Raw genomic sequence first — 72,089 nt, 5'->3', positions numbered from 1 at the left:
ACCACACGCTCTTACCTAATGGTCATGGCCAGGCAGTCGTGCGCCGAAATTGTAGGCCGGTGGTTTGTGTCCTGCTTGGATATTGCGGGGCGCAGCAGTTCGAGCACAGTATCGAACGTTTGTGGCGGCATCCGCATGAAGCTAACCACCAAAAATAGAATGAGATAACATGTTATGCACTATCTTATAAGCACGTAAAACAACCATAAACTTACTCTCGGAAATGCTCCTCGTCGTGCGAGCGCAAGTCGGGAAGCAGACGCCCTGTGTGGCCAGCCACTTCTCGCGAGCGAAGGGACGGTCTCACCCACCACCGCCTTGCTTGCTTTGAAGGCTTTTGTGCTGCCAGCGCTGACACGTTGGCTGAGCACATCAGCACCGCCACAACCTCTTCTTCATCACTCGACTCGAAGTCTATGATGCTGCCGGGAGAACGCACACCCACACAGCCGTCAAAAACAAACGCATCGTGCTCAGCGGGCTCCGTATCTGATCAGCTGATCGTCGCCGGTCGCCCAAGTTCTCGTTGATAACGAGATCTGTACGTGACTCTCCGGGTTTGCGACTTCCGGTCGCTCGCATGAAGCCTTGCCGGTGTGAACGTCGCTCGCAATTTGGTCGCCAGTCGCAAATGGTCGCGCGACCGCGGCTAGTCGCTGGTGTGCACCAACCTTAAGGAGGATACACCCAGCGAGTACAACGTAGCAACTTTTTCTTGTGAGATAGTGCTCAATGTCCATGCCAATGGCTGCTAATGGGGATCACAGTGTGCACGTTAACTGAAAGCCGAATGCTCCTGTCTCTCATTCCCCATTAGCAGCCATTGGCATGTACATTAAGCACTATTTTTTATTGTTCAACAACGCACAGAAGAAATCTGTCACCGGCACCACCTCGGAGGTCAAAATATTATAGTTGTTACACAGTACAACGGCTACGAGGAACGAACAGGTGTTGCTCTCTAAATAAAGAAATATATATATATATATATATATATATATATATATATATATATATATATATATATATATATATATATATATATATATATATATATATATATATATATATATATATATATATATATATATATATATATATTTATTTATTTATTTATATATATATATAGATATTATATATATATATGAAGCTCTATAAAAAGTTTCGCCTCTAAAACATGATTGTCTTCCCTTTTTGGAAATGATGTAAGACGTAAGTGAAACAAGTCCTCACAGAGGTAGGGGAGCATTCACTGTGCATGGTTTCACCACAAGGACGAAGGAATTATGGCTGATATAACAAACTGCAATGTCACGCGAAGAACACCCAGCTGCTGGAACTTTGCAGCGCGCACCTCAAGCAGTGAGCACACTTGAAAGGAGCGTACACAAGACGAGCGCGGACAAACAGCTGCCGCAATTCTTACACCATGTGTTAACAGCGAGCTCCTTTCGTGAACGCGGCCGCAGGAGCGAGCGAGTCGAGGTTCACATTCTCTTCACTTACTCTAACATTCAAATGAAAGTTGTGGTGGGACGAAAAGAAGTACAGAGCAACAAAAATTTGATGATAGGCATGCGCGCGACCGTGGCACTGTGCTAGAGAACATCTATACGCAATTTGACCTTGCCATTTGGACGTACTCGCGCACAGCGACGTGTGGCTGGCGCGCCACGACAACCTTTAGAGCGCGCGTACCCCAGGTGTGGCCGTCGTGCCGTCTCGCTACTGATGACAAAACGCACTCAATTTTCCGAGCTCTGAAGACCGCCAATGGTGCATGGTCTATGTAAATAGCTGGTCCTTAACACGCAAAAGAACGATCGCTCTGTGGTGTTGTGGTAGCGTCGCGCGCTGAAGAGCGCGAAGTCGCTGCTTCGATGCCCCACTGCGGAACTTTCCCTTCTTGTCTTTTTTTTTTGCAATTGTGTATTTCATAATAGAATAAAAAATAAAAGGAAATGTTGTCGAACCTAATTGGCGATGGTTACAACTTTCTGTCCACTTGACTTAAAATTATGGAATTAGAAGCAAAATACAACATATACAGTCCTACATAAAAAAGGCCCGTCCAAACGTTGTTATTTTGGCAGGACAAATACGTAGCTAGCTGCCTTGTTCCCTTGTAAGCTTCTGCGCAATCATGTTAGTAAATATTTTACGTCATATTCATGACGGAAATACGCCAGTGAGCCGTGGTGGACCCCACAATAAACACTTTTGGGTTAAAAGAACTGGTCAAACAGGCCAACAGCGTGCCCTCTCTTTGCCGAAGCGTTCTCTGCCGTTTTAGTCGCCTTTTTACCCGCATTCATTTTACTGTCATTGTTTCGTTGGTTTCTCGGGTACATGAAGTTAAATTGTGGTCCGTTGCCATGGGCTTGCTCAGCACGTCTCGATGTGGTCATAACACAGACGAACAAAACAAATATGATCGTGCTTCAATGTCGTCATTGCACACAAGCGGAGCTTAAGTAAGAAACCAAGTTCTGCCTTTTGGTCTCAATGCGTTTATAGCCTTGCAGGTACGTGAGCGCATGCACATTGCAACACAAACGTTGTTTGCGCTTGCAATTTTAAAATCTGCGATCGTTACTTTAAAGTTGGAGAAGAAAATGGCAGAATACAAGATCGCTGTCTTTACTGCCTGAAAGGATTTTCTTTCTTTGATCGTGAGAGGAAGACTTGGCATCTTAGTGACAAAGCAGACTTTACTTCACTTCCGGTTGAAAATCCCAAATAAGCATTTATCGTGATGTTTAAAGGAAAAATATAAATTAAGTTGTTTTTTAAAAAGTGCCTCATATTGTAAAGTCACTGTGTCAATCATCGTTTTGTGCTTGCTTAATTTTTAAAACAAAGCTTGCTTCATCCGTAAATTTTTACGAGGCGTCATAAAAGAATTTGAAAAGAAGGAGGTAGAACAAAAGTCCAGAATTTAACCATTCTTTAAGCATAAAACAGAACGAAGTGTTGAACAAGACACAGTGAAGACGATAAAAGCTTACTGAGTACTAACATAAGCTACAATCAATAGATTACGAGCACTGAGCAAGGAGATGACTTACATGTTTGCTATGTGAATACCAAAGCTATCAATAGGCAAGCACATTATTATCATGTCGTACGATTGAATGTTGGCTACACATTGACTTTTCACACAAGGACAACTTCATTACCACGATACTCGTGCACCTTGTGTAGCTGTTCCTTCTTCTCTTAGCGACATTTTACGTGCACGCCACTACTGGCCAACGTCCAGCCATCTTTGCTTTCCACATACTTCACGTTTCTGCCATACTTCACATGCTTCGCGATTTCGCCAGCGCAAAAAGCAGAAGGACCACTGGCCGAATCTTACACAAACCGCCACGCAGCTCATCAATACTTGCACAGCCAACGAGCGCCACAAAAATTCATCCAAGAAATCAGCCTCCCTACTTCAGCGTTTCGCACGTTTCACATAGGTCTTCATAGCTTTACTCGGCTCGTTTCTGAAGCGTTCTGTCAATAGTCATTGGGTTATTGCCTCCAGTGACTATGACTAGGTACAGCGCAACCCAATTTCTGTGGACGTCTCGCTACGTGGCAAGGTGTTTTGCAGAAAGTTTGCGGTCAGTTTATGGTCTACACATCTCAACTTCTGTCCTCCCTTCATGTAGAGCAACAGCTTGAAATGGTTGACGTTGTTGGGGAGTTGTCTGCAAACTTTGTACCACCCGCCAGATCTTAGAGGTTGCCTAGGGTCCAAAGATCCACAGAACTTTCTCCAACGCTGCCTGTCAATCTTGTCAAGATGCCGAAGAACATGTCGTTGAGCTCGTCGACAGGCGGAGAGGTCTGAAGGCGACTTCATTCGTCTGTATCAGCGTTCTGCACGGCTACGGATTGCACGAAGGGCCTCTTATGTTGAGTCAACTGCTGATCTCTGCATCCGTAGGTTAACCTGTTTAGTTGTGTCACGTAGTGAAGAAGCAATGATGTTCTCTACCTCGGATAGATCAGTCGTGTGCTCACAGCCGGACTTGACAGATGCCTTGAGCAGTGTCCAGTCGGTTTGACGGATGTAGCGCGTGTGTGTGCTGTGAAACCACCTGGACTGAACATAGATTGTAAGGTAGTCACTGCTGCGAGTGTCCAAATCTGTGCGCCAACATGCGAAAGACAGAAGGCTTCTGGAAACAAAACAGAGGTCGAGGCAGCTGCTGTAGGACGTGCCACGAATAAATGTAGGTGATCCGTCGTTGAGCACGCTTAGTCCATTTTTGTATCTAAAATTAGTCAAATTCATTCCGCGATAATTATTTGCAGGATTATGTGCAATAAAATCGCCAATCACAATGTGTGGCCTTTGTGCTGCTTGAATGATGGTCCCCAGGATGAAGCAGTCTATCTGTGCGCTTGGGTGTGTGTATCCTCCTATCACTGAGAATGTCCGCTTTTTATGTGTTATCGTCAGGCTTACGTAATAATTGCTGGTATGCGATGTGACTTCATGTCTCAAGAACGTCAAATCATGGCGTATACAAACGAGAACTTTGGTCGTACGTTGATTACTGCGGGACCAATGCTGGATATATCCAGATATACGAAAAGTTGAAACCAGATTCGGTTCACATATCACGATAATAGGATATTGATATTTAAAAACCCATTCTCTGAAGTCTGAAAGACGGCCACGTAGACCACGAGCATTCCATTAAATAACAAGCTTTTGGCGCATGCATTCTTCTAACATTAATGCCATATTCACTTATTAAAGAACCACTAGAAGAGGCTCCAAAACCTCAAGTAGCTGCACAGCCGCTTTAGCAGCGGCGTTGTTTAGGCTGCTGAGGATCTTACGCATCGAACCCATCAAATTTTTAAGCATAGCCTTGACATCTGCGGTCCCATCTTCTTGTTTTCTTCATTGGGGGTAGAGGCACCAAGCGATTATGGCACTCCGGCGGCTCTTGACGGTAGTGGAGTCCACTGAGTCTCCGACGTGGTGATAGCCAATGACTGGTTGCTTTGTACTTGCGTGGACTGTATTGGCACTTGAACATCAGTATCCCCCTTTCTATTCGACAAAAGTAGGCTAGGAGGTGGTGAAGGCACAGTTTTGTGTGTCGAATTCGATAAGCTATGATCACTGCTGCTTCGTTTGCGTCAGTGTCGCGAACGATGTTCACGGCGCCGTACAGCCCCTGCAGCATCTCTGTGAGTGGAGTGGTCTCGAACCATCTTCTCCAAAATACTCATTTGATTCCTCATTTTGGGACATTCTTGAATGTTGCGTAGTGGGCGCCTGAGCAGTTTGGGCAATTGGCCACAGCATTGCAGCTACCACCATGATGAAGGCTAACGCAATGCTTGCAGGTTACTGCGCCCTTGCAGAATGCGCTAACGTGCCCAGATTTCATGCATTTATGACATTGCAGAGGTTTTGGTACGTGAGAACATACTGAGTGCCTCACGTACCAAACTTTTACATCTTAGGGTAACGTCTTCGACTGAAACACTACTTTAACACATCGCGTCCGTCCAAAGCGGTAGAAACCGAGCACGGGAGCCGACAATGACAGCAGTTTCTCGAGACTTTTATCTGTTATCTCCTCATCCACGGCGTATGTAACTCCTGTTGTCATTTCTTTGTCGTACGCGGAGAATGCGCAAACCGGATTGTTTCCTAATTGAACAATTGCTTTCAAAGTGCCCAATGAGGCCTGTGTAGTGACCTCTACGGACAGGATGTTCTTTCGAGTATTTATGCGTATTTCTACGACTTTCTCGGGGGCGATGAGCCCAAAGTACTCCGACAGACTCTGCCTATTGAGAGAGAGCACCTAAAGAGATGTTTTGCCTGAACGGTGGGGTGACATTTCGTGGTATAAGTGGTGACACGTTGTGTCCGGTGGGATATTGTACTGTGGACGTCTCGCTACGTGGCAAGGTGTTTTGCAGAAAGGTTGCGGTCAGTTTATGGTTTACACATGACGTTATCTTGGGAATCAAGTTCTTGTGTGAGTGTGGGGCAACTGTAGACTGCAGAAGTGGGCACCTTTCCATACATGGTACTTTTCCAACGGCGCTCTTAGAAAATTGCTGTCCTGATGAATGCATCTTTTTCGTGTCCGTGGAAACAGTCGTCCCTGCATTTTCTGTTGTGTGTGTTCCTGTAACATGTTCCAGTAACAAATGTGGCACGTTTAACGCCACGCTCGAACTGATTCCCCTGGCATGCCTGAAAAAGAACATTCTCATTCCCCATTGTATAGTGTCAGTCGTTGATGGACGGGCAGGTGTGTGGACAATGAACAGTTCCATGGGGTCTGCAGTTTCGCCAGGTGGCATGAAACTTGCAGTATTTAGACCCAAATCATCTACGACGCTGGTTGATTTTGTTGATGATAAAAGACAAAATGAACATCTAGTCTCACAAGGTTCAGAGGATGCCTGAATGCTACAAATGGTCAGCAAGTTATACTTCACCAAAGCAAATGTCATACACTGCTCGACTTTCTATCTATGCACTCGAAAGTGTTCTATTTTTTAGAAAAACAGCCAAATGTCCTTATTTCAGTGTCCCAGATACGTCATCAGATCCACACCGAGTTGGCGCATCCCATTAGGCAGAAACCTTACCAAGTGGCACCATCGGAGCGCAAGATCATCGACGAGCAAGTCTAAAAAATGCTGAAAAAGAGAATAATACAGGAATCGGCAAGTCCTTGGGCTGCTCTCGTCATACTAGTGAAGTGAATAATGGTACGTGGAGATTTCACGTTGGCTACCACCGACTGAATTCTGTTACCAAGAAAGACGTATATACACTGCCGCGCATCGATGACACTCAAGACTGCCTGCATTCCGCTTCCTACTTTTCATCTGTTGACCTGAGGTCAGGTTACTAGCAAATTTCGACACACGCAGCTAACAAAGAAAAGATGGCACTCGTTACGACCGACGGACTTTATGATTTTGACGTTATGCCATTCGGATTATGTAATGCTCCTGCAACATTCGAGAGATTTATGAAGTCTATATTGCGTGGTTTAAAATAGCATACATGCATGTGTTACCTTAAAAATATCGTAATTTTTGAACGTACGGTTGAGGAGCCCAACACTCGCCTAGACCTCGTGCTCAAAGGCATTGAAAAAGCTGGCCTTTTATTGAATTCATAAAAGTGCCACTTTTGCGAGCCACAGACATTCTTGTTGGGACATCTCGTCGACAAAGATGGCATTACACCTGACCCACAAAAGACAGCGGCCGTTGAATCATCCGAGCGTCCTAAATCTGTGAAAGAACTGCGTAGCTTCATCGGGGTCTGCTCGTATTTCCGCCGGTTTGTACCCAGGTTTGCGGATGTCGTTCACCCCCTGACGAGCCTTTTACGCAAGAACAGCCCATTTCAGTGGACATCCGAGTGTGATGCCGCTTTTCACCAGCTGAAGTGCTTGTTAACTTTTCAGCCAGTACTTCGGCAATTCAATCCTTCGTCGCTAACGGAAATTCACAAAGACGCAAGTGGCATTGGTATCAGCGCCGTTCTCGTTCAGCGTTCTGGTAAGAAGGAACTCGTCGTGGCGTACGGTAGTTGTTCTTTAAGCAAGCATGAACGCAACTACACAGTGACCAAACAGGAATGCCTCGCGGTAGTCTTTGCTGTGCAACTGTTTCGCTCATATATCGATGGTCGCCCGTTCACTATCGTCACAGATCACCATTCCTTGTGTTGGCTGGTATACCTTCGTGAGCCATCCGGCCACCTCGCACGAAGGGCCACTCGTGTGCAAGATTATGGGTGTGTTCGAACACGCAACGTAGACGGCTAAATCGACAGCTAAATAGACGGCGGTCATTTGAAGTCCCATTTCAATTTTCACGTAGCCGGCAAAATAGACGGATTTGAGAAGCCCGCGGCTGTGTTCCAATTCTTAGACAGCACGTAGACAGTCTACGAAGACTGCTTAGAAGACAGCATCGAGCCCATGGTGTCCGAGAATTGAAACAGATTTAGACAGCTTTTGCACGAAGGTGCACCACCTTGCATCGAAAACAAAAAACTAAAATGAACAAATGTAACTGTTGTAATTTCTGGCTTATTTCGTGTTGAATTAAAAAAAAACTTTACTCACATTGACCGTCTGGGAAAGCGTCCGATTGTGTGCAGACGATTATTACAACGACATTTGATCTATCTGAGCGATTTGCTGAGCTGACATCTTGTTTAGGCAGCAAAGTAGCCTGCATTGTATTTGTCTTTGGTGCGGTCATCTCGGAGCTGTCTGTGTTGCCGGCTACGTGAAAATTGGAATGGGACTTAAAATTGCCACCGTCCATTTAGCTGTCTATTTAGCCCTCTACGGTGAGTATTGTGACACACCCCGCATCGTAGACAATTACGATGCAGGCTACTTTGCTGTCTGAACAAGATGGCGGCTCAGCGAATTGCTCAGATAGATCGAATCTTGCCAGAATGGTCGACTGAACACTAGCAAACGCTTCTTTAGACGGTAAATGTGAGTAACGTTAATTTGTTTTTGATTTCAACACAATATAAGCCAGAAATTACAACTGTTAAGTTGCTTTATTTTAGCTTTTTCTTTTCGGCGCAAAGTGGCGCATCGTCACGTGAAAGTCGCCTAAACGTGTTCCATTTCTCGGACAGCATGAGCTCGATGCTGTCTTCTAAGCCTTCTTCATAGACTGTCTACGTGCTGTCTAAGAATTGGAACACAGCCTATGTCTTCACCATTTCCTACAAGACTGGCCGTCTACACGCTGATGCGGCTTGTCTTTACAGGATGCCACTACTGACGACAGATTGTGAAGCCGATAAATTTGACCACCTTATCGCTTCTTTGTCGTCTGGCTGTCCCGATGCCGTGAATTTCACCGCTGAGCAGCGTAATGGCGCAAGGTTGAATTCTCTCTTCCCTGGAGCAAGAGTCAATGAGCGAACGCTAATTCTGCGTCCAAAATGGTCTTCTTTACCAGAGAAAGCTGTCCACGATTGGCGCCCGCTTTCTTCTGGTCGTTCCTGCGTCCTTCAAACGTGTGTGCTGCGTCTCACGCATAATGACCCCACCTCTGTTCACCTAGGAACCGCACGAACACTTAATCGCACAAAAGTGCGCTTCTATTTGCCGAAAATGAGCAAGCGAATTCAAAACTACGTGGCCAGCTGTACGCAGTCTCAGAGCCACAAGCGGCCCACCTCAGGTTCAGTTGGTCACTTGGAACCCGTAAAGCCTCCCCGTTCCCCTTTGGAAAAGTCGGCATTGATCTGATGGGACCATTTCCACACTCCTCAAAAGGTGATTGGTGGATAATTGTATGCGCTGACTACCTGACGCGATCCTGCGAGACGGCTACCTTATCTTCCATCGCGGCAGTCCAGGTTTCGGAGTTCCTGTTGCGTTCATTCATCCTCCGACACGGGCCACCTCGCGTGATAATAAGTGACCGTGGACGGCAATTTACCGCTGATACTGTGGAATCATTACTTCGTTTGTGTGCCTTCAAGTTCCGACACTCAACTGCGTATCATCCGCAAACTAACAGCCTCACCGAGCGCACAAACCGAACGTTCATCAACATATCAATGTACGTCGCCTGCGACCACAAAAACTGGAATGAAGTATTACCATTTGTCACGTACGACTTCAACACGACGAAACACGAAACGACAGGTTACAGCCCTTTCTATCGGCTCTACGCTCACTCACATCGACATACACTGGACACTATCTTTTATTTTGTCGTCCAAGACGATTTAACAATAGCCGAAACTTTGTGTTGTGCGGAAGAGACACGTCAACTTGCCTGCTTACGAACACTGGCAGCGCAAGAGTCCTCCAAAACTCGCTACGACAGTCAACACTGGCATGTAACCTATGCCCCCGATGACCTAGTGTGGATGTGGACCCCAATACGCAGACGTGGCTTGAGCCAAAAGCTACTGGCACACTACTCCGGTCCGTTCGTGATGCTCTATTGTCTCAGCATGGTAAACTATGAAATTGCACGTGTCACTACTAGTGGCCAACGTTCATGCAAGACAAAGGTGACGTATTGCCACATGATATGCTTGGGTGACATCCAGGAGTGAAAGAAGACAAAGACGATCTGTCTGACTGCTGCTTGGCTAGTCGACTCAACGAACCCATTAAACCAAGTATGTCTTAAGAAACGTGACAAGACTGGTAGAGTTGCTGGGTACAACGTCTCACGATCCACCCGATGCCCAATACCCCACCCAGCAACCGGAACACAAGCCCTGCACCCGTGGACACTCCTGTTCACAGAGTAAGCCGCCGCCAACGAGGCCTACCACCTGAGACACCAACCACTGACGCAGCGACTATGACTTCGACTCAAGATCCCGTGCAAGCTCCGACACCTTCCATGCCGATCTACTGCACCAATCAGAGCCCACTCATGCCTAGCCCCTTTCATGGGGAGCAGCATGAAGATGTTGACGACGGGCTGAGTGAGTTCGAACGTGTCACCGCGATAAATTACTGGGATGATGCCGCGAAGCTCCGGAACAGTACACTTGCGTAAAGGACGGTGCCAAGACGTGGTTTTTGAACAGGGATGATGTTCTGGCATCTTGGCGCGAGTTCCAGCGTCGCCTTCTGGAGACCTACAGGAGCCGCGATCGCCGCGAACGGACGGAGCGTGCACTACAATCACGCATCCAGATGCCAAACGAGACCGTCTCGATGTACGTCGAGGACATGACATGGCTTTTCAAGCGAGCGGATCCTGCTATGGCAGAAGAAAAAAGTTGCGCCACCTCATGCATGGTGTGAAGGAACAACGTTTTGCTGGTTTGGTGCGTAGTCCCCCAAGAGTGTTGCTGAGTTCCTTACTGAAGCGCCAACAGTGGAGCAAGTACTGCACCAACGGTCTGCCCTGTTTGACCGTCAAGTGAATGCTGCCTCGACTTCCAAAATTTTCGCCACCTCTGGGAGCAAGAGCCCCGAATGGATTCACGAGTTCATCCGATCTGTCGTCCGAGAAGAAATGAAAAAGATGTACGGAACAAGGCGAATCGATGTTGGTTCTATCACCAGTGTCATCCGTGACGAGATCCAGCAGGTGTTGCACGCCCACCGTTTTCCGCCGATGTCGGTTGATCCGGAAACGGCTTCTATGTCCACTGACAGTCGCCGTCGTACGTACGCGGAAGCCTTGCGATCTGCCACGCCTCGTTCTGGTCAAGGAGTCCCGACCCAGCCAGCGCCGCACGTCCCGATCTAGACAGTGCCGCACGTCCCGATCCAAACAGTGCCGCACGTTCCGCTTCAGAGTGTGCCATACGTCCCGATCCAGACAATGATGCCGTCAGTCGCGATTCAGTCAGCGCACGCTGTTTTGGACATCGATGGCCGCCGTGCACCAACGCGCAAGTCTGATTTCTGGCGTACGCCGGACAGACGACCCCTCTGCTATCATTGTGTTGAGGCTGGTGACATTTACCGCGATTGCTCAAACCGGCAACTTGGCCTGCGTGGATTTTTCGTCAATTTACCTCGTCCCCAAATTGGTCAAAGGCCGAGGGATATTGAAGAGTATCTCGCGCAACAGCGTGCACCCTTAACACGACGGCAATCGTGGTCACCATCTTCGAGGAGACCCGCAGCCACTGGGTCACGTTTGGAGGTGACGGCACGGGAACGCTCTCCAAGCCCTCGTCGGAAAAACTGAAGGCAGCGGCCTTCGGGGGCAAGGTCGCTGGGACTCAAAGTGCGGAAGACCTCCCATCGACGCTTGCACGCAACGCGGAAGACATTCAATCAGAGAATAATCGCAGTACCGAAGAAACGCCGAAATCCACATCTGAACCCAGTGACCGCGTGTCACTCGACATACCTGTGCTGATTGACGATTTTCAGGTCAATGCATTGATTGACACTGGTGCAGACTATCCGATTATCAGCGGGAGGCTAGCGAAAGATCTCAGGAAAGTGATTACGCCGTGGAATGGAACGCGAATTCGAACTGCTGGAGGACACCTTGTAACACCGCTGGGTCGCTGTACGGCAAGAGTGAAAATTCGTGCGTCAACGTTTGTGCTCAGCTGCCTCGTTCTGCGCGACTGTTCACGTCAGCTGATTATCTGCATGGACTTCCTTCGGGAATACGGTGCCATCATAAATCTTCGTGAGCGCATTGTGACCTTCTCGACTCAAGGCGCAATAGATCTAGACGCTGATAACTGCCGTAGACCTGCGCTGCGTGTTGCTGACCCCAGTGTGACACTGCCGCCTCGAGCGACTGTTCCCATCGAAAACATTTGCGAAGACCTCCTGGACGGTGACGTGGTGTCTGAAAGCAACCTATCACTTCTGCTACTCCAAGGTGTATGTGCCGCCTGAAGTGTTGTGCGTGTTCGTAACGGACAGTCGCAAATACTACTTACGAACTTCAACTACGAGCACCAACATCTTTTCCGCAGAACCACCGTAGCCAATGGAGACCCTGTTGCCGACGTCACGGAGTGCTTCGCGTCCGAGGAAACGCATGAGGATGAAGAATTTCTAGACCACATCGACATTAATTAGACACTGTCCGACAAGAGAAAGGCTGCACTTCATGTTCTTTTAAGGAAGTTTTGGTCTTGCTTCGCCTCTTCTTCCAAAGTCCGTCAAACACACCTCGCCAAACATCGAATTATTACCGGCGATGACGTCCGCCCCGTCCGGCAGCAGACTTATCGCGTTTCTTTCAAAGAACGTGCGGCTATTCAGACACAAGTAAAAGATATGCTCGATGACGGGATTATTCAACCATCCAGCAGCCCTTCATCCTCGCCAGTCGTTCTAGTGAAGAAAAAAGATGGCACGCTGCGATTTTGTATTGACTACAGGAAGCTTAATAGCGTCACGAAAAAAAAGACGTTTACCCGCTCCCACGGGTCGACGACCCTCTCGACAGATTACGACGTGCGAAGTATTTTTCGTCCATTGATCTAAAGAGTGGCTATTGGCAAATTGAAGTGGATGAACGAGACCGAGAAAAAACCGCGTTTGTGACTCCAGACGGACTTTACGAATTCCGTGTTCTTCCCTTCGGCCTCTGTTCTGCCCCAGGCACTTTTCAGAGGATGATGGACACAGTTCTCGCTGGCTCGAAGTGGCAAAGCTGCCTTGTCTACCTCAATGATGTGGTCATGTTTTCCGAGAGCTTCGAAGAACATCTGAAGTGCCTGAGAAAGGTTCTTGATGCCATTCCCACAGCCAAACTCACGCTGAAACCCCAAAAATGCCATTTCGGCTATGAAGAGCTGAAATTTCTGGGACATGTCGTTAGTGCGGATGGAGTGTGACCTGATCCAGACAAAACTGCTGCTGTCGCCGCCTTCCTTGTTCCGTCAGATAAATGAGCAGTACGCCATTTTCTCGGCTTGTCCGCTTATTATCGCCGATTTATCGCCAACTAGTCGAAGATAGCTGAACCTCTTACGCGACTCACCCGAGAGGACGTGCCTTTTACTTGGAGCGCAGAACAAGACGCAGCGTTCACAGAGCTACGGCAGAGAATGCAAACAGCCCCTTTTCTTGCCCATTTTGAAGAGGACGCTGCTACAGAAATTCATACAGATGCCAGCAACGTCGGACTTGGCGCTGTCCTTGTACAACAACATGGTGACGTTGAACATGTAATAGCTTACACCAGTCATACTCTTTCTCGAGCCGAGACCAACTATTCTATATCGGAAAAAGAATGCCTCGCAGTCGTGTGGGTGATGACCAAATTTCGGCCTTACCTCTACGGTCGTCCCTTCAAAGCGAGTGGTGGTGACTGACCACCACTCGCTCTGCTGGCTGGCAAATCTCAGAGATCACTCCGGCCGTCTCGCTCGGTGGAGTTTGCGTTTGCAAGAGTTCAATATTACGATTGTGTACAGGTCAGGGCGCGAACACGAAGATGCCGACGCGCTTTCTCGAGCGCCGGTGGGGCACGCTGTCAGGGGCTCCGAGGATGAAGATTCCTTTCTCGGAGCAGTCAGCGATTCCGAATTCATGTCAAAACAGCGGGCAGACGACGAATTACGCCCAGCTACTGATTCCCTGGAAGGCCAGAACTCTCAGGTCCCTCTACACATTGCTCGCGAACTGTCGTCTTTTTGTCTAAGAAGAGGCAATATTTACATGAAAAACGCCCGTGGTAACGACAAAGCCTTCTTACTCGTTGTTCCTACCGGAATGCGGGACGAGATCCCCCTTGCGTGCCCCGACGAGCCCACGTCAGGACATTTGGGCTATTCGCGAACGCTCACCAGAGTACGCCAACAGTATTACTGGCCGCGACTATCAACTAGTGCACATAGATACGTGAAAGGCTGCCGTGAGCGCCAGCGTCGCAAGACTCCGCCTGTGCAACCCGCGGGCCTGCTCCAGCCGATCGCACCACCACAGACACCGTTTGAGCTCGTGGGAATGGACCTTCTCGGACGCTTCTCTTTGTCGTCCTCTGGGCACAAATGAATTATATTTGCGACAGATTATCTTACTCATTATGCTCAAACAACAGCGTTACCCCGTGGCACATCCTCTGAAGTCGCGCAGTTCTTCGTACACCAAATTGTCCTACGGCATGGTGCCCCGTCATGCGTGATTACGGACAGAGGGACGACATTCACAGCACAAATGATGGAGGACATTTTTAAATTGAGCTGCAAAAGTCATAGAAAAACGACGGCTTATCACCCGCAATCGAATGGACTGACAGAGAGGATTAACAAGACCATAGTGGACATGCTGTCAATGTACGTTGACGTACACCACAAAACCTGGGACAAAATTCTTCCATACATCACGTTTGCATACAATACGGCAACGCAAGAAACAACGCGATTTCCGTCTTTCCGACTCGTTTACGAACGCAACGTGCGAACCATGCTCGATGCTATGCTTCCGTGTGACCAAAGCAATGAAATCGCTCCAGACGCTGAGCAATACACTCATTACGCCGAAGAAGCTCGTCAGCTAGCTCGCATAAACACCAGTCACCAACAACATAATAACACACGACGTTACAACCTCCGCCATCGAAACGTCACCTACCAGCCTGGGGACCAAGTGTGGGTGTGGACCCCTGTCCGGCGACCACGCTTATCCGAAAATCTCCTAAGCCGTCATTTTGGGCCGTACAAGGTTCTCAGACGTGTCACAGATCTTACCTACGAGGTATTTCCGGACGGCGCAGCGTCTTCTCGTCGACAGCTTTGGCCCGAAACCGCGCATGTCGTTAGGCTGAAGCCCTACTTCACACAGTAGCCCTTGTGGTTCACGTGTTGCAATATGCCGTGACTTTGCGCTGCTGCTGCTGTTTGTGTTCTCCTGTGTTTTTATGCCTTTTGTTTTTGCGCTTCAGTGGCGAAACTTCCTCATTTGCGCTGCGAGTACTGGCACTCTCCCCCTTTGGTTCTCTGTATCTGCGTGTGTATGCCTTCATTTTTTTTCTTTACGAGCATCGAGTCGATGCTTTTAAATGGGGGACTATTGCCACATGATATGCTTGGGTGAGATACAGGAGTGAAAGAAGACAAAGACGATCTGTCTGAGCTGCTGCTTGGCTCGTCGACTCAACGAACCCTTTAAACCAAGTTTGTCTTAAGAAACGTGATAGTATGCTGCCCGCCTGAAGCCGTTTACACAAAGTATACAAGAGTGACTCGCCCAGACGGCTTCATCTGAGACAGGAGGAATGATACAAAGTGTCACTACCAGGAAAAACAAGGGAAACGTGGGTAGAGAAGAAATACAACGTTGCTCCTACTGTGATCAAGAACTCAGTGCCCCCCCCCCCTTAAGTTACTTCACCTTACGTAACAGTATATATATATATATATATATATATATGTGTGTGTGTGTACTGCCACATTCTTGTTCTCAAGTTTTGTTATCGCCCCAATACACTACGCATTTCTCAGCGCAATCCGCGCCTGCAGCCTTCGAGAAGCTTCACGACTGTAGTAGGTCATTTGTTTAGGATCACGCCCGCTCCGCGAACTATACAGATTATTCTGTAGCCTACGTCACCACTAGCGATAAAGCTAGAACATTTGACGACAAGTGTATAAATGCCGACGCGCTTCGCCGCTTGTCAGTTGATCGACGGCTGACGATCCGTTCAACGCTATCAGTGCAGATTTTTGACTGTGATCCGACTTTCCCTTTACCGGGCACAAGTTTCCCCAAATAAACAGTTCAACCTTCATCCTGCTGTCTGTTTCTTTGTCGACGTCACGACCCTGTGACACCTGGTGGAGGTGCTGCTTCTTTGAGGTTCCGGACGCCCCCTTAGAGCCACGAGCCCACAATTGATTGATTGATTTGTGGGGTTTAACGTCCCAAACCTACTATATGATTATGAGAGACGCCATAGTAGAGGGCTCCGGAAATTTCGACCACCTGAGGTGCTTTAACGTGCGCCCAAATCTGAGCACATGGGCCTACAACATTTCCGCCTCCATCGGATATGCAGCCGCCGCAGCCGGCATTCGATCCCGCGACCTGAGGGGTAAGCCGCATATTTATATATATATATATATATATATATATATATATATATATATATATATATATATATATATATATATATATATATATATATATATATGTGTGTGTGTGTGTGTGTGTGTGTGTGTGTGTGTGTGCGTGTGTGACATATGAAGCGATGGTTAGGAGAAGTAGATGAGGAAGAAGCGTGCTTTGGAATAAACATGACGTATGAGCCAGGTCACGTCGCCCATTCATCATAGCGTCACACGAGTCGACAGGATGAAGACCTGGCCGCCGCTCGTCAGTCTCACATCATTCACAAAGCCACCGGCAATACGCCTCAACTGAATATCGACCACAGAAGAGGGGATCTCAGGCGCATGCAGTTACCGGCATCATGACAGAAGCATCGACTGACCTTCCCATCCCGAAGTACACCGGAGCAGCAGACGATAGGCCTGTACAAGACTGGTTCGACCTGTTCGAGCTCCACGCTACCGCGGCCTCATGGTCAGAATGGGAGATGATCATCAACTTTACTGACTACGCTTCCGGTGAGGCTTTCAAATTCTACCTCACCCACATATTTCAAAACGACGAGTCATGGAAAAAGATCAAAGAATATATGATTGTTATATTTAAAGAATACAGTGAAGACTACGGCGAAGACTCGATTATAACCCACCATCTGCAGACAATTGCACTCAGTCGTCCATTTCACAGGCAGTCTTCAACCATTCGATCGCACAACAAGATTCGACCACTGGCACAAGACGAAGTGGCGCACGGTTTCAGTGACAGACGACAATGCGTATTTTGGGAAAAACAAAACCACCGAGTGGGCCTCCCTCCTGCACGAAAGTCAACATTTCTTAAGTCATTGCTCCAGCATATGACACGAGACGTTGCTCAACCACCTGACGTCCTTCACTGTTTGTCTCGCATACGTGGTCCACAACCTGGGTTGTGGACCACGTATCACGCGGCTCTTCAAGCTCTCCTAATACTCACCGCTTGCCCTATAAGGACGCCGTATTCGTGGTAGATGACCTAGCGCACCGGGAAAATACCTTGTCCAGCCACTGCCATTCCGAAAGCCATTGTACTTCAGGAACGCGTAGCTCTATTCCCCCGCAAAGAAACAAACATGCGGAATCGGAACCACGTCAAGCCATGTTTGTGGCGATGTCATCCTCGGGAACTGGACCAACGCAAAGTTGAAACAGCATGGAGTCACCGTTCAATGCAAGTCTCGTTGATTAAAACGAAAATGTGTCTACTGCTTTCCTTGACGCAAATGATGCTTGCAATGCACTCGTAAATTACGTTGGGACTACCGACAGCGTTTCCTCCTTCAACGACGATGACCACCCGCAATTTTCTCAGCGCCATCGCTACACCAAGAAAAGACGACGATGAACGAAAGCTTCAAACCATTCACAGACAACCGCACTCGATCGTCACAGTCAAAAGCAGCCTTCACGCATTGACCAACCTCCTGCTTTTCTGTCGCATGTATCTTCGGTCGCTCACAACGCCCACCTCGCGTCTGACGCATTGACTATGGTCGGAATAGAGCGGAGAAACTCCGAGCACACTCAGTCAAGCCCGTCACCAACAGTTCAGTTTTACGTGCCAGAAGAGCTCGCATCGTTCGTTCTACAGAGATACACACATTCCCAATTAAAATATGACCAAGCCGATCCTTTCGCAGTGTCGCCGTCGAATTCCCAGCCACGTGAGAGCCCTACCCACACAGGAGGCTCGGAATGATCAAATCTCAAGCACTGCCCTGTGCCAGAAACATCCATCAAGAATGGCGCTGCAAGAGCCTCAGCAGATTTTTCTGCCAATTCTGGCGCGCTATCTTCATTGCCTCACACAAATCGCGACACCCGAACAAGTATCAACTATTTGCTGGTCACGTCAACCTACAAAGAAAAGCGGGCTCATGGTTCCAAAGGAAGTTCACCTCGTCAGGCAGTGCAACATCAGCAATGCCAACAAAAGCAACAACAAGAACCCCCACAGCTAAAACGACCACACCAACATAGGCAACGAACAACTAAAACTACATCGCAAGGATACTTGCGGCCTGAAGAGTGTCGTGATCAACATACACTAAAGAAAAGACTGATTCCGCATCTGAGCTATCTTCGCAGAAAGAAAAGCCAAGGAACTTTTCCGCACCAGCGTTCAAGATTTCGCCTTTGGTCTGAAAATCTGCGTCATCACCAAGAAAACTCCCCAAAAGCCACAAAACAACCGCTTGTGCTCTGCAGGAACACAAGCAGCGCCTAATCAGCCACGATCAACGGGCGCGCAAATTGCATGCACGGCGTTTGTATGACCCACGACAAAAAATGCGACGCCTATGAAACATTCAATCCTGCAAAGCGTTCCAACCTCGTTCGTTTTTTGCAAAAATACCGGCTGTATTTCCATCTGTTTCCACGTCCAAAGCATTTTTATGTTATCCAGGACGCAACCACCAGCCTCGCCCAGCAGAACTCCTGCGTTAACCGGACTGCTGCACTTTCCCCTGAAGTCTTTGAAAGTTTACGGAACTCCCCTGGAGCATAAAACCAATTGCGAATTTTTGACAATTGCGACTTTTTAACCTCTACTTGTTTACTTTTTCTTGTTAGTAATCCATGCCTTATTTCGGGGGGAGGGGAATCGTGTGACGTATGAAGCGATGGTTAGGAGAAGTAGATGAGGAAAAAGTGTGCTTTGGAATAAACATAGCCTATGAGCCAGGCCACGTCGCCCATTCATCATAGCGTTACACACACACACATACAAATACACACACACACACATATATATATATATAGATATATATATTGTGTGTGTGCGTGTGTTTTTGGATAAAATCACAGCAAATTCACCAGGTGAATGATGACGAGAGGGGCGAAGCACGAAAGGACTGTTCAATGCTTCGCCCCACTCATAAACATTCACTCCGTGAATATGTGGTGACCCTGTTCTTATTGACATGCAATGCACTTTTATGACCTTGAAAACTGGCTACTACGATGACATGGGACGACAGGGGACGTACGACCCACGGCGTAAGGAGTTTCCCCCCTAAAAATAATGCACCAGATGCACGTCGTCCGCTCTACGAGAAGCGCGGTGAGTTTTCACTGTTCATCTTCAGAGACCATGGCCAAGTGCAGTGAGGTCCTTAGGGTGTTATAAACGTCATCCAAACATGTGGCCTTCCGCATTAAACGGACACCCTACCTGCGCATTAGGCGACCGATGGCTACTTCTGCGTTTTTGCCCCGCACTTCTTTCTGTCGCTACTTTATCGCAAAGCACGTAGTCGCACTTCCCTGCAGCTGGTTACGTCACAAAACGGGGCAAGAAGATGGATTTATGCCGAAAGCTCGTGATCCCACGAAAGTCTTACCACGTTTAAATCAATGCTACGAGTAATGAGTTCGCGTTACAATGGAGCTTGCTTGGCGGGCCCATCGGGAAGTATGGGATCCGGACTGCAGCCACGGTATCGTATTGTGCTACAGGACTGGCTGTGTAAGCAGTATACACTTGGGAAAGCAAATACATTCGACATTGTGTAGACTTTTTCTTGTGTACACTGAGGCGGGGTTCGCGCTGAGCATTGCTGATAGTCTTGGTAAACCAAATACAACAAAAGTAAAAAAAAAGAAAATTAACGTCCCTATATAAACTTGCAAGGGGCGAGAAAAGAAATGATTGTGAGCAGCAGAAAATTGACGGTAATGAATTTTCGAAGTTAACCTGGCTGCAAAAGTCCCCGAGAGACACAATAGAACAAATAATTTGACTATTTAATATTCATTCATGTTTGGAATGGACAAGGCACGCACACAAACACGTACACAAGATTAAAGATATCCTAAAAGCACGGGTACCCACTCGCAATAACAGTTTATTTAAAAGAAAAGCAAGTACATATATATTACATCTGTTACATGATCCAGCCTGTGATACAGTTAGCAATTTTCCTTCTTGTGTCCGTGTTTCTGTGTGCGCCTTCTTTAGTGCAAAGAAGAGAGGCGCAAGTACTACAAGATGAGAAGTATTGTTACGTGTGCTGATACCTTTCTACTTGTGCCATTCTTCCAGCCGTGTTTCATACTCGCGATGTCTGCAAAGAAGGTCGCGCCGACTTGCACAGACACAAGCACTCGTAAGATGGTAGGGCTACCAGCCTTGCATATTTGTCAGTTTTTGCACTGCTGCGTAATTGTGCCAATTATTTTCCTGTAGTCTAATGATACTACATTACAAGGTCAGTGCAAATAAACACCTGAAGTGTTCGTTTATCGGCTTACGCTATTTTCCTGCTGCTCCTTAGTGTCCCGTAAGGCTAAAACATCCGCTCAGAAACTATACACGATAATAGATATGCGCTTGATGATTTCCATAAACAAGTGTGGGACGAAATATCGTGCGGTTGGGCACAAACATAGTGGTATAAAACAAAAAAGCCGACCACAGTGAAATGTGCAAAAAACTGAAAAAACGGGGACCTTGTTCTGAGCAAGGGTCACATATAGAGTACCGAAACATATTTCTTTATTATTTTTGCGCATTTCACCTTTGCCGGATTTCTTGTTTTATTTCATTATGAGTTTGTGAACGGCAACATGTAGAAGAAGCGCGCGTCTTTTTCGGGTAGCAAGTTTGCATTTTGATTATTATGCTGGCAGCTGCCATGAATTTCAGACTGCTACAAGGGCCTCTAAATTAGCATTAGTGGGAAAACAGGGTCCCACTTACTGAGACTGTGTTCGTAGACGAGCGTGAACGACTCCCAGCCTTTCGCGTCGAGGAGTCCTTTGATTGCCGATCCTAGGTGGGCACGCCGAGGCGACAGATGGATCGAGATGGACGCCGAGTCACCGCCGCCGTCTCTGTCAGTGCTGGCACCGCCGTCGCCGATGCCGCTTCTAGGTGCACGAGTAACGAGGTGGGGGACGCGTGATCGCTTGCACGCGGCCTCCACGGCAGCGGAACCAGGGCCCGAACTTGGTCCCACGATGGCCATCACGCCCATCGACAGGAGCTTACAAGCTGCAGAGAATAAAGGCGAAAGACGATTGAGCTACTAAGCACTTGTGTTAATGCAAGCACACGGTGTTTATAGTTACGTTGTGCAGAAAGACAACGCATATGTCCCACTATGCGTTGGTCTATCCTTACTGTCCTTCCATACCTTCGTCTATCTATCTATCTATCTATCTATCTATCTATCTATCTATCTATCTATCTATCTATCTATCTATCTATCTATCTATCTATCTATCTATCTATCTATCTATCTATCTGTCTATCTAGCTAGCTAGTAGCATATTGCTTTTTGCTCTCCTGGCCGTTTGGATAAGGGTATCAATACCCAAATTGGTATGACATAACATGAGTGTGTGAGTAGCGAGTGAGTGGGTGAGCGAGTGAGTGAGAACAACTTTATTGTGGTCCATTGCAGACGCTGAGGTTGCCACGCGACACACGGCTAATCCCACGTGGCTGTATGACGAGCAAAAGTGAGTAGTCTAAACAAAAAAAATAAGACATGTATGTCATGAATATCTTGATTTACATTTCATGGCCTTTCTTATCTTGCGATGGTTTCGTTCATATGACATGTTGCAAAAATGGTATAGTGTGACATGAATACATGGCACACAAGTGGCGGGCCCTAACGTGCAAATCATGACATGCTTCTCATGTAGGTCATGACTACACGCCGCACTCATGGTGCACTCGCCGTCGTTTCGCTAGCTTCAAATAAACCAAATTTGGTGTTTCGTGACGTTAATAAATGATGAAGTTATATGACTGGTGCAAACATGATAATCATAAATAGCGTGTCATGTCAGAACATGACAACATACCATACTCATAATGCGCTCGCGGCCGTTTCGCTAGCTTCACTTATACAAAATTAAGTAATACGTGACGTGAATGGACGACAAATGTATATAACAAGCCCAAACATAATAATAATGAGATGCGTGTCATGTAAAACATGACTACATGCTACGCTCATAGCGTGCTCATGGCTGTTTTGCTAGCTTCTAAAATACCAAACTTGGTTTCACGTGATGTGAATAGACGACGAAGGTAAATGACACGTTCAAACATCACAACCGTCAGATGGAATTCCTGTACAGGACAATTTACGTCCGCCTCGTAACGTTGTACTGATGCTAAAGTGACATATGAACCTTTCTCATTCGTGCTTCGCTTATCATCGATTCCCATTGCACGTCGGCTGTGCGATTTTTTTTTACCAAAGCATGAATCACGTCCGTTACGTGGTATTTACTCTAGTTTGAGCACAATCAGCGTCCAAGGCTCATCGGTGCGTTCATTGCCGTGAGACATCGGCAGTATTTTGACGTGTTCAGCGCGCTCCAGGGCTACGCCTCAGGTGCAAAGTGACGATGGGTGAGTAGCGATAACGTCGACAGGTTTAGTGTTGTCATCGCGGTGTCTATAGATGTGGCGCCTTCTGGCAGCGATGCCTGGCTGTCTAGCAATGGTTGCACTTTCTTTGTGTTGCTTGGTTCGTGCAGTGCGATGATGTGAATCCTGCATTCTCGTTTGCCGCTTCACGAAATAACTAGTGGAGTGTTGAGCACCACTGTGATTATTTGAAGCTACTGTCATCGCAAATAAGCATCACGCAGGCAGCGTTCATATGTCTCACCAGCCAGTGTTACCAAATTGCGCGCCTTCATCTGCCTCGTCATTGCTCAGTCTGGCGTTGAGTTGAGTCGAGTTTGTTAACCACGTACAGTTGGACAGTAAGTGGATGGGAAAGAGACAAAAGCTGTATAAGAACAGCTTGATAAAGCTCCATATTTCCATGGTCACTGGGGCAACAAAAAGTCCAAAGCAAAGTACAGCACAAGGCAGTTTAAACCAGCATTGTACATGCTTTGCATCAGAACAAAAAAATATACAAACCTGTACAAACTAGAAACGCACATGCTATACATAGAAAGAAAGAAGTATGCAAAGAGAAAATAATACTACACATATAAAATAATAAAGCAAATTTAGAACATAGGTAGCAAATTTAAAACATAAGTAATAGAGAGCGTACGAACATCTTGACATGCAATTACTAATATGGTTTGGTTTGGTTTGGTTTGCTTTATTCAAGGCAAAATTGAACAAGATTGCCTTGGGGGATACAACTAAAGGCTAAGTAAATGCCTGACTTGGTCGTGCCATCTGGCAGCAAAGCAGAAATATACCGCAAGTACAGTACACAGAAAATTACATCACGTGTTATCTTACACGGGTACCATAGCGGAACAGTAACTGCCAGAAGTGTGAATAAAAGAATAGAAATAGTAACATTCCTTATTCGAGTGGTGTCAAATACAAAGAAATGCATGTATTTAGTGTATTTAGTGTATTTATTTAGTGTATTTGGCAAGCAATAACGCAATGTATCAAAACCATAATTTGTCCGCGGTCTTGGCATATGCTAATGTTCAGAGTGTTGGTTTAGGTGCGTCCAAAGATTTAATTGTAGTTTAGCTAAACAACGTATATAGCCGTGACCTGTTATGGTATCAGATCTAAAAAAGATTACTGAAAAAACTTGTTAGAGCAGGGTTAATTTGGTTTAGGTGGATAATAATATCGCTGCTAAAAAGACGATGGAACAGAAAATGATTCGCCTCACTGCAAATCACCGCGATTCTTTATTTCTCAGTATTTTCATCGTTTGTGCACGCAGGTGACGACGGTGACGACAAAGTGGGGGGGGGGGGGGTTGAAGACATGCCAATAGATGTGCACACCGAGCAGACGAAGTATCAAATGAAAGTCGCGTTCCGATTCCGTGTGGCCACGTACTCATATAGGGCGTGACCACGGGAGACGACCCCTTGGCAGCGCTTGAGACGCTGACAATTGGCGGGCTTTGCACTCGTTTTGAATCAGGTTCGACACTAGTCAATATTATACATACTTATTTGTCCCTCTTTTGTGATATTAGTACCGAATCGTATAAGGGATCGATAATTATACGCGTTGATGCAAACACGTGACATGCGTCAAGTGGATGTCACTGCTCCTTTAATGAAACATGATTGCCATCTATCCCCTAATACGACCACATTGCAGTGAGAGCAGTGACTTGAGATCTACCGATAATATAATCACATTTGCCAATTGCTTTAGCATTACCGTAATGAGCTCGGCGCCACCGTTTCTAGGACTGTACTGCTCTAAACACCTTATTAGGCGCTAACTGGGCCTTCTAAACACCGTGAAGCAAATGCGATTTCCCTTTGAATGGATGGCGATTCGATTACCTCCAGCTACCAAAACACGTACGCAGAGGTTGAGAACCGCCACAAATACAGATAAATTGCTATGGAGAGCCTGAGCCTCTCTTAAGTTTTTAAAACAATAGTACTACGTATTTCGGTGTGCGATACAACGACTATTGTTTTTGAATGCAGACAAAAGGCAAAACAAATAATGTAATAGAAGTGTTGTTCAGTCATGGTCGCAACACTGTTGTCAATTATTGATCGCTCTGTAATTATGGTGCATACTTATACTTAGTGAAAAAAAATTTCCAGCAAATACCGACATAACTCACGCCTATTGTGAAATTAATAAATTTGCTTCACTGGGTCCAACGACTGTCCATGAATAACAGTGTTTGGCCCTTAATATATTAGCCTTTAGTATCGCTTTCGAAAAAAACATCGCAGAATATCCACGGAGTGAATACCGATGAGTGGGGCGGAATGTCTGTTCGTCTGTCCGTCCATTCGACTGCCCGCCTACCCTGTCTCTATGTGACGGCCGGACGAACGCTTCACACCACTCATCATTCAGTCCGTGGATATGCTCTGTGAGTTTTTATACGAAAGCCATTAACGCCATATAGTGACAATATTTACAAGGACATATACACACAACGCCATCTTGTGAGCAATTTCTAAAACTAAATAGAAGTGGCTACTATTACTACGAGAGACCAACACCCTAAAGAGCTTCGCCCCTAAAATGCGTAGAAAGACTGAGAAAATACGCAAAATGCATCATCCTGATTTAGAAAAGAGCACCAACGACACAATTAGGTATTTACGGGCAACGGATTCTCCAGCTTCCTAACGGCAAGTTATTTATCTACGTCATATCATTGATGGTCTTCAGAGCTTAGTAGCTTCAGTGCATATTTGTCATCTGTAGCGAGAGGGCGCATGATTCGCTCTTTGGCGCGCTGTAAAGTTCATCGCTCTACGCATTGTGATGCACGCGCGCCTACTCAGGTTGTGGTCTGATGAGCACGCGCTTACCTAATTCTGGCGCTTTATATGCCTTATGCTTACACAGCAAGTTTGCTTTAAAGTTATGGCACTTGCTACTGAACTTCCTGACACGGTGAACGTGAGCACATATGCGGACGACATCTACATCTGGGCTTCTAGAGCTACGCGCCCCCAACTGCGTGCTCGACTGCAACGTGCAGTGACCATCACAGCAAGGTACCTACGTCGTCAGGGTCTCGCACTGTCAACTGAAAAATTTGCAGTGCTTGCGTTTACACAAAAAATTGACAAGATACCCACTAACTGTGAATGAAACAGAAATTCGTGCTGTTGCGCTACACAAATTCCTGGGTGTTATCCTCGACCGGAATCTATTGTGGTCAAAACACATCACAGCCTTGAAGTCAAAGCTCAAGAGTTTTGTCCACGTTCTTCGGGTCATGGCCGGAGCAAGATGGGGCCCTTCGGAGGCAGCTCTCCTGCAATTGTACCAATCTTTATTCGTAGGGCACTTACAATACAGCATGCCCGTGCTTTCAAGCATGAAGCCCAGCTGTGCGAGCACGCTAGAAAGAATCCAAGCTCAAGGGTTGCGCACATGTTTGGGCTTACCTCAATGCACATCAACCAAGGGAACTCTCGCCGAAGCTCGGGCTTGTCCAATCAGAGTATATGTGCTCTGTGAACCTCTTTGAGTCCACCTTCGCCTGTTTACTCGACACAGGCAACATCCCCTATCAGCGCTCCCTGCCAGCCACCGAGACTGCAGTTATTCAAGAGCTATATCGCAGTTCAAGAACATCATACCACCAAGATTCTCTCCCCCACGTGTTCCTGAGACACCTCCATGGCTCCTGCCTAGACCACTTGTCATACTTCAGATTCCTTGGACTATGAAGTCCCTTGGATCATCGATTGGCCTAAAGCAACTTACACTGCTGCACATTATTATTATGTACGACGGTGTGGCGCACGTATATACTGATGGATCTACCAAGTCGCGTACCTCCGCCGTAGCCTTTGTCATCGCGCAGATGAAGATAGCTCGACGTTTAAAGATAGAGCACAAGACCACATCAACAGCCGCGCAACTTGTTGCTACTCGGGAGGCAATGCGTTTCGTGTCGATAGAACTCGCTCGTAAATGGACGATGCTGTGCGATGCCAAAGCTGCTCTTCAAACAATCGATGGCTTCATGAGACAAGGTCCATATCATACTTTATCGATTAAAATAGCAGAGCTTCTTGGCATTGCTACAAAAAATGGACATCATGTAACATTTCAATGTATACCTGCTCATTGTGGCATAATGGGCAATGAAGAGGCGTACGCTGCCGCTAAGAGAGCTTTAAATAGTGCCCCGGAAATGTGCATCGCATTTTCTCGACAAGATACTAACATCCTACTTCGACGCGTTATGCGCAACTCCATCTTAGAGCACTGGCAGAAACCAGAACACAAGCACAAGCGGCTGCACAAATAGAACCCAGAAATGAAGCTCCGTATGCCTCACAATTTAAAGCGAAGCATCTCATGCATTATCCACCGCATTCGCCTCGGTGTGGCTTACACGAGACGTTGCACCCACTTGATTGGCTGTAATGACACAGGTCCCAATTGTGGTCACTGTCGGTTGCCAGAAACGCTCAAACATGTATATTTCGCGACTGTCCAGCATATGCAAGCGAACGTCAGCAACTGATATCTTCGATTGGCCAATATATTAGTCGACCAATAAACGATGAGGTTCTGGTAGGTCCTTGGCCTGACGCCAGTAGCACACATGTGGCTATACGAGCCGTCATCCCTTTGTTAGAAGCCACTGGACTAGATGCACGTCTGTAGAGTTACCCAGCCTAATAAGAACATATCATCTATCTACCTTACCGTCGTCGTTCATCACTCTTTCACTCCCCAGTCACCCTTCCCCAGTGTAGAGTAGCAGGCCGGAGCAAACTATAGCTCAGGTCGACCTCTCTACCTTTCTGTAAATAAATTCTCTCTCTCTTGCTTTGAAGTTACTGCGGTTATCAGGATGATGAAGGTCACTTCGCTGGCTGTCACGACCGCGTTTACCAAAGGAGCACACTGCTTATACACGAAGTAAGAAGTCGATCTGTGACAGCTGTTATTCCACCATCGTCCTGCCTATATATAATTATATGCTCAATGCGTGCGTGCTTTGTGCTTGATGGGCGTGATGCGAAATTCGAGCTGCTTACTATTCACCAATTCACATTATAATGTGTTTCTGTGGCATTCATTTCTTTGGTGTTGTTATGAAAGAACACTCAACAAGCGCTAAACTACGTTTCTGAAGACACTTTTCACTTTCATGTTATACCAATTTTTGCACAAAGAGATCAGGCGTGTTTTTTTTGTGTAGGACCACTTTTTTATAGATGTCATGTAATGAGATGTTGGTGAACCGACATGATGCCGACCGACCACTATTTTGCTTCCTTCTTTCTCCTGACCCGCAGGTCACGGGATCAAATCTCGGCTGCGACTACTGTGGCATTTTCGATGGGGGTGGGGATGCTGTAGGCCCGTGTGCTCAGATTTGGGTGCACGTTAAAGAACACCAGGTGGTCGAACATTCCAGAGCCTTCCAATACGGCGTCTCTTATATTCATATGGTGGTTTTAGAATCACTGAATAGCCTTCTGAGATGGAGTATTTGTGGTAGAATCAGCCTCCACCTGTATATATTCAGTTAAAACAAAATAACACCTTAAATTAACACTATAGTAGTTTGTAGCGACAAACTTGACGTGCTCCTTTAAGCTGCTTCACTATATATCTCCATGACCATGAGGTATAATCCTAAGAATAAGCAATTAACTAAAACACACGCACGACGCCCACACTCAAACACAAAGCCTGTACATAGATATTTCTTGTGAACCTAACTAAACGGCCTATGTACAAGCAGCCTATATTATACAACGAACTTTGGGTGCTTTATAGTAAGATAGCTACGTAAACAGAACTAGGCGACTCCTTATCCTCAAAGTCTTCGAAAGCGCACCAATGTAACCGCGCTATTTCTTACACCTAAGGGCTACCATGATTTCTACATAAAACCTAAACACTTTCGAATAGCTCGAGCGTGAAGTAATTTCACTTTGACGTTGCGACCGTTTCCCTTTGACCCCCTGCGTTATTTATCTTCCTATTGTCACTGGATGAGCCCTTCGCGAACAAGTACAAGGCAGGCAGATTTCACAAAAAGAAACTCTTCAAAGGTTCATATGCTTCTTCGTTTGTGGCAAGGACAGTCTTTTTTAGCTGCAGTTCCCTGCTGAAGACAGAGAAAGGGAAAACACAAGTGGAGGGCTGCCCCGCCACGGTAGTCTACAGGCTAAGGTACTCGGCTGCTGACCTGCTGGTCGTGGTATCGAAACCCGGCTGCGGCGGCTGCATTTTCGATGGAGGTGAAAATGCCGTAGGCCCGTGTGCTCAAATTCCGGCACGCGTTAGAGAACCCCCGGTGGTCGAAATTTCTGGAGCCCTCCACTACGGCGTCTCTCTCATATATATATATATATATATATATATATATATATATATATATATATATATATATATATATATATATATATATATATATATATATATATATATATATATATATGGTGCTTTTTGAACGTTAAACCCCACGTATCAATCAATCAATCAACAAGTGGAGGGCAACACGCTTAAAACAGCGATCTCAAAACTCAAAGACGCACAAGAAAATATATGCTGTCTAAGCTTGAGTCGTTGCCGCGGCTCGATAAAACAAGGTTAACTGCGACGAACAAACCGAGACACAGCGTTTTCGAAGTAGAGGAAAAGACAAAGAAAAGCGTTTCTGCGGATGTTCCACAAAGATTGCTGGGTCGCGGAATCTCATAAGGCCATCCGCATGCTTCGCTGCTACAGCCGCAGATCGATGGCTCCTAGGCGCAGAATAATAAAAAGTAGGCCTCGGAAAGCGTGAAGTCGGTAAGTTGTTGAAGCACCCCTGAACTACTCGCAAAAATAAAGCGAACATATTTGATTAGTGAGATCATCCAGCGTCAGCCTCAATTTAACATAGAAAAATAGCACACAAAATTGCACTGAATAGACGTCAACGGCTCAGGTGTCGAGTATATCTGCGAATTGGGCATATGGCAAAAGGTATGAGATGAGACAGAAGACGTACTTAAGAATAGATGCCACCCTCCCTAATATGAATATTGATTTTTTTCTCGTGTCACGTTATTCTCTGTGTCGAACATGCAGTAGCTCGTAATTTATTTATTCTTATAGGTGTTGGCTTTTGCAAGGCAGTTAAGAAAGATGCACGTTGCATGGATTATTCTTTTCTCGGCCCTAAAGTAGAGTTGCCAAACTCCAGATTCTTTCGCTCTTCCTTGGGGGCTTGTGATTTGTGCTCTACCTGTCGGTTTTCAGCCGATAATGCAGAATGAAATTAGTAAATGAGTGTGCAGATAAGATAAGTGGTAATAACGGGAAGGCGGATGTCCTTAGTGCGATGTATGCGGCTGCTGCAAGCCTGTTCGTAGACGAAAAGTAAAGAAACACATCGTTACAAATATTCAAGACAAGTCAGTGGCTTCAAGTAATGCTCTTTCCCGCTGAGTTTCGTTTCACTCAGATCACAGGCGGCTGACTGTATGGCATACACGAGTATATTGTTATATAAATCCACTCAACAAAACTATATTAGTTGTCTGTATAAAATGATATAACATGATAATGCAATATCCAAGGGTTTACGTTTGAAAACAGCGATAAGCCTATAAGGCACGCCACAGTGGAGAGCTGCAGAATTTTCAACCATCTGGCGCTCTTTAATTGACACTGACATCGCAGATAGCACAGCCATATTTATCAAAATATAAGCGGGCTCGTTAAAACAGAAGTTGCCGGGGCACTGAGATGCTCGGAAAAGTAGAAGCATCGATGCAAAGATAGGCAAAAAAAACATGCTGTGTACCGCAACATAAACATAAAGCACACGATGTTGATATCAGTGGTGGTTTAGAAATTTGCCATTTCATTCTGGAAAACTGCAGGGTGATCAGCGGAGCTGACGGGCATGTACTCCCGCTTCTGCTGTCCTGATAGTTCTTTATAAACGTGCTGCTTCTTGGGCGTTCAAACACTCAGTTTCCACTGACAAAATGGAACGATAGTTGGCTATCAGTGAACATCAAGAAAAAAAAAACTCTGAAGATAGACGAGCAAGAAAATGAGCGAAGACTGAGGACTGCCGCTACAAACAACTCTTGATTTTCGTCCCAACCACCGAGTTTAAATACACTTCCATGGTTTTGTACAAAGGTACATTGCACAAATCCGTAAAGCAAATGTATAAAGAAAACAAACATGTAGTCGCACTTGCCGCTTTTTTTATTTCTTGGTCTTCATGGTATGCTGCATTTCATAGGAGCTGGTTTAATAAGTATTTAAACAGGTTGAATTGATAAATTTTCACTGCTTTTAACCACACCCAGTGTTTATTTTTTGTCTTACATTGTGCCGGAAGTTTTTAATATTTTTATTGTTTTGAGCTATGGCTGATATCACGCACAAGAGTCCCGACTTCAATCAGATCAAATTTTTATATTGAAACCTGCCATTCTGTGAGCATTTATTTTACGCTTACCTTTTACGCTTACCTTTTCCGTGCCGGTAAAGAATTTTACCTCCGGCACACGGCATGCTTACGGTCATTTGCACCAAATGACAATCAAAACTAATGTCATTGCAATCTTGCAATCATGGTCTACATGGCTATTTGAAATCAGATTTGAAATTCATGTCAACGCTTATCGGCAGCCTGCTGTGATAACGAAACTTTACGTAACATTGCCCGGCTGCTTCAAATTATACTGCGACGTGATGAAAGGGCATCAGCATGAAAAATTCTCATATATATCAAGAGCAAGACTAACAGCTGCTCACAACTTGCAGTCAACAATAGTTAGAACCAGGAAAGCATTCATGAATTTTTGACAGTGATGAATGATGATCAGTGCAAACGAGCATTATTTGTTCATCCAGCAGCTGTGAAAGAAGCACCAGAACCGACTGAAATGCCTCAAGCTCGCCATTAAATATATATAACAGAGAACGAGGTACTTGGAGCTGCTTGCGCCAACATGCCATTTCGTTTGCATTGGTTGCTCATCGGGCTTCAATTTCGTCGGCGATTAACAGAGAACTGAGGTGCTACCAAAGGAAAAAAATGGTTCGAAAACACTCTCCCTAAGTGGTGTCCAACGCGTGTGTGCGAATTCTACAACAGCGGGTCTAGTTGGAGCCTGGGAAAGAATTACGCTATACCAAGTGCTACCACTATCGCGATGTGTAAATTAAAATGTGACGGAAAAGTAAACAACAAGCTTTCATAAACATCTTAATATCGGTTACAGTTACTTTAAGATGTCGGCTTCATTATCTCTTCTTTAGCGCCTGTTGACGGAGTACACAAGTCCCGCTTCCATTCGTTCAGTGAACGTATTCAATGGACGAACGTCATTCACTGTACTCGTTCAGCAGCAACAAAACTGGCATCAACGCCCGATGAGATTCGAAGCGAATGAGATGACAAGTACCGTGTGACAGGGGTATTACTGACTTTTGAATGAGCTTACTGAACGCTCATTAAAGAAGAAATGGTTGCGTAGGGCTTTAACTCTGTTCTCAGAAAATCAGGCCATATAACATTCTAAAAAGCTTCGATGGCCAAGCAACCCGTCTACTGGTGGTAGACTCCCATTCGACGTTCATTGTAGAAGTCGCGAAATCACTATTGCAGATAGTCAAACACGGAGCAGGAAGGGTAAGGGCTTGGACTGGTACATTCACAGGGAAGGCTGTGTTCTTGCACACCCTGTTGGACGGATTCAAGAAAATGGCAAATAGCTCGAAGCACCGCAGGTTTCCTCTGCCTGTAATAAGCTACAAAAAATTTGATCTCGGACCTGCGTTGAAGCAAATGAGAATGCAGCACCAGGCATACAGAGCCTTTTGGGAATCGCTATATTTAAGTAGTGTACTCTGATGCATGCTGCGAGAAAAAAAGGTACATTGGAAAGTCCGAAACATGCGATGCATTATTCTGCAAGTGGGTGTGAACTGATTTTCCGCGGTACTGAAATACTTTACGAACACGAGGGCAGTTCTTGGTTTGCTTTAAATATGTATTTTTTAAGAACGTTGCTGTATGTACAAGTGAGGCTTCGGGATGCTTGTATCCTTCGGAGATTTAAATTTTTATTGCTTTATTCGGCATGCACAGCGATCACTTGAACCTTCTTACAGAGAAACTTTTATTCCAGATGTTTTTCTGTATCATTTTGTTTTCTGCATCCCCTGCAATGCACGCGTGCGCAACATCGTGATAGTATAGATATGACGAACACAAATAGTCGTTAGTAGCGCTAGCCCATTTACGGGTCTGCTTTATCGCGCTCGTGAACTTTGAACCCTGTTTTTTTTATTGTCCGTCGTACTTACCACCAAAACACGCTCGAACATCGCACCTCAGGCGAACGAATGTGGCGAAGCAGGTGGGAAGACAGAGCTTCATTTAGGTTTTGTACGCAGCCTTCATTACGAGCCCACTTTGACCTATTCACGACATCTGTTAAAAACGTCTTCGTGAGACGACATGTGTTGACGTCCTCGCGTGAAGTAATCCATGTTTTCTTTGGCATCGTTATGATTCATCCTAACTTCTTTCTTCCTCCGTACCGGGAATGGCACGCTCATTGACATTCGTTCAGTGTAACACTTCGTTGCTGCAGGCAACAAAGACGGTCATGTGGTTATCCGGGCAACAATCAAATGTCCCCACGTGGAATGACAAATTACCTCAATTGGAGGTCCTGTTGTCCTATCAGTAATGACAGATCGCTGACAAGCCCAGCATTGAGAGAACGGAAGTTACTGGAAAACGTTACATATAAAAAATATAATGAACAGCACAGTTTGCGAGAACGCGTGTCTGTATACTTACCAGCAGCGGCTCTTTCGCGTACGATGTCACCACCTAAATATTCGAGACACAAAAGTTTCGCTTATACAATTGCCCAAAGTGCCATAGCTTGAACGTGTTTTGCGAGGGATACTGTGTGCTGATTTTTTCACTTATCGCAACAAAGGAGAAAACAACAGGAAATAAAGAAAAGGCAAGGATGTTAACCAGTCTGAAAGGATTGGCATGTCACCCTACACGGGGTAGAGGTATGAGAAGTTTTAAAGGTGAAAACAGGAAACTGACTATGAAGTTATGATAATAGCGAGTGATATTGTGATATACTGACGCAGCACTGTGCACCTGTCTTTATTGTTCTGTTTAGTATTTGTAATGCTGTTACAAATTGCCTCAAATTATCGTGTTGCGGAGTGGAACTTGTTTTCCACAATGTACCTGATTACCAAACTGAAATTACGCTCAATTTAAAATAACTGGCCGTGGGTTTTTTTCACTAATCGACATTTCGGCCACTGTTGCTCTGCACCAATTTTAATGTTCTTATAGATGAGGTTCACCCAGGAACTCTAAAATCATGATCAAGTTGAATAAGTTCAACGAATCAAGTGAAAAAGTATTATAGAAAAATGTCCTCTTCCCCCCCGCCTAAAAAAATGCGGTACAAAATTGATGTTGAAATAATATTGATTACCCTGACGGGATGCGTAATAGCAGTGGTGTGAACGGCGTTGACACGGTTGAAACGGGCGTCGATGCGGGTGCTGGGAGAGCGGTTTGAAGCGAAACTCGGTGTCGCATTTACTTCAGTAAACGTTTGTTTAAAACGCAGGCACAAGAGGTGGGTTAGGTTTCGTGCAGTTTCCCCGCAGATAAACAAGCTGAAAGAGTGTTTCCACTCGACGTGTGGTTGAGCACTGCTGGTGATAGAGAAGGTAAAGAGAGAGTGCGTTGCGAACGAGTGGAAAAGCCGGCAGCTGCGGGCGTTGCTGCGATCGGGCTGCAGGTCAGGTAGAGAGTGACGTCAGCGCTCACCGGCGGGGGAAGTGTGAGAAGTAGCATGACGTGAACGCGCAGCTGTGGTGTGACCCACTTGGGACCGCTCCAACACTTGTGGCGAGGGGAACGCGTGGCGGCCAGTTCGTAAAAATGCCCGTAGGTACGCTGTTACACACTGTACCTACGTTAAAATGCGCACAGCTAAGTTAAATAGCTGCTTCGCAACTAAAACAGACATTTCGTTACAGAAAGAACAAAAAGAGCCCATTTGCGGTGCAGTAGCACTGAATGTCTTCTTTTTAAGCCTCTGACTAGGGCCGGCAAGCTTGTCGGAACGTCGACCCCTTCATCGGTTGAATGTACTGAATTGTTTTTTGGCAGCCATACGACCCACCAGGGGCCATTAGGACGAGACGAAAACTTATTTGTCACATAAAGGCAAGACCGGAACGAGAAGCTCCGTGCGCTGGCGAAGTACAAAAGAAGAGTTCTATCTCACTTAACAATGCTCTACGGAATTGCAGAAACTGAAAACAAGTAAATCACCTCGGAAAACATCACCATAGCACACTACGCATGAGCAGTGGAAGTCAGTCTGAGATCAGGCAACCTTTTTGCTATATCACAAAGGGATTAAGTTCATTGAACTTTGGTCGATGGCGTAAGCAAAGCCCACTCGGGCCGTCGACGCTGCCTAGTACGTAGATATCGTTTGTAGGGAAAGTGTAGCTCGATACCCATTACCACGCAGCAAGATCTCATCAAACGAGCACACGGGGCAAAAAGCTTTCCCCAACAATGACTCTTTCATATAATTTTGTGCATAGTGAGAAACTGTTCCAACGTCATTCTTTCTTGAAGTAGTGCTTTGTATTGTGAAGTTGCTTGAAACACTGAGCTACTTCAAATACCTCGGTGCGCATAGGGCTAAGTGGCGCCACGTTACGAAGCGTGTTGCCTTCCGAAATAAAGATAACGAAGCAGATACTGGTTAATGTTATAACGCAGCTCAAATCTACAATGAATCAGATATGCTTTGAGGAGGATCCCCTCCACTAATGAACCAGGAGTGGTGGGTTTCGGTCTTTGCTTGTAATAACAGCGTGAAAGTGATAAACACGCGTGAGAATTACAAATATTCTTCTTATATTCTAAAAACCTCATTCTACGTATTTATTGATTTGCGTATAATACATATTAAATCACTTGCGTCAGGTAAACCAGGGCTGTCTGCCATCTAAAAAATTCTGGTAACATCGCAATCAGAACAACAGCCACCCCTATAGTTTATTGTAGACGGGTAGTAATAACTTTATCCGTGGGGTACTGAATTTAGATAACTCCTAATTTAGGGAAACCCGGAAATGGCGAGGTGGTCATCATATGCAGTTAAAGAGCGGGCTGGAGGTAGGGCAATGATAAAATGATATCCAGAAAGTTGTTGTCTGAGAATTTGAATTCAGGAGACCAATAAGCAGAGGAAGCATTTACTATCGGCACATCAGAGCCCGAGCTGGAAAAATGCGGTGTCATGCACATGACTGCAGGTCACCTTCAGGTGAAACTTACTCGACGCCGGAAGCAACGCTACTAGATTAGCTTCAGTTTGAAAACTTCGCGTCGGCGCGTGACCCCTTTCCGTCTCCCGACGTGTGGTGGCGCTCGCCACACGCTCGGCCCGGCTTCCCGGCTCGTCGAAGCACGTTGCACCAACCAATTTTGTTGGTGTTGTTGTGGTGTGCTTTGTTCACGTGCTTTGTTCACGTGCTTTGTTCATCTTGTTCGAGTCGTTTGACATTATAAGTGGCGTTGTATCGTGACCAACCGACATGCCGCGTTGTTTCGTAACCGGCTGCAAAAGCGGTTACGAGTCTCAAAGATCTGCCGAGAAGCGGCATTTCTTCCGGGCGCCTAGAGATTCTTAACGTCTTCAAGTGTGGCAGCGTGCGATTCCACGACTGCACAAGCAGCTCACAAGTTCTTGCGTTGTGTGCGATCTCCATTTCGAGGACAGTCACTTAGTGAAGGAGTTCGTGCACAACCTAAACGGGGACGTTGTTATCATTCCGCGTGACAATGGGGCGCTCAAGGACGACGCTGTTCCCCGCTTGTTCCCTAACTGCCCTTCATACCTTTCGAAACCGGCGCGGAAACGTAAGCAACCAGCTGTGCGGAGGGCACCTCCCGTTAAGGTGTGCAAAAGGCAAGGTGATGGCGATGTTACAAGCCTGTGTGATGATGGAAGTAACTCCCATGTGTGTGGAGCTATCGCGTCGCTCTACAGCGAGCTCGTGGATTTGGCAAAAACAAACCAGAAAGTTCAAGGCTGGTCTCTCGAAGTTGTTGACGCCAGTGTTGTTGTGTACAAGCTCAAAATGTAAAATGCTGTGCCTAGGGTTGATAAGGCTGTTGTAGTGTCTAGGACACTTGCTGTTTCTGTGAGTGCCAATGGGCGACTTGTGCCGTCCGTAGTGTACGCCAAAGATGAAAATGTTGACGTGAAGACAGCTAGTTGAAGAATTTAAGTGTTTGCTTGGGTATGCAGAGAAATCGAAGTTCTGTAAAGGCTGCCCTACGAAGTTGTACCCTTTTATATCGAAAAGCTCAGTGGCTACCCAGGATGGCAACACATGGCGACGAGAAACGTGCGCAACTCTGTCCTTAAAGTCAACGTGTCATGAATGCAAGCTGCTAGGCAAGCTGTTTTCGCAGCGCATGAACAGGTAAAACACAGTAAACCTAGGCAAAAGAGCACTCAGATGAAAGTGCTACGGCGCAAGGCTATTCGTGCTACTTTGAAACAAGAAAAGGCAAGGCAGGATATTCTCCTCATGAAGAAGCAGCTCCGCACATTGTCGTATTCAAAGATTAATGAAGTTCTTCAAATACTTCCAAGTAAGCAGAAACTTGTGTTCAAAACTGCCTTCATGGCAGCAAAAGCAAAATCAAAGCTTGGAAGGCGCTATGACCAAGAGTGGCTGATGATGTGCCTCCTCCTTCAAATCTTCTGTTCGAAGGGGTAAAGTTTAATATCTGATATGCAGTTGCTGCCACTTCGAATTAAAGCGCGATTGCGTCAAATAATCAGTGGAATACCGTGTAAATATGGCTACAAACAAGTAGCACTGAGGTGCATCGAGGAGCACCTAAATGACAAGAGCCATCTGAGGCATTGTGGTGTGCTTCTCGTTGATGAGATTAAACTAAAGCAGGCCGTAGCATTCAACAAAGCCTCCTACAAAATGGATGGATTTGTGGACTATGGTGATGAGCAAGTGACAGGCATGGATCAGCTTGCGGATCATGGGCTAGTACTCATGTATGTCCCGCTTTTTGAAGACTGGGTACAGCCTATTGCTACATTTGCCACCAAAGGAGCTGCACCAGGAAAAGTCCTGTCCAAGATTGTAATCAGTGCTGTCATACAACTCCACAAACATGGTGCTTCTGTGCTGGCCATCATAAGTGACGTAGCTGGCAATAACCGCTCCATGTGGAGCAAGCTCGGAATATCTGGAAAATTGGATTCTGCATGTCACTTCATCGAGCACTCCTTCCTTGGAACCATCGCAGAATATCTATTTTATCTGTGATATCCCATATGTCACCAAGTGTATCCGAAATCACTTAAAGAAACACACCTTCGGAATGGTAAGAGCAAATAGCGCACTACAAATGAACAAACCTTTAACTACATGTTCTCTCTCTTTCAGGCGGGTGTTCATCAAATCAATTTTCAACATTACGTTACTCTTTATGAAACAGAGAAGAACAAGCAATTACGAGTGGTGCCCAAGCTGACAAGAGCTCATGTGGCTCCCGACAACCTCCGTAAAATGAGCGTCCGTCTTGCTACACAGGTATAGTTCTCAATGCATGATATTTGCCTGCCAATTTTGAAAAGATAGGTGCTCTTTTATGAAAAAGAAAAAAATTTCATTCATCCAACAGCAGCACAAAGCCATAAAAGAAGTATTTTTCCCACTTTCTCAGAATTGCAGCTTCAGTAGACCAGGGCAAACTTTAATAAAACTACGATGCTGTCTGTGAGGTTTATTTTGTACGCAATTGTCCACCTAACAGTAAAACCAAGCTGCAACTCAAATGAGACGCTTGTCCAGCTTGCGGATTTCTACAGAACTGATATGCCAAGCATTTCTTTGACAGCTCCTCAGCTGTTCTACATCACTTGGAATCAAAGTGTACCGAGAAGCAAAAGTGCCATGCTTCGAACAAAGCGAAGAAACAGAAGCATTCACCAAAATCATCAATGACCTTTTTGATGCCTTGAATGTCAAGTTGCCGTTCCAAGGAATCAGACCGGGCTCAGAAAAAAAATACAGGTGATAAATCTGCTCGTTTTATTTGCTTCATTATGTCTTCAGCTCGTGTTAAATCTGTTCCAATTTCTGCTAAAACTTTTGCCCATATCCCTCTTTATGCCATTCATCTTTAAGTCATCAAAGATTTTTTGGCTCTCCTTAATATGACCGAGAGAAATGCTGTCTGCAGTGGCCTGAAGCTTTTTGCATCATAGATGACGACAGAGGCTATGTGGGTAACTTTGCTGTCAACACTTGACATCATTGAATACTTGTTTGACCAGGGTGCTCACTATAAATTGACAGCTAAGCTTAACAAAGATCCTCTAGAGGTCAGTGCGAAAGCTGTGTTTATTCAAGTTCAATAGAACTGACAGATTTCTTTTACTTTTTTCAGCGCCACTTCGGATTAGTGCGGTCATTTGGTGGCGATGAATCACATTCAAAAGTCGTCAACTTCACACAAATATTCCGACCTCTGAGTTCGTACATACCGATCAAAACAGCTCTGCTCGGGAGCGTGGAAGGCGCACCAAGTGCTGTGCTTGTTGGTGTTCAAGAAACCTTGAGAAGGAAGAAAGAAGACGGTAGCTTGAATAAGGCCAAGTTGTGTGATACGATTGAGGCTAGGATGCGTGACTTAACCAAAGGGTTAGGAGACGCCCACCAGCACGAAGACAGCGACCACGTTGATTTGAAAGGAGAAGTAGTCGAGAGCATCCTGCACTGTTTGTCGGGATATGTGGTTCATAAATTCACAAAAACCACCACCTGCTCTTCGTGCATAGGAGACATAAGCTCCACTGAGCCAGATGTAGGCAAAGATGCTTACCTCACTATTTACAGAAGCTTCAACGAAGGGTCTTTGAAACATCATTCGAGAAAAATGCTGCACATTGTGAAAATTGTGAACCACGCAGTTTCACATTCCTTGAGCGGCGATCAAGTTACATCAGACATAATTTGGGACGTGCTTGATGAGCTGGAGATGGAGAACATCGATCGTTTTGGATGCGTGGAGCATGAGGCCGCCTTTACATGCCAGGTGCTGAATTTTGTTATAGTTACCAGGATTCACTTCTTTGCTAGGAATGTCAATCGTCGCCTTGAGAATAGCGAGAAAGCTGCCGTGGCAAATAAAAAGGCCCGTTTGCTGTAGATAAATGCGTCATCCATGGCTAAGTGGGCGCATAAAATTTTTTGTACTTTTCCAGAGCAATAAATCACTTTGTTGAATCAAAGCACAAGCTCTCTTTCATTCATTCGTCTAGACTCCCGAACAAGCAACAAATACGCGAAATGAACACGGAGTCTCGTAACTTACGCAAAGATGGGAAACATCGCTGGCTATGTTCTCAAATAAACAACTTCACTAGGAGACACAGAAATAACAAACGAGATTCGCTAATTTTGTGTTGAGCAGTTTAACTGAACGTCTAACGGGCAATTAAAGCTCACTAGCACGTCAGTCCATACCCTCGCATCGCTCTTCGCATTACCGCAGATGTGTGTTTAAGGTAGATTAGTCGCCATGCCTGAGGTCTGTACTTCAATCTTATCGCGGAGGAAATACAAATTCACGTGTTGCAAACGAAACCCGCTCGGAGCAGGTGGCCGCACACAGCAGTGCAGTGGCAAGCGAACGCGGTTTTAGGGCCAAGAGAGGTGGCAGCGCCGCCCCGCGAGAGAAGACGGAAAGGGGACACATTCGCGCGCGCGGCCAGGGCGGAGCTGGCAAACTGAACTAATCTAGTAACGTTGGCAGGAAGCTACTCCCAAATATCATTGATGCACGCAATGCAAACGCATGCCCACATGAGGAAATTGAAGCACTTTTCACGGGACCATTGCCACACACTGCACCTGATGCTGCTAAAATGCACCAGCAACTTGTACGTAGTACTTTCATTATATTTTCAAAGAACGAACGCACAGCGGATTTGGAGAATTAATTTGAAGACCAGTGAGAGGCTCTCTTAGGGACGTAAGGCCCCTTAAAACCAGTTATGGTTGGTGAACTGTGGTCAGGCCATTACAGCACGAATTGGCTACCTGGAATGAGATGGTCATGCACCTTAGAAATCTAGATGTTAGAGCATAGTCAAAATTAAAATAATTTATTTTTCCACAATTTACAGTAATATTGTGGGCATCTTGGACAGCTTAAAGTTCATTCAAGATCGCCCGGAAAGGCCTTCGTCCTGAAGCATGCATGATGATCGTTACCGTCATGTAACAATTTGCACGAAAAGAAATATCGCCTGCACATTCCACACCTTTATACATCGAGGGCACACTGCGGGTCACATCCAAGCTTCGCAAACTAAACAACTGCAAATATTTAAGGAAACATGTTTTCGATTGTAAGATATATCAAACAGTTGGTTCTATCCAAATTGTTTCATGTAAATTTTATTGAAATGACAATGGCAGTTATAAGGAAAGCTGCTACACTGATAATTTTTTAACATTAATATTAGGCGAATATAAACTATAAAAATACTTTCGACATTTATAAAGTATTTTATTTCCAACGCAGCCTACATAATACGAGAAATTCTTTTTGGAAGAAATAAAACAACAAAAACATAATATTCATAACCAAGATCGATTCCTAATGCAGGAACGGCGTTTCTTATGAAGAAAAAAAAACACCCAAATAGCGCAATCGCCCATCAAAATGTTGTTTATTCTTTATATACCAACAAACGAGGAAAATTATACCGCCATTAAATTTTGCGCATTTGAAAACATAGATATGAACACCATAGAGAAAACAAATCTCCTCAAGCTCCACGCGACGTGAACGTTGATGCGGTTGAAAGCAATTGCCTAATGGCTGGTGATGAAGCATTCCTTGATTGATTTCGAGCCAAGTTTTGTGAGGCAGATCGACTTCATTCAATAAAACGGATAGCTTTATCGGTGACGCTTGGGCATACTGGCCAGAAACGTCTGCCTCTGTCATGTCTGAAGTGTGGCCTAGGCGTCAGTTTCATCAAACGGGGATGCACACTTCGGTGTGCTCTACTGCTGAATGCAGTAAGCATAAGTGCACCAAATTAGAGCCTGTCTAACTAGGGGAATAGTTAAAGTGTGGCTCGCTGCGCATTCTTGGTAAAATGCCTCTAATTTTATTAAAACATTCAGCGAAGTGTCGTTGCGAAGAGCAAAGCTAGGAACTTGAAGTACTGCAGAATTTTATAGATGAAGACAAGTTTTCCTAGCAGGCAACACTTGCGTCTTATTGTGGCACACGCATCTTTTCACGACCGTTGACTGATCAACTTGTCTGGCTTCGTCTATGCCTCGGCGAGACAGGTGTTTCATACAAAACACTTGTTGCAATCGTGTGCGGGCTATATGTGTATTAAGATGCGATTCTGCAATTTCTGGCCGTTCAAGAACGTTTCGGAATTGGTGCACTGCATGGCATGCCTTTTTGTTGTGCTTGCCATTGCAACACGGACTAATCGAGAACCCCGCAGTTCAAAAAGTGTCTCGAGGATGGGCGTATTGTGTGTCAGATGATGCAGTAAATAGATCTATGCAGCCATAGCAGACACTATATATATGTGTGTTTCGGATTCGGACATCAATAAATATTTTGATCGGCATAACACGTCAACAATGCAAGTTATCTCTGTAGGCTTCATATATGCAGTATGGCAAACTACCTGCTGGCTGCATTAGTAGCTCTAAAGCCTTGTTATGCGAAAGTTTTTCGCACTTGCTAGTATAATAATGACAATATTCTGAAGTAATATAGTAAAGGGTGGAACTAGTACTAAAAAGACAATCGCTGTGCTACATGAAATAGCCGTACGATGAGTACAGCCTCAGCATACTTCCGCATGAAATGCTACGCTCGCACAGCAGAAACTGACTTCTATGGAAATGGAAGTCGTCCAAGAAGTATACCAAATGATCAAGAAACAAAGTACAAGGAAATCTATCCATCAACAATGACGTTTGTCACTCACGCTTTTTGGTGGCACCGAGGCAGATGTTTCTCGTGAACGCTCACTGTATTGCAGAAGCCCTAAAAGAATTGCTTTCTTCAACAAGTGTCCTTATGTGCTTGGCGATAGATATACTGACTTTTATGTTTTATATTTCTAAAGGATGTCGCCTGACTTACTCATACGCATCGACGTCGGTTGGTTATTGCCTAATGATAGAATAAAGTTACCTCATAAAACGTGAATGCAAAATATGTGATTCATTTTGACTCATTCTCAAGAACAAACTAGTTCTAAGCACTTCCATTACTGATGGGAGCCCCCACTTAAATCGAGTAGAGTGTGAAAGGTATATCTGTAAGCTGCATTTTTTAAAGATTTGTGATAGTGAACTCTACATTAGATTTTTTAATTAACGCAATATTTGAACTTGCCGTCATTCAGAATGCTCCTCATGTTACCGGCACATGCAGGTTGTTTGTGCTATTTTGACATCCGGTAACAATAAAGCCCGTTGATTTTTCAGAACAAGCAATACAGGACTTAGGCCTGAGAGAACCCATGCTGACTACTGGGCTTCGTACAGCAAGGGCATTCGCCAAACCAGTTAACGCCGATCGTTTAGGTATGTTCTCGTTATCCCTGAATACTTTGAGCCGAACAAAATGTCTGGTAGTCTAGTACGAAAATGACGAAGCGGAGTTGTCATTCAACATAAATATAGACGAGCAAGCAATTATAGGTCTACTTGTATTAAGGGCATGGAGTTATTACAAATGAATTTACTATAAAATGAAATGAATTGAAGCACGTATGAATGGGGGTACCAAATCATGAAAGCCAGCGTTGTCTTACTGCTGAAGAAATAAATCGCAATAGCTACACTTTACTAATACAAGTGTACGAGGACAAAAGTTAGAAACTGATTGAAATGTTCAAATTACTATAAACATCTCCATAAAGCAATAAAACAATGAGATATGAATTGAAATCAAGCGACGATAAGACCACGGCATTCATAACAGCGTAAATCGGAATGGACGATACTCCAGTCAACAGCCATTGGTAAAAGCGAAAGTTTGTGTGACATGAGTTGTATAGGAGCGACTGTACTGCGAAAAGTACGGCTGATTTCAAGTGGATAACGGCTGCTAGAACTAGTCAAAATGCACAGAATGTTGGTAAGTAACATCTGGAGCAATAAGATTGGACGAATTGAAGAAATCCGATGGTTGTCAGATAAAGTAAGAAAGGAAACTTTGGAAACCCATTCGAGCGACGGTTGAGCTCAATTACAAATAAGTATGACTGCGATAGCAGTGCTGATGATTGATAAGAACGCTAGTTTTGCATAGTGTTTACATAGACTAAGGCAGAGTTCTCCGACACGTGATCTACGCTGCAAAATACTGTCTTGGTCTCCTATATTCTTTTTATTTTCCTAATAAGTATGCTCTTGAGCATGACTATAGTAAAGCATTTGTTTTGTAAAACACCCGCTTAGTCCGTTATGTGCAGAAACAAGACCATGAAAGAAAAACGATATACTTTGGAGTCGTAGCCCAAGCAATAGTCATATTGAAGATTAAAATGTGTATGTTGTTGGAACCATGATGCCAAGTCCACTTCACAAAAGACGCATATATTAGAAATGGGAAATGCCTTCTTAAAATGGCAACTTTAGTGAACATTTTGTACGAACTAACCTCTTTTTCCTGCTTTTACGTTCTCCTTTTTGATGGCCCTTCCGAGAAAAAAAAATTTTACTGCTGCCCTCTAGTTGAGGTGAGTTGTACACGCCCTAGTTAGATAAAATTATTAATAGCCATTACGTTACCTATGGCTCCATGTTCGGTTGACAATGACGGTTGTTTACTCGTAATTCTTATCGTGGATAGAAGGCAAGCATCACGTGGATTTCCCATTACTTTTTTTAAACTGCTGGTGATACGAAACTAGCCCTAGCTTGAGATACCAAACTTCTTACAGATGCCTAAACCTGCAATATTTCAGGTTGGCAATTTGACAGTTGTTAATTGACTTCTCTTCTGCACGGGAGTTCGCATTACTTGATGCCGCAAAGGTTGAGAATGTGTAATCAACTAAGACAGTGTTTTTTTTTTGTTTAGCACACTAACACTATACGACAGGTTTATGGTGAACCTCATACTTTGTAATTTCATCAACAGACCGCACAGGGTAGTGCTTCACTAGCTACCTGAAAAGTGCAACATTACGATGGCCGACAAAGCGAATTTTAGTACGAGTATACAGAAAGACATCTCCACTTCTATTTTGAGAATGAATGCAGTGCAGCACGATTGTGACCTTACTCGTAGTAACAGCTTGAAAAAATATGAAACCAAGGAATATTACCAAAATGTAGCGCGTTTAAAAAGCATAAAATCATTTCACGGAAGGTCATGATACAATATTCGCAATAGAAAAAGGTCTGCTGTTCCATAAACTTGTCCTTAGGCCATTCCGTGGGCCCCATCCAGGACACATAGATTGCAAAGAATTGCGTTGTAAACTTGTTTGTACATTTGCAAACCTAGTTAGAATGCGCGTGTTTGTACGCGCTGAAAATTCCTACTGTATAGTTTTTAATTATGCAGTGAATACACCACTATTTATTATTTGGTATTTGTGTTTTTTATTTATTATTTGTTTTTTTAGCATCAACGGACATAGACGCGCTCGTTAGGGTCGAATGAAATAAAAAAATCATGTATGGTAAAATTTCTTTGAATTCACCTATAATATTTCTTAGCTTGTTTTTTTTGCTGGCAGTATAAAACAACCGATCGAAAATAACATTCAGGCTGCAAAAACTATTTTGACCCTGAAATCGAGCACGCTCTGACGAGGCAAACGGTACAAGTAATAAAGGTGGTCGATCGCACACTTCTCACTTATATTCAATTCAAATGAGGACATAAAGCAAACAGAGGTATACTCTATACACTTCTTTATTTACTTTGCTTGTGTATAACGATCCCATTTCGCTACTTGAGAGGCAAAACGCCATTACTTCTAGAAAATCAAGAACTTGAAGATGTGCAATGCAAGCAAGTCTGTGAAGTTTGTGAAGGTTTGGAAGATAAAACGTGTTTCTCCGATGTGACGTCTTTTTGATTTGAGGTCATGCAGCTAACAACAATTACAACAAGAAATTTATAAGTAGTGCGTACCTGCTTTCCGAGCGTGAAAGGCTTCATGGGACGGTATTTTCTGGATGACTCCAGCAAGTCTGAAACTGGTGAGGGCATGTGCAGGGTCTTTGTTGACAAGATCGACTGCACTGCGGAACGCACTTTCGGAGTCACGCTCACTGTCCTCGAAAATGGCTCCTGCAAAAAAAAAATACATTCGCAAATTTATCGCGAGGGAGATGATGACCCAGAGGAAAGAATTCTAAGCACTGCCGCATTCAGGGTTCATAATTCTGGTGGAACCAACACAAATCCGCCTTCTTCCTTGCGTGAGGCTAATATGCGCCACCTTTGGGCTTTCGTTACTGTAACATGAGGTTTTTTATTAGGTTTTGCGTATCCAATATTGTGGCTGGATGTAGTCACAGTTCGATTGAAAATATTAATATCAAAAAACCAAGAAGTGAGGCGCATATTGTGAAAACGCTGTTTTAACGCATGCAGAATGTTTGGCTTAAACATAAATATTTCATCAGACAGTGGATATAAAACTGACGGTACGAGGCAAAAATGGGCGGTACTAGCTCGGCTGCCAAACTATACATTTGAACGCGATGGCTTTATTTCCCATCAGCTACTTCATTTCTCGCATTATGTGCGGAGCTTGTTGTTCATTATGTTATGAACTTAAAGTTGGTAATTTTCATACCACACTCGACATCATACAATTTCCAAGAATAGAAATGTCTGTACTTGACGTGAGTGTTCCTCTGATATAATGAACCATCCTTGCTATATTATGGTGCTCCCAGTGTATCCGCTTTTTCTGCTCATAATTTTTCAAAGAATATTGAACACCTTCAGAAGAATTGGGCGCAAAAGTTTATTACAACATGCTATCAGAACACCTCCAATTCTGACGGCTCAGCTTAATTCTGATCTGTAATTAAACCATATTTGGACAAAATAAAAACCCAGATATCATTATAATACGATGATGAACAACCGTGTATAGAATAACCATGCTTAGTAATCTATAAGCAAGGGAGTGGTGGGAACTGGAAGTCAGTATGAGGAGGAGTGATCTCAGGAAGAACAAAAAGAGTAAAGCACAGAATACATATGCAAGGTTTAAGACAGGAATAACCGTGAATATAACAACCATGTTTATCAGGGTACAATTAAAAGTGGACAATAGAAGAAAAGGTAAAGTAAACGCAGGGAGAAGCAACGTGAGAAAAAGGGTGTAAACAGCATTGGGAATGTGACGTATAGTATCGCCACTCTCGTAAAGCGCAGCAAAGAAAACGGAAAATGCGTTGAAAATTGCAGGTTTCGTGGAGGGGGAAGTAAATGAGGACGAGAAAGAGAGAAATAAGAATGGTAGAAAGAAACCATAATATAGCTATGAATGGTGTCCCACAGAAAAAAAAAACACGTATGTCCAGGCATGCATAGTATTATACAGTAAGCTAGTGGGAAAGGGAAGGGATTGTGAGTGGGAGACAAACTGGAAAGAAAGAAGGTAAAGCACGACCTAGCAAAGTAGGGCGTCACGCAGGAAACATCATGTATAATTGCACACATATTTGGATGAAGTTGCACTTGTCTATCTCGGTACCTAGGAGCACGAAACATAGAAGACACGAGAAAAAGTTGGAAAAGGAGCGTAGGTGAGTGGTTGGGGAGGGTGGAGCATAACATACCCATGCATACTATAGCGCAACGTGAGGTCAGAAAGGGAGGTTAGACAAAGGAGTAGCGATGCGAAGAATAGAAAGGCGGTTAGCACTAGAGGAAAGTTAGGCATAGCGTAGTCTTGTATGGTATAGTCCAGTGAGCGGTGGAATAGAGGAGTGGTATCAATTGAGGATGGAAAAAAAAGGCTCCAGTATTTTTTGAAATACTTGGCGTAGTAAAGTACAGGTCCGGCATCGCTTGTACTAGGAACTTCAGAGTTTCTTACACTACGATTAACACGTTCGTAACTTGTCCCCATATCCCATGCGTGAGAAGTCCAATGTTCTTTAAATGTATTCAGGGCGACATCGTTCTCTGTGCAACTTTGTTGAGCCGTATTGGTGTTACCAGCTTTAGCGAATACACAAAGCCATTCGCGACGCTAATTTAAAGAATTGAACCATACACAGCCGTGTCCTGGCAAGTCCTGCACAACTTCAGTTTATCTTACAAGATCACTTACTACAACATTTTTCGTCAAACGCGACACACACTTACGCGCTGTTTATTGCAACGCACAGAGATGATTGAATGTGAATGCGTGTCGAACCAAACCCTATCGGATACCTCACAAAAACATCTAAACTTGAGCGCCGCAAACTCATGAGCAAGTATGGCCTTGACTCCATCGGTGCTCCAATGAACCGACTCTGCTTTGACTACTCATAGCTTGTTTCTTCAACGCGTCCCGCTTGTTCTCTCGCCGAGCATAGTTCGCGTCTACCCATCGTCATCGTTCCGCCACTGCTCCGTTGGCCACGATCCTCTCTTTGTTGAGGGGTACATTCTCGAGTGTCAACACGTTGAGGCTCGCTACGAGCAGCCTCTCACTCCGTTGTACTGATCTTTCTCGGGCGGTTTATTGCCGGAACAGCCTCAGTACGACGAGGCGCGGCAACTTTAGGGCGATTCCATAGACAAGAATGCGACTTGTAACTTAAGGTATGGTGCTCTTTTTGACGGAAATCACTGCTCAGTGACACCAATTTTAAATTTGGCGCAGAATCTGCACTGTCACTACGTGGCTTGGTACGGCGACACTCCAGCTGTCACCATGAACTGGTGAGGCGGCTCCTCCACGTCACGAGCTTGAAGCACGGCAAAGGTGGTGCACAGTGGTGGCGATTGTTATGGCAACGACGTGGTGGGGCTTTCTCCATACAACAGCCATTTTTCATGATTGGGCTCACAGCTTCACTCTTAAAGCGAGAAGAAAACAAGGGTCGACAGCATCATAAATGAACATTTCCTTGTCCGCCATGGACGACGAGAAAGTCGAATGTTTCGAACATTAGCCTGCTTTTGCCGCAGAACACAAGATTTACTGAAAGAGAGCCGAGTCGTTCCTCCACACTTCTGATGTGATTAATTGTTATTACCACTGCACATATCGTTTTCTGCTCGTTTTCGCGTCTTCAGTCAGTTTTCTTGTAGTGTACATAAAAGACGCGGCATATGTAGGTCCACAGATACACGCACAGGGAAATATGCACACATACTTTAAGGATTACCCTCTCACAATTTTAGTGTTTATCCATCCATTACAAAACAACTTGACGCCACCAGATTCGTCTTTAGGGATACGACTTTTTCTACCTGTCATTGTACTGTCTTCAATATCTCTTTTTCTTCACGTAAGGCCTACATTCTTTTGTTTTTTTCTTTTGTGTTTTGCCGTTTGTCTCTGCCATCTTCAAGTTTCTGCCATTTTAGGTAACGCCTGTAGGACCACAGCGTTTGACGCGGCCCTTCTTTGCACGCGCTTGCCTTTTACTTTCGCGCTGTACTTCTTCATCAACTCCGCAAACTGCAAGGCCGCGCCTGTGCGCAAGTGGTGGCGGTGACCCAAACAAAGTGCACCCAGAAGACCATCCATCATTCTTGAGTGCCGCTGAGTCGCATCATCGTTTGTGGTTGTTTTCAAAGACAGAGTGTACTCTAGAGATTTAACTTCAACGTTGTTGTTTTGACAACAGAGTAAGTATAATAACGTTAGCGAGAAAAAAAAGGAGACGCTTATGGTCAAGATATATGAAGGCATATCAGGTCATAACAACGAGGGTTACTGATACAAACCCGGAAAAAAGTATGGCTGGTCAGAAAACAATTGCTCACACTGCATGATTATAAGCCTTAGCGGAGACATTTAGATAGAAGACATACAAAGAAATATCATAGAATGCGATCAAGACCAAGCTTCTACCTTGACTAGACATATTCTAATTCCAGACAGTAATACAAAAATTAATCCTATATTAACAAATCAGTACTATCTGGAAATGAATTTGGTAACATGGTCCTTACACGTAATGTAGGTTGGAAGAGGAGCGAGAAAAAATGTTGCTACCATTATTTATGGTTTTATAGACACTGACATTGTTTATGTATGGATGGTTGTTGAGATAGACGTATTAGTTAGGGTGCTCTGGCCATTTATTTTTAGGGAGAATAGAAAAGTAGATAACTTTTCCACAGAAGCTGCCAGGTTTGCATGCGTGATATCGATCTGTTGGTTGGAGGTCAGTTTGGCCTTACTTAGAAAAAGTTAGCCTTATTTCGTTGCACTGAAACATTTAGAGGCGTTAATATTGTGTTCAGTGGAGTATGAGACATGATGAGAATGCATTGCATTTACCCAATCAAAATTCTAGAGACAACAACAAAACATTGATCCAACCTTGATACATCAACAAAGTGCGAGCGCATTTTGTCTTTGTTAACATTCGCATTGCCAAACCTGCTGACCTCCAACCTCATTATTTGTAGAAAATGCGTGCGTTCTCTTCTCTATGGACGTAACCACGCATTTGCCGGTCTCCGAGCCCGATTTATACGTTGAAAAATTCTGCAGAAAGCGATAGGTGATCCCGAGAGGCAGTTTGTTCTTAATTTTTGCACTGCTTACCTTTACTTGTTAATATAACTTTTTTGGCAAGTAGGTCACGCACAATCAAGACGCCAAAAAGTAGGGTAGTTCAGGTTCCTCCCAGAAATTCATAGCTTGACGTGCGGTGCTCATGTTGATGGAATTGTGATTCCACCTAATAAAGTAACTGTTATAATGTCACAGTTATTTTTAGTACCTGAGTACCCATAAAGCGCAAAGCAAAAAAAAATTCGGTGCAAAAATGCCGCGATTCAAAGTAATACTTTTATGATCCGAAAGCAACGTAGGCGTTTTGGCCACTCTTAGTGAATCCCTTAAAGTGATTCACGTATAGACAATCAAGGACTCCATGTCACGACAAAAAATCAACAGGGCAGATAAGATGAATACCAATTATATTCTAGAAAGTGAACTTGCTTAACACTATCAGCTGTTTTACGATCCATGAGATGCCTTTTTTCTTGCAAGATACAGTGTCGCAAATGCAAGAGGACACTGGAGAGTATGTTGGAGGGCTACGAAAATTTAGTTTTATTACCCTGCTTCGTGGGCTTCAACGCTGTCCAGATTTATTATTTTTTCTTGCCTCTTTGTAATCTCCTGGAATAAGTCGAAATGGCACAGAACATTTTCACGAATGTAAATAAACCATTTCCTTTTTCTAGCTAGCGTCTTTTCGACCTTAAGTGTGCATTCACGTACTTGCTTTACGAAACTTTTTTATTGATCCTGTTCCCACTTCTGCCTGACTATGTTACATAAAAAATAAATAAACACGAATAGAAACACGAAGGTTTGCTCCTCTTAAACAAATGCTACAGATTTCCATGTTCATCTTAGCAGACGCAAGGGCGACGATGCCCGGCTTGACTTCCGTCGAAGGTTTCTTCTCTCTTTCCGCCACACTTCCGTTAGTCTTGCCGATTTAAGGAAGCGCAAAATGCCTCTCTAATGCGGGTCTTCGAGAACGTTGCAATCGAGACTTCGTTCTTCACCATCGCCATGCCCAATCCCCTTCTTCCTCTGGTCTCTTTTTTTCCGTGCCCCTCACTCTTTTCCACCTACAACTCGCCTTGTCGGCTCACGCTGGGTCAACGCTTTGTTTTCCGCAACCGAGTTCACTCGGCTGAGCTAAAGCTGTCTCGCCAACGCGTTGATAGAGGCAAAACAACGTTACGGTTCGCTTGCCCTTTGCTTTTCTCTTCTTTGAAGGACTCAGCATCTGTGAAATTTTGTGCATCGTACTAGATTTGTTGCTGTAGAAATCTGGGCTCAAACTGCTCCTAGAAACGGTGACTGTTCTCAGACAACGTGGCTATGAGCACTAAGGCGATGATGCAGTCAGACATTTTCTTTTTAGACTACGCCAACAAACTATCTTTCTTTTCTTTCGTTATCTTACACCCCCATTTTATTTCCCGACTAGGTGGTAGCAAAGCGCAGTCTTTCTCTGGTTAACCATCCCGTCTTTACTTTCTCTTTCTCCCTCTTCCATTTCTAAGATCTTGGGAGCCAAAAAAATAATACAACAATATTATCTGTGATTTCATGTTCTAAAACCACCATTTAATTATGAGAGACCATGTAGTAGAGTGCTCCGGAAGTTTAGGCTGCCTGATGTTCATTAGCGTGCATCCTCATCTCACAATACACGCGCATCTCGCATTGGGCCTTCATTCGAATGCAACCGCCGTGGCTGGGACCAAACCTGCATCTTGTGAGATCTACACCAGAGCACCATAACCGCTATACCATCTCGGCTGACTTGGACAAGAGGAAAGTGTAGTCAATGCGATTGTATTAGTTCAAGAAAATTATGCCGGCCTGTGTTTCCCTTGATGCCATTTGCATAATCTGCAGGGTCTCTTTGAAGTAAAAAAAAACTTTACTCACTTTCTTCGAGAAAGTAAGAGGTTTGTCCGAGAAATTTTCTTTGACTATGTTTGGTGCCATTGCATGTTTTATTGGAAAAAGAAAAAACTCCTAGAATACTCACACGCAACACCTACGCACATTCCTCAAGCTTCGTGTGTCCTATTAGCACTACGTATGCCGTTAAACGTGTAATCATAGCTTATATGATACGTGCGCCACCACAGTTGTTTGGTGGCTAAGGTACTCGGCTGGTGACCCGCGGGTCGCGGGATTCAAACTCAGCTGCGGTGGCTGTATTTTCGATGGCGGCAAAAATGCTGTAGGCCCATGGGCTCAGATTTGGGTGAACGTTAAATAATCCCAGATGGTCGAAATTTCCGGAGCCCTTCACTACGGTGTCTCCCATATGCATATGGCGATTTTCGAACGTCAAACACTACATATCAGTGAGTCAATCAATCAATCAACTAATCAACCAATTAAACAAATAAATAACAGATAATTTTATTAATATATAATAATTAATTAATTAATTATAATTAATTATGTAATACGTCGCTATTTGTAATTTGGACGCATTATGCTTATTCTGAAGAGTTTCGTCATATAAATTTTGCCTCCTCACATATTTCTATTTATATCTCTTACAATTGTACAACAGAGAGTTTTTTAGCTTCCATAATTTCACGACCATTATATAAATACATATTGCCACCGTTTTTTCTTAAGATGTACGTTTTCATGCTCAGAAAGTGAAGAATGCCTGATGTAGGGAGTACTTGCTCCCAGCTTCACTGCATGTAACTATGGTGACAATACGCTGGTGCTCGGAAACACTGCGGCATTTCGTCGCATCTGAGGCAGAGCGAGAACCCACCAATCTCGCATCAAAAAAGCTAAGCGCGAAACAAACGAGACTCTAAAACGTAGAGAACCGCATCGGTTCTCGTCTGCGTGCAATTTTCTCCGCGAAGCAGGCAGAGGCGCGCGAAAAAAAAAACGTTAACAAGGAAGGCACACTATGAAGATAGACTCAAAAAGATAAAGTAATTTTAGCGCCAAGGCCCATCAGAACTACCGCTCACAAACTGGCTGCTGCAGTTTCTGTCATCGTGCCTGCCTCCTCCCGATGCGGGTGTTTCGTTTTTCGTCCTGCTTCTCCACTAGTCTCTATACTTTCAGAACCAAGCACGAGAAGGATGCATTCTGCGGCCTTCACATTCTTGGCAAACACTAGAAATATTAAAAGTTGATTTCCTCTTAAGGCCCTCACAGTCTTTTAATATTACGTATTGTTCATGCAGACGTTTAAAAAAAATAAACGAGTTCCTGTCATTTTACCATACCTGGTGGAAGTCTCCCATATCAAGCGTTGTTCGTCTAGCTTAGTGTTTTTGGCTTGTGTTCCTGGTTGAATAACTTCCAAACATGCTCAAAAATCCGCAGTCTACGAGACTATTCCACGAAAATGTGACTTCCCTCATTAGGTTTGCTGATATTCGACTAATAATGAAATTATCTCATTCGTCCAAACTTGGTTGGCTTTTTTCTTTCTTTTTTTAATCTGCTATGCAGTATGACGCTAATGCGGCATTGATGTTTTTAGAATGAGCATTCATCTTTCCACGTAGGGCTCGCCAGCCATGTGCGTAACTTGTACCTTTAGTCTACTGTCTGCCTGTATTTCCTGTTCTCGCTGTGCGGTGTCCAGCGTTCGGCGAATGCGCGTTATAGAAGCATGCGAAGTTTCTCGCATTGGTACGAGCCCCGCCACGTCCCAGACATACACATTCACCAAAAACCCAAACATGCATCCTAATAAAGGATAGCGTCGATCTGAGTTTAGAAGAATTAAGGCGCACAGAGGCTTCCTTTGTCTTTGATATTTAATAAAGTTAAGTAATAAGAGTACGTTATTCTCTGATTGTAAGCTCATAATCAGTTTTTTTTCTAAATTCAATTCGTAATTTAAAATCAAGTCATCATATCAGGGAAAAACTTGCTAAGGTGTGAAAAAACAATTGATATGTCTAGTCCTCATTTAGTAGCAATATCTCAGTCAATAACGGGCGTTCTTTCTAACACGAAAGTGTTTACGCATTGGCTCTCAGGACTGCAGTGACGTACTTCTGTCACGGAAATGACGTCTTAAAAATCACAGGACAAACTGGCCGAGAAAAATTTCGGCGAATATGTGTAAAACACACAACCTGCGTGATCATGATAATAGTTGGCAGGCGTGCGATCCAATGCGCCATGGTGAAACACTCTAAGAGCCTTTACAAACGCGCTTTTTTTATGCACGTTCCTCTCTCAATACTCTTGGTTGGTGCGTACTTGTTGCCCCCTGATAGCAATCAAGTGAAGCAATGCATTATGACCATGGCCTCCATAACAAGCTCTTGCAATGTATCAATGCTACGTGTCCGTCACATTCGGCACGTTTCTGGTAGGCAAAGTGCATTTTTGCCTACGCATTAGCACACCGTGAGGGGACGACGTTAGGCCAAGCGCTGCCTTTGCTCACAGCGTTCATCCTCATCGAAAATTGCTGTGCAGCGAGCAACTCCCTTGCCTGCTGCACAGAAGAAGAAATTTGGCATTAAAACCGCGTTCCCCCCAACACGTGCCCCGAGCTATATCGCAGCCGGGCTACAGAGGAGACAAGACACAGGGTTGTGGTAGTAAAAGAGGAAGTGAAGAGAAAAGTGAACCACGCAACAAAGAAACAGATAACGACGGAATAATGGAGAGCGGGAGACAAGTAAATATTGAAAGACGGTGAGAGAAGTCCACAGATGGCGGCCTGATCAGGGAGCGACCATCGAAGAGCGGCATTTCTGATGGAACAACCACCAACCACAAAACTCGCCGAGCATCTAACTCAACGTGCGTGATATTTTTCTAAAGTGCAGCCACATTGTTTAACACCCCTGCGGGATGAAGACCTCAGCCCCAGTTTGACGTTCAATCAGCGACGTTTTTCTGGCTGTCATCCTGCTTTCTCGGAATACCCTCTCACCGTTAACTATTACAGGTACCGGAATGGTTTGCCTAATTATGGATAATGAACGCTAGTCATCAAGAAGGAGCAGTACTACCGAGCGTCAACGTTCGTGCATCCACGTCAAGCGGTTTTATATCTGCCTACCAACACAATACAAGGTGTAAGCCCTTTTACAGCTACGTAGGGGGCACATACAACTACTTCTTCAAGGACTTGTGCAATGCTCTACCACAGACGAATCAACAGTGTTTTATAGCGAAAGCTTTTATTAGGTCACAACAGCCATATAGTGTAGTTAGTTGTCCAGTACTGCCGCCACCGCACCGTCGCTGCCACCGCCACCGGTATTCGTAAACAATAAGGCACAAAATAAAAAAAAATTCAGCAGATCCCACGTACCAAGGAATCGACGTTATGTGAAGCATGCGGAGCAAAGGTGACCATATTGCATTTTTCTGACCTAGCGACACTTCATGAAATGACGCTAAATGTATGTAGAAATGTTGCACACACAGAGATATGTTTAGGACTAGCAGATGTTTATATAACCGGTTGTTTGCACTTGCGCAACGAAGCCAACTGGAACGTGAGTATTAGAAAAACCAGAAGCTGATATGAAGCGCTGATGCTCGCAAAGATGCTGGCCCTAGACCCTGCTACATAAATCAACTTCAGCGCATAGCAACTAACCACAATCGACGTTAACCTGACGTGACGGCTCTATCAAAGCAGTACATATGTAATATTTTTAAAATTGGGTGGGCAGCACTGCAACCACTATTGACGTTTCAGGAAGATTAGAGTCTATTGAAAAGTAGTTCCGAGACCTGGCGTAGCTCTGTGGTAAAATGCTTCGTTGCCACGCAGAGTGCTTGGGTTCGATTCCAGCTGGGATCCTGACATTGGCTACCGATGTCGGGTATTTCTTAACGCTCGTGCGTTAGAATTGCCAATGTGTGTTCTCGTTATTCCTGTGTAGATACTAGATGTTGATCAATCACCTGTGGCACATACCCGCATACCAGTGGCACATATCCGCCCGTGGGTATGTGCCACTGTCTGGCGGGAAGTGTTTGACGACCTACGCGACGGGATTGTGACATTATTCATGTCACGGTCAGGACATTATTCATGTCCTGACCAGCGCGTCATATTTGTCAAACCGTCTTACCATCCCATGTTAAGGGGAGATGCTACTCGAAGACGCTTTGTTTTTAAATATTCACCCTAGAGCAATGAAACTTGAGCTCTTTATGGAACTTTTTATGCTGATTTCAAATATATAATTAGTTTTCTTGCAAGTTGCTTACTTTTAGCTCTGAGAAATGACAAAGTCAAAACCTTAACCCTTTTGCGCCCCCCCCCCCTCTTTTCATCTCTGAACTTCCGTAAGTTTTTACTATTCATAGTTCATAATGTTTTAAATAAAGTGTAGATTGCAAATACCTACTTAGGAAGAACATACAAATTATGTAATAGGCGTGAAAAATAATAGACGTAAAATGTCCATATTTCACCTACCCTAGTAAAGGTTTACATGAAATTTTTATTATACAATAAAATATTGAATTTGAAATTTAAACTAAATAATTGCATTAGCCATACTTTAGAAAAAATTGGGCAAAATTTCATGCAGGTCCGAGCACCAAAAAGGCCAAAAAAAGGAGGGGCACAATGAAAAAATTGGTAAAATTTGCGTTTTGAAAAAAAAAGACAAGATTTTAAGTTAAAATTGAGTTTTTACTTATGAAAGATATCCTTAAATCTGATAACAATTTCACACCAAAAAGAACAATCCTTCTTTTAGTGGCCACTGCGACTAAAATACGCCATCCCCATCAGTTTGTCCCTCTCGGCTTTTTCGAGCTGACTCCTCACAGACAGGGCCATGAAACGCTTGCCAAACTTCCGCTCCATCTGGCAGAGCCTTGTGCCAACTGCAAGCTACGAAGAAGTTTGACAAGACTGCGAAATCCAAACTAAGTACAGCGTCATGCCATCTTGAGGCCATGTTTGTGCCACATACCGTCGTACATAATGGCAATGTCGTCCCTTGTAAGTTCTCTCACGTCGAGCTCTTTCAACCTCGCAAGATTGGTGCTGACGTCATCCATTGCCGCATCACGAACTTTCCGGCCGATGGGTGTGAATGACTTCTGATGCATTGGTTTTGATTTTGACTCATTGACCGCAAGTTTGGCATTGATTGCCAGATGGTTTAATTTTGATGCATTGTTCAGCTGCACTGCTCGACAAGACATGGACCCTGCAAATAGGTTTCACAGCACATACAGAGTGGAGCGGCCACTGGCGGTCCCCGATCCATACCACGTGATAAGCCCGTCGCGGCGCTCGAAAAACGCGCAGAAGAGTGCTTTTTTATTATTTCTTCTGTCGCATCAGCGAGGAAAACTGTTGTTGTTTGAAGAGTGAGGCTTGACTCTTCGGCTAATGCGATCAACAATGGCGAGCGGCGACACATTATCGGCGGCAAGGTGCTCGAAGACTGCACAATTTTGACTCTTTTAACAGGCACCTTGTGCTCTTTAGATGCAATTTTAAAGAATATCCAGTTAAGTCTCGACCTGTACGTTTTTTTTTTCATAACAGTAGAGGTACTAATCTTATAAAAACAGGCAAAAATTAAAAATCGGCCATTTTGAAAACAAACTCACGTTTTTTGACCCACATATCCCCTTAATTTTGGTTCACGCCAAGGTGAGGGGGTGACCACAGGAGCACCAAACGTAAGCGGCTAGATAGATAGATAGGTACGCTCAAAGTCGCCGAAGTTCGCTAAAAAATGCTTCGCATTTAAAAAATCGCTGCCCAAGCAATCCGTATAAATGGTTAGCCAGCGAAAGCTAAAGCGTGCGGCCCTGGTGTTTAACAGTGGGTTCAACCCGACGTGGTACTGAAGCTTTCGCAAACATTTGTTACATGTCCATGCTTCCTGATGTCTTTAGACGCACGTTTGGCTTGTGTTTACCACAGTGTTCAATTCCAATGCCGCATCTTGTGCCTCGTCTTATTTTGGTCATGGAAAAGTGTAGTGAACAGTAAAATGCGTTTCGCCATGCCTTAATCACAGTGGTGGCTCACGAACCACAGGCGGTTACAGACGTGGAACACGAAGCCAATGCTCCGCCGAGGAAACTTCCACACAAAGCGGGTGTTCTACCTTGCGAACGCGCTCCCACAATCATCACGTTGACACCGAAACGCCACTTGTTCGGCGTATAGGCACTTCGCAATGTCACTTATTGGCAACTTTCACGACCCATTGGTGGCGCAGCTATACATCCAACGTAAAATGGTCGTTGAGATGATCACCCTGAAAGGGACGATACCGGAAAGTACACTTTTGACGAAGACCGCAATTCTTTGTACTTCCGTGGCTTTTGTATTCATGGTTTTGATAAAGTAGGGGAGTTCGAACATACAATATTAAAAAAATAAAAGCATAAATATGCGCAAAATTGTATCTTATGAGCAGACAATAAAGGCGGGAGAACAGCAAACCTGGAAATTGCTGTACTCGTGCAGAAAATGGGTGCAGCATACATTCACGGGCCTTGGTTATTGGCCTGCTAAATTTAACCCTCTTAACTCTTGATGGCTTTTCGGGGTGCTAGTTTGAACGGGGCGCCTAATTTTCCTCTGGTTGTATATAGGCTGTAAGCATCGAGGCTCGCAGTGAAATCAGTCGGCTTGTTTTTTTTTAAACTTCGCATCTAACATGAGAAACCCAAAGGGTCGCGGTAATATCGATACCTTTCACAACGTCGAAAAATAACCACAAATTCGTGAAAACAAGCTCAACAGAACTCCCAGCCGCCACTGCTCAGTGGCGCCGTGTGGTACCTAGACGTAGCGAATGGGTAAAAAGAAATGAGGTGCCTTACTCTCTTCTTTAAATACCCACGCATTTACTGTACCCAATACGGTGCGATACAGGCAAGAACACTGCAAGGAACTCTGCTACGATTCGCCAGCTGGGAAAACCGCAATCTGCGTTGCGTGCATGCGTTGCAACGCGCGCCGGGTCACGTCGAAGTGTTTTGGCGCCTTGAGTGTGGCACGTAGTCATGTTCTTACATGACACGCATCTCAAGATTACCATGTTTGCACCGGTCACATACCTTCACAATCCATTCACGTGACGTAATACCCCATTTGGCATATGCGAAGCTAGCGAAACGGCGGCGAGTGCATCTTGAGTGTGACATGTCGTCTTGTTGTGACATGACACGCATGTCATAATTATAATATCTGGACGTGTCATTTACATATGTCATTCATTCGCGTAACGTAATACTAAATTTGGTAAATGTGAAGCTAGCGAAACGGCCGCGAGCACATCATGAGTGTGGCAGGTAGTCAAAATGTTACATGACACAATCTCATGATTATAACGTTTGCAACAGTCAGATGACTTCGTCATCCATTCACATCCTGTAATACAAAATTTGGTTTTTGTGAAGCTAGCGAATTGACTGCGAGCACATCATGAGATTGGCATGTATTAATGTTGTTACATGACACGCGTCTCATGATTGTCATGTTTGAACCAGTCATATACCTTCGTCATGCATTCACGTCCCGTAATACCAAGTTTGGTGTATGTGAAGCTAGCAAAATTGCCGCGAGCGCATCATCAGTGTGGCATTTAGTCATGTTGTTACATGTCACGCATCTCACGATTATCATGTTTGCACTAGTCACATACCTTCGTCATCCATTCACGTACCGTAATACCAAATTGCCCATATGTGACGCTAGCGAAACGGCCGCGAGTACATATTGAGCGTGGATGTAGTCGTGTTGTTAAATGATACGCATGGCCCCGCCGCGGTGGTCTAGTGGCTAAGGTACTCGGCTGCTGACCCGCAGGGCGCGGGTTCGAATCCCGGCTGCGGCGGCTGCATTTCCGATGGAGGCGGAAATGTTGTAGGCCCGTGTGCTCAGATTTGGGTGCACGTTAAAGAACCCCAGGTGGTCTAAATTTCCGGAGCCCTCCACTACGGCGTCTCTCATAATCATATAGTGGTTTTGGGACGTTAAACCCCACATATCAATCAATCAAATGATACGCATGTCATGATTATCATGTTAGGGTCGGTCGATTGTGTTCGCCATGCAATCATGCCATACCATACCAGTTTTGAAACATGCGATGTGAACGAAACGACTGCAAAAGCTGCAGAACCATGGATTGTAAATCATGACAATTCATGACATACCTGTCCTGATTTTCATGTTATGATTAGATAAATATGTTCTTCACACAGTAAAGTTACGCCATGCCAAATTCGGTATTGATAGCATTAATGAAACGGCCAGGAATGTTAAAAGTCGTAGGCTGCTAGATGGATAGATAGTGTGGGAATCGAGAGCGTCCTCCCACCTGTCGCCTCGTTCCCAGCTGCCGCACGCGCGCCAGCGGCGTAGCGTGGGCGCGCATAAGCGCCGGCATCCGCCAAGATGGCTGCCAGGGCGCCTCTCGGTCTGGGTACAGTGTACTAGAATAGAGGTAGTGTGCTCACAGGCGGCGGTGGGTGACTCACTTCGTGTCGACGCCGAGAGGCGGCGCGGTTCGCAGCGTCACCTGAAACTCCTTTGCGCGCCGAAGTAGAGAGCCACAGCGCAATTGTTGAAATGCCAGAAATTATGCAACGTTCGCGACATGCAATGCACGACACTTCTTTTGAGGCATCTTATCAGTGTGCAGAGCGTGAAGCAACTGACATCGTATTATTTTCCTGCCGTGTAAATGTTCAAAATGGTTTCGCTTATGCAGCGGTCATGTCGACTGCGGTTCCGAGGAGCGAAAAACACTACGCGCTTTTTTTTTTTCGCAATGTCAGAATTAAAACTTTGGAGTTTAACGGGCCGAAGCCACACTTCCGCTATGAGGTGCGCCATAGCGGAGGGCTGCAGGTTAATTTAGATCCCTTTAGAATTTTTAACGTCAGCCGAAATGCCGACACGCGGCTTGTTTCGTTTTTTCTCCTCCTTCGGGAGAACAGCCACCGCGGCTAGGATCGAACACACGTCCTTAGGTTCAACAGTACAACGCCTTAGGCAGCCTCCATGCCGGGTTTTTCTTGATTACGTGCCTGCTGCAGGAATGCGCGCCCTAAACCCAAACTTTAACCACCGTGACAACCACGCACGACGTTTAACATTCTAGCATCGCTGCTTCGAGACTTTAGGTGATGATTTGTGTGTGGCGTGATTGTTGCTGTAAACAAGACGTAGCATCATTATTGCCAACAGCCTGTTAGGTCCTGCAGGACAGAGACCTCTTTCATTGATTTACAACCGCTCCTGTCCTTCACTGCCAGAGTCCATTCCATTCATTGCCTCTGAATTTTCATATTTCGTGTATCCATCAAGTTAATGACGTAGCAAATTAAAAAGAAATGATAAAAATCCATGTAAATTGATGAAATAATGTTTATTTACAAATAAGTGATGAAAGAATTTGCACAAGAAATATTAGGGTAAAAAAGAGGCTGAATAATGGCAAATCGAGACATTTACACATTGATATGCACCATTGAACATGCACCATGCAGGTTTGCGAAAAAAGGCTGAATAATGGCAAATCGAGACATTTACACATTGATATGCACCAGTGAACATGCACCATGTCATTGGCACCAGTGACATGGTGGCACCAGTGAACATGCCTCATTAAGTTTTCGCAATCTTCCGGTGTGTCATGCTCTTCCTCTTATCCAGTTTCTCAGAATTAATGCCCTTTGCAAAGAAATGAAGCCGCGTTGTGATGTAAAAGCTAATTACATCCTTGGTTAGCCGAGCTGAATGCTCACTGCAGCCTATTTGGCGTGTGCACTTTGCCCTCACCAGACTCAGCACATCCAATATGCTATCAGCATGCAGTTCTTTCTTGCTGAAGTGTTCTGTAAACATGTCTTCAAGCATTTTTACAAACGAAAAGAGTGTGCCGCGTGGATAGAGAAGTCCACCTCGATCCTTGTGCAGCGTCAGCGCAGCAAGCCCAGGATTCTCATCTTCAGATGGCCCGGTGAGAGCATCCATGCAGTCTTGGCAGTTAGTTTTCATTACGCACTTTCGTGCAACGTATCCCGCCACATAGTAAATTAGGCGAGAGTCGCTCCTCTGTATGTGCTCGTCATGCTCCATCGAAGACAACACCACTTCGGCTTCAGGTAAATTCCCCGAAGCAATCAGAACATCTACATGTTCCCACAAATTGTTGCTGGGAGGGCAACTTGTGCGGCTCTGCTGTGTGTCTAGCAAGGCACTTAGTGCACATGGATCTGCATTACCGTATCTAACGGTTTTCACTAAACTGTAGAAAGATATGCAGTTCATGGTTATGAGAAACTGAGTGGGTGTCGGATGATCGTTACAGCCAGAGGCTTGCCTGACTATCCCAAACATATTCTCAAGGGGGTCCTGACAAAGTCTGGATGTCATAAGGTACGAATAACCTAAACTTTCGAGGTAGGAAAGAAGCTCAAGAGTGCTTGATATCGTGACACGCAGGCCAATCGCAGTTGACTGGCTCAAGAACCCCCCTTTTTTTTCTGTGTGCTGCTCCCAAGAATCCAGGTACTCCAGAAAATCCGAAAGAGCTGTTGCTGAAGAGGAGTTGGGTTTCAGGGCTTCTCTTGGGTGCCGAGACGTCATAATGGTGATCAGGCGGTTGATCCTCCTGTCAAAAAAAAGAATTCGAATCATTATGAGTTTACGTTCCTTCATATACATGTTATATTATGGCTTGCATGGCAACCGCACCTTAACTTTGCACTTTGTACTGTCTTTGTTTGTATAGTACTAATCTATGTAGTGGCACTTCTGTACAATACGTGAAGGTCCTATGACTAAGGAACTATCTATGAATAAGCATGCGAACTAACTTGCTCACATCCAAATAACATCTCCAAAATTCTTACTTGAAAAACTCCTGTGTGCCATTTATGGGTCCTGTCTTTGCCTCAATTTCATCCTTGTAAAGGTGGAGCCCTTGAAGAACTCTCTCCCCAAAGAGTTGGAATGCGTAGGAAACTCTCTGCTGCTCGAATGAAGTTGGCTGCACGTGGCACTTGGTTATTTCTGGCATTGCCTTTAACGTAAGGCTCTTGAAGTCAAGATCGTAGGCTTTCTTGACATGCCACAACGACACCTGAGGAAAACAAAAATGCTTAGTAAAGCTGGGAAGCAAAGCAAACAGCACTTTTTCTTTCACCAGGTGGTTTGAAAGATGTAGAATTTCGTAAACATGTGCCCTTTTTCATAAATGGCAAAAGAAAATGACTTACGTCCCCGTCTGGTGTGTTAAATGAGCACTTCAAAAGTCCGTTCCGCAAGCACTTTATGAGGTGGGGAAAGTCCGATACAAAGTGCAAATAACGGCTTTCATCAACTGGATGTTTCACTTTGCACTTCACGCTGCCACGCGTTCCCTTTACACCGAGCAATGTCCACATCCGACGGTTCCAAGTGGCGCCGTCACACGTTATAAAGTCAACAAAAAGGCTTCTCTTCTCAGTAAGCACTGTGGCCTCTACCATTATTTGAGCTAGCAAATCGCCTTTGATGTTGCCTCTGGTTGCAAATGTCCCGATCACTTGCGTCTATCCACCGACGAACGGAACAAATAGGATCACCATGCCGTGATCCGAATGCGTGGTCCTGTCTGCTGCAGAAGTGAACGGTCCTAAATCTACAAACCCTTCGATTTGACCTGACTGCTTCACAGATATATGCTCTGCAAGCTTGAGCTCATCTACAAGAAGTCCGCCGTGCTTTTCTTGCGTCTTGTTCTTCAATTCTTCCAACACTTTTTTTGCTGAAGCCAAATGCTGATTTGTACAGAGCCGTGTATCGTTTCAGTGTTGATTTGCTCGGAAGGGAGAGTATCTCATTGTCCCTGATGTGGTCATAAAGGCGAGAACTCTTCATTTTCATTATGATGCATTCCAGGATCCACAGCTTGCTATAGCGGAAACCTTTCTGTTTTGCTGCTGCTGCGGCAAAGCATTGTCTGACACATTCTTGTTGCTTCTGGGGAAGCTTCGAAATCTGCTCACTTAGAGTCTCTTCGGCTACTGCTGCATTGGATGCCCGCATCTTTTCAACATCTTCCCTCATTGTGGAAATCCGTGAAGCGAAGCGCTTGTTTGTACGTGCAAGGAACCTCAGCCTTTGGGCAACACTTTTGGAAGCCCTGGAAGGTGTTCATTGTACTCTTGACCTCCTTGTCAAGAGAGCCTTCCTGAAGTATTTGCAGCTCATGCACTGTCCACCTGAAAATAGAAATGCGCGGAAATTGTAGCAAATTCTGACTGGGACGTGAACAAGGAAGCACTGCCAGTACTTATAGGCGCCAGAATGCGCCAGCAAGTAATACATTATGTAACAAAGAACTGCACTACTTCAGTTAAGTGAAAATCGGGCGACTCGTTACCCACCTTTGGTTGTTACTTTGCCGCTGCAGTTGATGCTGAAATACGTCGCATGCTTGATTTTGAGCTGCTTCTGGAGTCCTGCTGTTAAAAAGCAGGTGTCATAATCTTTGGCATTCAGAGCACCAATACAGAGTTCGGTAGCTTCCACGCTTTCCAGCACGCTTTCCGCTTCTTCCTGACATTTAATGATGCGCTCCTCAATCAGCTGCCCCCTCACAAACACCTTGCAGTAGCCATCGGGCGGTTTATCGCAGAGGAACAATACAACTTTTTCGGACGTGACAACGCCTTCTTCAAGGTAAGTCGACGAGCAATACATCACTCCGTTAAGGTCAGGATGGTGATGCATACTCCAGTACTTGGAAGGAGTCTTTAAACAATAACAAAACGACAAGCAATGCTCGGGCTCCGCTGGAACGTCATCGTGTGTCAAGTCGCAGTCCTCCCCTGAATCACCAACAGCAGCCCGTGGAAATTCAGTGCAGTCAGTCTCGAGAGCACTTCGGCTCTTTTTCTTTGCGGCTGCATGGTCATTTTGTACATCTTCCTTTTAGCTCTCGCTTTTGGCATCTTCTTCGTGAGGTACAGCGGCAAATTTGGAAGAATCGTGGGGACGGCGTTTTCCGACAGCATCGGTTTATCACGAGGAATGCGTGCCTCTTTGCCATCTATATGGTGCACGAACTCCTTGATAACGAACCTCGGTTCGAAATGCAGTTCGCAGACCGCAGAAAACTCATCCAGTTTCTTATCTGCACGGTGGAGATTTCTTTCCCACTCCTTCCGCCGTTCTTCATCACGCGGGACGCTGAGCAAAGACGCCTGTGGTGCATCCTGCACACGACTGTACCCAGTTCGACAACCGGGCGCAAAACAGTAATTTCGACGGCGGTTAGGCATCTTCACGAACACATACTACACAATGATCCAAGCATAAAGCACAGAACACGCACACGGGGTACCCACGTTGATCCAATCGAACCCATCGAACTGAACTGAGCGAACCAGCCCCGTCCGCCAACACGGCCAACACGAACCAAGAGAAGATTTTCAGGATGGATGGATGGATGGATGCTATGAGCGTCCCCTTTATAACGGGGTGGTGACAAGTATGCCACCAGGCTCGACAAAAAAAAACCCCTTTCTTCTTTTTTTATGTTGGCCTAATGCCTCTACTTCGATAAATTCTATCTTAATGGAAAAAAGGTAAATTTTCAGCTTAAGTTCTCTGCCATTTACGGCACACTGTCCATATTTCATTTTTCCAATATTTATTTTTGTCCTTTCTCTCTAATTTTCTGCCACCAATACTCTAACCGTCTCTTACTTATTTCAATCGCGGGTGTGTTCAGCTTTCCATTGTTGTCCCTAAAACCCAAGGCTTCCTGTAGGCTCGTGCCCAAACGTACACCTGGGTGGATATCTCCACATTCAATCAGAACATGCTCCGCCGTTTCCTTATCTTTCCCGCAGCATGTGCATTGTTCTTCTTCTTTACTGAGTCTTGCTTTATAACTACGCGTTCTAAGGCAACCCGATCTCGCTTCAAACAGTAAAGCGCTTCCCCTTGAATTATCGTAAAATGCCTCCCTCCTTATTTCATTTTTGCCCTTTCGGTAGTTACTCAAAGCCGGTTTTTTCTCCATAGCTGCCATCCAGTAAATCCTCTCCGCCTCCCTGACTTTTCCCTTAACGCTCTTTGTTGACATATGGCTTACAATACCAGCCGTATATTTACTAGTGAGTCTTCTAGTTCTTTTTCTCCACTGTGTGTCCACGCTCTTCCTATACAAATAACGGAACACCTTCTCTGCCCATCTACTCTCCTTCATATTTCTTAGCCTTTCTTCGAACCTTATTTTGCTCTGCGCTTCCCTCGCCTCAAAACCTGCCCACCCCATATCGCCCTTTACAGCCTCGTTTGTCGTCTTCCCGTGAGCACCCAACGCGAGGCGTCCCACAGTCCTTTGATTTACATCCATTCCCGATTGCACCTCTGCCCTCATGCACACCACTGAGTTCCCAAAAGTAAGCCCTGGAACCATTACACCCTTCCACAGACCTCGAAGCACCTCATACCTATTGTATCCCCACAACGCTCTGTGCTTCATTATTGCCGCATTCCTCTTTCCCTTTGCTGCCGAGGCTTTTTCCTGTACCTCCATGTATCTATCACTCTCATTTACCCATACTCCAAGGTACTTGTATTCACTTACCCTCGGTATTTCTTGGCCCTGTATGGACACCGTCTGATCACAGGGATCATTGAATACCATCAATCCACACTTCGTTACACTGAATCCTAGTCCAAGAGCTTCACCTTCCCTTCCGCATATATTCGCCAGCTGCTGTATATCATCTCGACTGTCCGCAAATAAGACGATATCGTCCGCATAAAATGAACCTGGAAGCTTCTGCTCAATCATCATGCCGCCCTGTTTGTGTGACAGATTAAAACCAATGTTGCTACCTTCTAGCGCTTTTTCTATACTGACCATGTACAGCATGAATAACAGTGGGGACAAAGGACATCCCTGTCTCAGACCCCTGCTAACCTCAACGTTCTCTTTGCTACGCATTCCTTCCCACTCTATGCAAACTGTATTTTCTCGGTATATCTCCCTCAAAAGCTGTATACAGTCGTCGCCCATGCCCATTCCTTTCAATATATCCCACAAAATTTCCTGATTAACGTTGTCGTATGCCCCAGTGATGTCTAGAAAAGCCACGTACAAGGGCCTATTCTCTATTTTAGATATTTCTATACACTGAGTGAGAACAAACAGGTTATCGTCTAACCGCCTGTCGACTCGAAATCCGTTCTGAAGTTCTCCCAAAATATCGTTATGTTCGGCCCATGTTTCTATTTTCATTTTTACTGCTTGCATCGCCAACCTGTATAGTACCGATGTAATGGTTAGTGGTCTATACGAGCGAATCTTGTCCTTTTCTCCCTTGCCTTTATAGATTAAGTTCATTCTACTTTGTCGCCAACTGTCCGGTATTTGTCCGTCCTTTAAGCTTTTTTCCACTGCTTTTAACAATGCTTCTTTAGTGTTATGTCCTAGTTCGTTAATGAGGCTAACGGGAATCCCATCTAAACCCGCGGCAGTGCGCTTTGGAATTTTTCCTTCGGCCTTTTTCCAGTTGAAATTATCAAGTACTAGCTCTTCCTCTGTTGCTTTCTCCGCCACACTTTTACTCACCGGGGAGATCCCCTGGACGCTCTTTTGAAACGAATCGGCTGTTACCTTTTGGATGTAACCTAGCGCTTCGTACCCTTCCAATTGATTTCCTCCTTCATCTAGAATATGTTGTTGCGTTGTGACAGACTTCCTACCTAGCGCCTTTATGTGGCTCCAAAAAATCCTAGGCGCGGCCTCCTTTTTTTCGTGTATCTCTGTCATCCAGCGTTCACTTTCACCTTTAATTTTTGCCTCTACCAATTTCTGTACAAGGGATTTTTTCTCTAAATATATTTCCCATATTTTTTTGACTTCGTCCTGCGGCCGCTTCTCCTTTTTTGCCTTTCTATGCTCCCGTGATGCTTCGCGTCACTTCTCGATCGCCTCCCGGATTTCCTTGTTCCACCAACTTTTTGGCTTTCTTTTTCCTTTCCAGCAAACAGTTTTCTTCTCTTTCCCTATCTCCTTCGTCATTAGATGTAACAGCTCACTATACTCCCAGTCCTTGCCTGGTATTTCGCCTACTTCTTCCTCGACTCTTGCGGCTATATTTATTATTTGTTTGTCATTTAAATACGAGCTGCCAGACTTTCATTCCATGCTCATATTTTCAGTTTCGTATCCCATTTGTAATGTTATTCGTTTATGATCACTACCCAAGCTGTTAATGCCTACCTCGTCTATCCTCATTTCTGTCAGTTTGTGGTAAATTCCTTCAGTCATGAGACAATAATCAATACTTGATTGCTTGTTTCCGACTTCCCATGTGATCTGGCCGTCACATTTAGGCCCCGTGTTAACTATCTCCAGACTATGTTGCTCGCAAAGATCTAGTAATAACTTCCCATTGGTGTCTGAATATCCGTCAAGGTCATGTATGTGGGCATTCATGTCCCCTAGAAGGATGATTTCGGCCCCATTACCAAATTCCTTAATATCCGCACTCATGCAATCCACTATCTCCTGATTCTTTTCTCTGCAGTTATTCCCCGTCCACAAGTAGGCTACCCCTAGCCACGTTTCCTTTCCACCTACTGTGCCCAGAACCCAGAGGTGCTCTGAACACGTCTGTTTCACTCTAACCCATTTGGCTCCGCGGTGAATTAGCATTCCTACACCCCCACCCTTCCTTTCCGATATGGTCCTGTTACACCCTTCCCAAACATAATTTTTAATATGTGGTGGCTCTTCCAAGTCTCTAAGGTGTGTTTCTGTAACCGCATACACGCCTATCTGTTCTTTGTTTAACTGCTCCTCAATCTCTAACCATTTTGCCTTCTTTCTGCCACCCTGCATGTTTATGTAACTAATTGCAACACGCGCCTTTTTTCTTTTTCTTTTACCTTTTTTCTGGTTTTTCGCAATTCTACCTGTCAAAGCGTCCTCCTGGTTGTTTTCCCTGTTACGAGCTACCCCGGACTCCGAAGGGCCCGTGAGCCCCCCAAAAAAGCTACTGCGCGTCCTGCCAGTCGCCAGCCCACCTCGTGTCCAAGCCTCTTATCGAAATGAATCTTGTCTCTTTGGAATCCACCCCACCTGTGCACTTCCCTGTTTAAATCCACTACCTCGAAACCCTTCTCTCGACTAATTCGCCATATCTCTTTGTTTGCGTCGACAACCGCTCTTTGCAGGTTGACGTTGCGTACTGGTACTTCCGGTACTGTGCATACTACAATTTGCACCTGGGGGGACACGGTGCGCATGTCATCCACCCCTTTCGCCAAGGTCGTCGCTAGTCCTGACGATTCTTTTTTCAGGACGTCATTCAACCCTCCCGCAATTACAACGAGGTTACGATTGTTAGCTTTAGCTGCGAGTTGTTCACCCGCTTGACTCATTACTGTCCCCAGCGTTTGTCCTGGGAACGTCCCTATCGCAACTCTCTTGTCGCCTTTCACCCTTTCTTTGATTGCCGCTGCGCATCGGACTAAATTTGAGTCACCGGCGATGATGACCTGTTCAGACATTCCTTCTGAAACCTGCACCTGGCTGCTGACTAGGTGACTAGCGTGAGTCACGGCTGCTGGTTTGCTCCCTCCCTCCCTCAAAACTACTTCCCGGTAGCTGGGCCCTGTGGCCAATGTATCTGCCTTTGTCATGCCTGTTTCCTTCATCTCTCCCGCACGGGGGGTCGTCGCCATAATGCTTCCGCCGTCACCTGCGTCTTCGTTCCCTTTCACGACCTTCGATAGGCCCTTCTCGGCTGCCCGGAGTCTTTCTTCCATGGCTGACGTTTTCTCTCGCTCCTTCGCCAATGCATTCTCCAGCTCTGCGATTTTCTCCATGAGCCCACTCTGGACCGCCATCATATTTTTCATTTTCTCCTCGAACTCGCACTGTCTACACTTGGCGTCATCTTCTGCTTTCTCCTCCACACTAATTTCCACCTTCCACCCTACCCCGCACTCTGAACACTTTACGGTCTTTTTGACCAGGCTAGGCATGTCCGGGTGCGTCAAGCGTCAGCGCCCCTGGTGGGCATCGTGGCAGTCGACACAGAGTGCGCCACGGGGGAGCGCGGCAAGGATAGGGCAGTGAGCACACTGCCTCTATTCTAGTACACTGTAGTCTGGGCCAGTCAACCGTCGGCTTCTTCCCGCGTTGGCATGTCCGGGCACGCTACGCTGGTGCGCTGTGCGGGCCTACGTCACAACGCAGCGCCATTTCCCATTGGGCGTGCGTGGCACCCTCCTCTCCTACGAGCTGTGTTGTGCCCGACGATTCGCTCGTCGCTGCAGATGCTCTCAGGCCTTCACGAGGGGTTGACGCGCTGCTAAGAAGGCGGCTTCTTGTTCGTGCGTTCGACTTCGGCACTTGTGCGGGAGTCGTCGCGCCCTAGGCAAGCGTACTTGCTTGGTCTAAGTGTCGCACTGTGCTGCATCTTGGGTTAATAAACCCGTTGTTGTTGTTATCCTGCTTCGTGCGTGGTTTCTGCGCCGTGCCGGAGAAATCGACGAACCCGGCCGCAACGTCTTCGCACGCAGCGGCAGTGGAGGACGTCACTTCCCCACACAGTTGCGCATAGTAGGTAAGCCTAGTGCAAACCTATCCCCACAATAGATACGCCCAAAGTCGCCGAAGCTTGCTAAGAAATGCTTCGCGTTTAAAAAAAATAACAGCATATTCACGTAGTGAATGATGATGAGTATGGCCAAGCTTCGGTTGTATCGGCAAACCGTGAATCATCCACTGGCTCCTTCCATCTGTCCATTCGCGCATCTGTCTGTCTGTCTGTCTCTCTGTCTGTCTGTCTGTCTGTCTGTCTGTCTGTCTTTCTGTCTTTCTGTCTGTCTGTCTGTCTGTCTGTCTGTCTGTCTGTCTGCGCGTCCGTCCGTATGTCCGTCCATCTAGTGAACACTTCAAGTGCCGCTATCTCGCCTCTTTTCAGTATTGACCAATTCCACCGGACTTACGTCACGAAAAAATTGGCAGACCCTATGTACAGTAAAAATCGATGATATGCGAAGCACGAATGAGAAATGTTGATATGTTACTCTAAAATCAGCACAATGTTACGAGGTGGAGGTAAATGATAACGTGCATGTCTTACGTGTCATGGTTATTATGCTTGGATGTGTCGGTTACCTTCGTCATCTACTCACGTCACGTGATACGAAATTTAGTATATGTGGAGCTAGCGCAACGGCCGCGAGAACGCTATCAGCGTGGTATGTTGTCATGTT

At 45.1% G+C, this 72,089-nt stretch overlaps 1 protein-coding gene and 1 pseudogene across 1 annotated transcript; one reads left to right on the top strand and one right to left on the bottom strand.

Moving 5' to 3' along the window:
- Nucleotides 1-17,674: 17,674 nt before the first annotated feature.
- LOC142817536 (glutamate receptor ionotropic, kainate 2-like) lies at nucleotides 17,675-47,958 on the bottom strand. The gene is made up of 4 exons (XM_075894567.1): nucleotides 47,955-47,958; nucleotides 46,288-46,446; nucleotides 21,285-21,578; nucleotides 17,675-17,709 (listed from the first exon to the last, which is right to left on the bottom strand). The coding sequence occupies exons 1-4, from the start codon at nucleotides 47,956-47,958 to the stop codon at nucleotides 17,675-17,677; spliced, it is 492 nt and encodes a 163-aa protein (XP_075750682.1).
- LOC142817347 (uncharacterized) lies at nucleotides 36,639-40,290 on the top strand (annotated as a pseudogene).
- Nucleotides 47,959-72,089: the final 24,131 nt, after the last annotated feature.

This window comes from Rhipicephalus microplus, chromosome 5, assembly GCF_043290135.1.
Source record: "Rhipicephalus microplus isolate Deutch F79 chromosome 5, USDA_Rmic, whole genome shotgun sequence".
NCBI lineage: Eukaryota > Metazoa > Arthropoda > Arachnida > Ixodida > Ixodidae > Rhipicephalus > Rhipicephalus microplus.
The sequence above is the reverse complement of the archived record's forward strand: the minus strand, read 5'-3'. Positions and strand labels throughout refer to the sequence as shown.

What these genes read in the sequence shown, in the direction of transcription:
- LOC142817536 (XM_075894567.1), bottom strand. An exon ending in CTTTCACGCTCGGAAAGCAG is followed by an intron (nt 21,579 to 46,287) that starts GTACGCACTACT and finishes TATTCTCTGCAG; the next exon opens with CTTGTAAGCTCCTGTCGATG. An exon ending in CGTCTACGAACACAGTCTCA is followed by an intron (nt 17,710 to 21,284) that starts GTAAGTGGGACC and finishes GCGTTGGTCCAG; the next exon opens with TTCCCGAGGATGACATCGCC.